Source organism: Eptesicus fuscus, chromosome 5 (assembly GCF_027574615.1).
Source record: "Eptesicus fuscus isolate TK198812 chromosome 5, DD_ASM_mEF_20220401, whole genome shotgun sequence".
In the NCBI taxonomy this organism is placed as follows: Eukaryota; Metazoa; Chordata; class Mammalia; order Chiroptera; family Vespertilionidae; genus Eptesicus; species Eptesicus fuscus.
Window position 1 is genome coordinate 87,243,706 of NC_072477.1, and position 72,089 is coordinate 87,315,794.

The 72,089-nt window shown below is 44.1% G+C and overlaps 1 protein-coding gene and 1 pseudogene across 1 annotated transcript; both read right to left on the reverse strand.

The window, feature by feature from the left end:
• Positions 1-14,897: 14,897 nt before the first annotated feature.
• On the reverse strand, positions 14,898-44,879 carry EGLN3 (egl-9 family hypoxia inducible factor 3). The gene is made up of 5 exons (XM_008157186.3): positions 44,193-44,879; positions 21,215-21,334; positions 19,515-19,651; positions 17,455-17,528; positions 14,898-16,569 (listed from the first exon to the last, which is right to left on the reverse strand). Exons 1-5 carry the CDS (start codon positions 44,547-44,549, stop codon positions 16,538-16,540), a joined length of 720 nt encoding a protein of 239 aa, XP_008155408.1. The 5' UTR covers positions 44,550-44,879; the 3' UTR covers positions 14,898-16,537.
• On the reverse strand, positions 31,533-33,866 carry LOC114228241 (tetratricopeptide repeat protein 30B-like; annotated as a pseudogene).
• Positions 44,880-72,089: the final 27,210 nt, after the last annotated feature.

Below are 72,089 nucleotides of genomic sequence, written 5' to 3' on the forward strand. Positions count from 1 at the left end.
TCTCTATGACAAGCAGGTTCTTACAACTTGGAGCAAGGCAACTATCTATAATAATAAAAGTGTAATATGAGGGGCAATGAGGCAGGCAGGCAGGCAGAGGTAGTTAGGGGCGATCAGGCAGGCAGGTGAGCAGTTGGGGTGATCAGGCAGGCAGAGTGGTTAGGGGCGATCAGGCAGGCAGGAGAGTGGTTAGTGGTGATCAGGCAGGCAGGCAGAGGCAGTTAGGGGCAGTGAGGCAGGCGAGCGGTTAGGGGCGATGAGGCAGGCAAGCAGAGTGGTTAGGGGCAATCAAGCAGGCTGGCAGGCAAGCGGTTAGGAGCCAGCAGTCCTGGATTGTTAGAGGGTGCAAGCAGGGCTGAAGGACCACCCCCCCATGCACAAATTTCCTGCACTGGGCCTCTAGTATTGAATAAACCACCCTGATCTTAAATGAATCCACCCTGATCTTAAAATTTTATTTTAAAAGGATGTGCAAGAGAAGACAGGAGGAAAAGCTTCCCCTTAAAGTAGAATGCCTACTAATAAGAGTAGAAGAAATGACAGAAATAGAAAATCATTATTTCACAACAGGAAAAATCACAACTGGATAAAATATTGGGTAAGAAATTGTTGGGGAGCAGATTGTGGAGAAATTGTGACAGACACCCACCTTAACCAAGTGATCAAAAGTATCCTATATAATAAAGAGGTGATATGCAAATTGCCCATCATGCCCTCGCACAAGATGGCCACCCCCATGTGGTCACAAGATGGGCTTCAAAAGATGGCCGGCAGGGGAGGACAGTTGTGGGTGATCAGGCCAGCAGGGGAGGGCAGTTAAGGGCAACCAGGCCAGCAGGGGAGGGCAGTTGGGAGTGACCAGGCCTGCAGGGGAAGGCAGTTGGGGGCAACTGGACCTGCAGGGGAGGGAGGGCAGTTGGGGGTGACCAGGCCTGCAGGGGAGGGCAGTTAGGGGCAACCAGGCTGGCAGGGGAGGGCAGTTAGGGGTGACCGGGCTAGTAGGGGAGGGCAGTTGGAGGTGACCAGGCCTGCAGGGTAGGGCAGTTAGGGGCAACCAGGCTGGCAGGGGAGGGCAGTTAGGGGTGACCAGGCTAGTAGGGGAGGGCAGTTGGAGGGCGACCAGGCCGGCAGGGGAGGGCAGTTGGGGGCGACCAGGCCTGCAGGGGAGGGCAGTTGGGGGCAATCAGGCTGGCAGGGGAGCAGTTAGGCATCGATCAGGCTGGCAGGGGAGAGGTTATGGGGCAATCAAGCAGGCAGGCAGGCAGGCGAGCAGTTGGGAGCCAGCAGTCCGGATTGTGAGAGGGATGTCCGACAGGGATTGGGCCTAAACCAGCAGTTGGACAACCCCTGAGGGGTCCCAGATTGGAGAGGGTGCAGGCTGGGCTGAGGAACAACACCACCACCCCCTCTCCACCCCCAGTGCACGAATTTCGTGCACCAGGTCTCTAGCCAGTAATAATGGGACAACATCTATCATGCACTCCTAATATACCACACTGAAGTGAACACAACATTGCCCGTCTGTGCAGCACTGACAGAAATGTTTACCTGACCTAATTGTGAACAGGGAAAGAGTCAGACAAATACAAATAGAGAGATATTCTGCAAACAACTGAGCTGGATGCTTTAAAAGAGAAAAAAATAGGCTGGGGCCCTGGCCAGGTAGCTGTGTTGGTTAGAGAGTCATTCCAGTATGCCAAGGTTGTGGGTTCAATCCCTGGTTAGGGCACATACAAGAATCAACCAATGAATACACAGATAAGTGGAGCAACAAACAAATCGATGTTTCTTTCTCTCTTTCTCTAAAAATTAAAAATAATTTTTAAAAAGAGGCTGAGGACTTGTTCTACTTTATAGTGAAAATTAAATGCAGTTCATGACCCCTGGTTGGATCCTGAGTAGGAGTAAATTTTTTTAAAGATCTTATTGAAACAATTTGAACTATCAGAATGTGGACTATATATTAGATGATAATATTGTATCATTGTTAAAATCTCACAGTGGATGATTGCATTGTGGTAGGAGAATGTCCATGTTCTTGACATACATGCTCAATTAACTTTCATCCAGTTCAAAGAGGTGTGTGTGTGTGTGTGTGTGTGTGTGTGTGTGTGTGGTGGGAAAAAGTAGGTTTACAGTTGTATGTGAAAAATAGTTTATTCTTGTATTATTATATATTCTTGTATTATATATTTTTCCAAAGAACTGTAAACCTATTTTGTCCACCAATGTATATACATATACTTATGAATTTTATGTATATATGTATACATATGCATTTGTATATACATATATTCATAGAGTGAGAATGTAGCAGACTACTAATGATTGTGAGTCTAATAACTGTTTATTATTCTTGAAAATTTTCTGTACATTTGAAATTTTTCAAAACAAAAAATTGTGAAAACTTTTAACCGAAACTCGGTCATTGAAAAGACAAAGATTATTATACTATATTTAAAAAAAAACAAAAGAAAGTTTCACATACTAATAGATTGGAAATAAAGATCTACAAAAAAGAGCTCAGGTGGCTCTATAAACATTTAGACAAGACAAATTTTAACCAGAAGCATTACCAGAAAAAGAATTCTCTTAATGATTTTTCAAAACATTCAACTGTACAAAGAAGGATTTAAAATTCTGCCTGGCCAGAGTAGCTCAGTAGTTGAGTGTTGACCTATGAACCAGGAGGTCATGGTTCGATTCCCACTCAGGGCACATGCCTGGGGTGTGGGCTCAATCGCCAGTAGGGGATGTGCTAGAGGCAGCCAATCAATAATTCTCTCCCATCATTGATGTTTCTATCACTCTCTCCCTTTCCCTTCCTCTCTGAAATCAATAGTATATACACTGAGTGGCCAGATTATTATGATCTCTGAGTGCATAATAATCTGGCCACTCAGTGTATATCCTATCTAATAAAAGGCTAATATGCAAATTGTCCCCTCGACCAGGAGTTCAACCAGCAGGCAGGCCGGCCAACTGCCCATGTCCCCTCCCCCTGGCCAGGCTGGCCAGACCCCACCCATGCACAAATTCATGCACCAGGCCTCTGATATATCCTACCTAATAAAGAAGGAATATGTTAATTGACCATCATGCCCTCACAAAGATGGCAGCACCCACAGCCAATAAGGAGGAAATATGCTAATTGCCACGCCCTCAAAGATGGCGGTGCCCACAGCCACAAGATAGCAGAGCCCAGTCCCCTCAGCCCTGCTGGGGCGGCAGGCACGCAGAACAGCTGGGCCTGCCCCCAGGCGGATCCGGCTGCTCCATGCATACGCCTGCCTCCAGAGTTTCCCAGTTCCCTCAGCCCCCCAGCCACCCAGGGCCGGCCCTAGGCACAGGCAAGCCTTGGATGGCGGCTGCCCAGTTGCCCAGGGCTGCCCGAGGCTCAGGTAACCAGGGCCAGCTGAGGTTTTCGCTGACAGCAGTGGCAGCAGCAGAGGTGTGATGGAGGTGTCACTTTCCCCTGATCGCCGGGTCACCTCCCGCCCCTGAGGGCTCCTGGACTGTGAGAGGGAGCAGGCCAGGCTGAGGGACCCCCCCTCCAGTGCATGAATTTTCATGCACCGGGCCTCTAGTATATGTATATACACTGAGTGGCCAGATTAGTATGCATTCAGAGATCATAATAATCTGGCCACTCAATGTATATATAAAAGATTAAAATAAATAAATACATTTCCAAAATTGTGTATGTCTAATAAAATGGCTTCAATAAATAAACCAAAACTGACATAACTACCAAGAGAAATAGAAAAATCCACATTCATAGTGAGAGATTTTAACTTAAATCTCAGTTATTGATACACCAAGCAGTCAAGGTAGCATTCAAAATAGAGGAGGAAAAATCCAGAAATGTGAAGACCTGAATTTAGCACCATGAACATCTTCTGAAATACTATAGGGTCTTCTCATGCTAAAGAAAAAAAAAATGAATCCAAAAGAAGGACCTGAAATACAAAAAAAAAACAATGGCAACCAAGGAAACCATTAAAACAAAAACAAAAGACCTCTAAAAATTCATTATTACAGGAAAACAACCTTAGAACTAATATCTAAGATTATCTTCATGTGAGAGGGGAATGGAATAGAGGAAGAAGAAACTGCAAACATGATATTTTGTGCAGGAGGGAGCTACGGGTTCTGATTACCTCCAGAGGATAGATACACATAAAAAATTTAACGTTAACCACTAAAAAAATACAGTGTATTATTTCTGAACCACTAGAGTAAAAAAAAAAACAAAACAAAAACAGGAATAAGAACAAAAGCAAGCAAAAATTTGATCAAAGACAGGAAACGAACAAAGCAAACAAGAAAACAAAAAGCATGGTAAAACATGGCATGCTGCTAAACACGTCAGTGGCTATAGCAGATAGTTTGTATGACGGAAAGCAAAGTTATGGGCTATTTACAAGAAATAGCCCTAAAATAGAATGACACCAAAACGTTGAAAATAAAGAGATGAAAAAACATATAGCAGAAAAATGCTAACTGAAGGATGATGAATAGACCACTATCAATCTCAGACAAAACAGAATTCAAGGTAACAATCACTAAGAGAAATCAAACAAAGATACTTTTACTTCTGAAAAGTTACAATCCACAAAAATCATTATAGTCACAAAGAGTAGTGCATAAAGCACAAAGCTTTATATTTTACTAGAGGCAAAATTCGTGCAAGAGTAGGCCTTCCTTCTCCCAGCTGCTGGCACTGGCTTCCCTCTGACATCCAGGACCTGGGCTTCCCTCGAAGAGGGAGGCCCCACCCACTCGCTGCAGCCTGCCAGTCAGTGGCCTGGGCCTCCCTCTACCGGGCGATCATGGGACGATGGCCGGGCCCCTGACCAATTGCATCACACCCGCCTTAGCTGGTCTGGCGCCAGTGGGTGTCATAGCGTGGTCCTGGATAGTCGTCCTGATGGTCATTTCACTGTTCAGCCGTTCAGTTGATTTGCATATTATGCTTTTATTATATAGGATATTTGTAGAAACGTAAGAGGAAAACCAATAACCTCAGTAAGTCTAACACCCTTGGAATCCACTCCCGTACATATCCTCCAGGTGTCTCCTGATATAGTAGCAAAGTGTTACAGTTGGTTCAGTGTGCAAGTGATTTCTTCTTGGGTAACAGGAGATTCCTGTCCCTAGAGCATGCTGGGTATTGACCCTACTTGTAGGGCTAATCACTGGTAACAAGACATGGTTGTGGCGGGCGTTGAGGAGAGCGAGCATCCCTGTCAAGGTATCTGCTCCCAAATAAGCTTATCATGAGGTTTTCAAGCAAAGGAAGGCTTGTCTCTTCTGATCTGAGGGCAAGATACTTCTACTGGGCAGGGAAGCTCGAGGTGAGCTGGGGGGTTGGGGGAGGAGGTTCTCAAGATTGTTAATTTTATCAAAATCTAACCAGATATTCTCATTTCAAGTTTCAGATTTTCATTCTTTCCCAGTCAGTAACCTCAACTTTAACATAAGAAACTTGGCCACACGGTGAATTTCCCAATCATAATTCGACAACCCACACAATTAAATTTTGTATCTGATTTCAGCAACATCAGGCCTGTGGCTACTGACGTTCTGTAGTCACACCATGAGGTAAGCTGTATTAAAGGGCCCACGCTTGTCATTTTCTCTCTGTAATACTCAAGTATACGCAGCAACGCCCACCCGCGTCTCCGTCTTTGTAGTCTTCATTACTGCCGTACAGTCAAGCCCAGCAGTTGCTTGGGGTTCTGAGGCATTTGTTTCCATTGGGGTTGCATCACAGTTAACCACAGTTGATAGCCTGATTAGCTGTGATGCTGATGCATGCCATAGACTACCCGCACCCCATTTCCCATTGGCAAGGAGCTGAGCGCTGCACTTAAACCCAGACTAATCCCAACACACCATTTGTTGGGGGGAGGAATAGGGAGTCTGTCTTCTGGGACCACCCCTCGCACCACTTCTAGTCAGTCAGGGTCCAGGTGGGAGATAGAAACTGCATAGGAATTTCAACATGGAAGGTTAACAAGAGGAACCATTTACAGGGAGTCTGTACAGATAGGTAAAGAATAGCCTAGCACGGAGGAAGAGTGACAAAGGAAGAACAAACTTGGAAGGCTGACTCCTTGCCCAGGTTGAGGTTCACATCCTTCCAGAGAACGAGGCTGCAGCCACTGGATGATGGAGAAGCGCTTCAGGTGCCCAGGGATGTGCTGGTCCAAAGTGGGTGGAGGGGAGGTTGCTGGTCAGGAAGCCTCCCACTGGGAGCCTCCGAGCACTGGGCTGGAGGCTGGCAATGAAACTTATGGGAGGCCCGGGCGGTGTGGTTTGGTAGTTGAGCATAAACCCATGAACCAGGAGGTCAGGGTTCAAGTCAAGGTCAGGGCACAGGCCTGGTTTGCAGGCTCGATCCCCGGTGAAGGGTGTGCAAGAGGCAGCCAATCAACGATTCTCTCTCATCGTTGATGTTTCTCTCCCTCTACCTTCCTCTCTCTGAAATCAATAGAAATATATATATTTTTTTAAATTACGGGAGGATAAAGCCACTCAGAGTCCTTTAACTATTCCACAGGCGACCCTGGGGCAAGCAGAACAGGAGCGCACTGCAAACAGAAAGATTCCCTTTCCTCCTGCGATGCCCCTCAAGCACCGTCTAACAAAGCTTAGCATGTGCCCAGTGGCAAAGGAGAAATGTCTACAGTGTCTAGCTCCATTATCAAGGCAACGAAGAGAGGATTTGGAGCTGAGAGGCAGTACACTGGTAACTGTCTAACTTCATCACTCCCCATTGCACCTCCTTTTCCTTCAACCAGCTCCAGAGCTGTCCGGGGCTCTTTACCTGGAACAGGACCCTAAACCCTCATTCCCGGTGGAGCTGAGCCACTAGAGCTGCCCGTTATCCTTTATTCCAGGCATGGTAGTCCTAGGACAGACTCCCGGGGAAGCCCTGCATATGTGCCATCCATATTTCTCTGAATATTCCTCTGGCAGCTTCAGCAATCATTCCAGCCTACCTTGGGCTGTGCTGTAGTCATTCATTCTTGCCCATTTGCCTGGTAGTGACTCCTGAGGCCACAATGGCCAGGCAGCTCTCTCAACATCCAAATTCAATAGACTTGCGTTTGTCCTTCAGGCACAAAAAACCTCCGAGTTAGCAGAACCCAGATTCAGGTGGGACAGGAAACGCTGTGTGAGTGAGTTATCATATAACCATTAAGCAGAGTTAGAGAGAAAACCGAGGCACAGACACCTTACACAGGTGCACAGTTAAAAACAGCGGAACTGAAATTCAAAACCAGACCTGACTCCAAAGTCCATGTTGTTTCCAATAAACCAGTGGTCGGCAAACTGCGGCTCGAGAGCCACATGCCGACCACTGACCTAGACTCTCCATTCCAATAATTACAGGCTGTTGTTCCTTGTGATTAAGCCCCTATCCCAGTGGTCGGCAAACTCATTAGTCAACAGAGCGGCAAACCGCGGCTCAAGAGCCGCATGTGGCTCACGAGCCGCGGTTTGCCAACCACTGCAATAAACCATGGTGCCTCCCTACCATCTGCCGAGCTGCTATGAGATACTGGGATGAAGTGTCGCACCCCAAGCAACCACTGCTCTCTCAGCATCTAAGAGAATCACCCACATCTCACAGACACACCCGGAGTTGTGCTTAGCTGCTCACAACATTCCCTGCCTGTTTGTGCTGCTTAATTCCCCCAAAGCAGCACCGTTTACCCAAGAATGTCCGAAGTGTCTCACCTGTGTAGCTAGTTTCCGTCCCTTATCTCAGAGCCGCACCTTTTCCGAGCTTGAAAATACTACGAGAACCAGCTCCTGGGTCCAGACCCTAGGCAGTGCCCCGCCACACTTGCTACCCTGTGGGCCGGGGACAGAGTGGGGCTCAAGTGTGGTCTTGCTGAAAAAGGCTTAACGGGTGGGGAGGAACTTGAGCTTCTGGGGGAGGGAACGGCTGACCTTTAAGGCCGCCTCCGAGCCAGAGCTTGGCTGTTTAGTTCAAGGAGCGGCAGCTGTGAAGGAGCTCAGCCCTTCAGGTGGTTACAGGTCACTAACGCCTCTGCTTTGAGAGGTGGTGGGTGTGGCTAACGGCCTTGAAATAGCTGGGTTTTATGAAGATGCTTCCTCCAGGGCACAGGAGGGGCGCAGGAGAAGCACACGGCTAGGATTTGGGGGGAATACTAACTAGTACGTACGGTAAATACAGAGTAGTCCCCCGCCCCCTGCCCCCCACAAGAAGCCCCTGGCCATAATCTAATAAGGAAAGAAATGACCGTGATATAATTACTCTCCTTGAAGCTGAAACTTCATAATAATATTACCTTCATTTGTACAGGTCACTCCGAAGACCAGCTCCGATGTGGGTTTTAGACATGATCTAATTTGTACAGCTCAAGTGCTCAGTCCGGCCATTACTCATCCACTCCCTTCACTTCACCAGAGGCAGAGCCCACCTTGGGAAATGGGAAATGAGGAAAAGTGCCCTAGGCTGCAGCCACCCAACAGGGTGCCATTCCCTCCTCCCCTCCCCGCGCCTCTCCCCCAAGCTCCGGAGCCCCAGCCTCCTTCACCTCCTTCTGAAACTTACTTCCTGTGTCTCAGGCGCTTCCAGCCAGGATGTCCAATGGTAAATCTGACTCTCCAATCAGTGCACGTATGAGGAGGCAAGTAAGCCGCCTACCACTATTTCAGTACATTTTTTAGTAAGACACAGCTTTCACCTTTTGTCAAGTGAGACTAAGTGCAATTATTTCACTTCTATTTTTAACCAGGACCCAGAGAGTGAATGAGACCCTGTGTGATCTAGAGGGGCCTGGCCCGCCCACATCCCCTTCCCAGAGAAACAGCCCCAACAGCTGGCGGGGAACTAGGTGATGCACCGCCTTTCCCCACCCCCATCCACAACACCGGTCCACACCTGACCACCCCTTCATGCCTGCGTGGTACTGCGCTCGCTATCTCTTGGGGCTCACCCTCCCAACTTTGGTAAAAAGTCCCTTTAGCCCTGACCGGTTTGGCTCAGTGGATAGAGCATCGGCCTGTGGACTGAAAGGTTCCAGGTTTGATTCCAGTCAAGGGCATGTACCTTGGTTGCGGGCACATCCCCAGTAAGAGGTGTGCAGGAGGCAGCTGATCGATGTTTCTTTCTCATCGATGTTTCTAACTCTCTATCCCTCTCCCTTCCTCTCTGTAAAAAATCAATAAAATATTTTTTTTTAAAAAGTCCCTTTATTTAACTCTCCTCCAATTATCCTAATTTGTACGTCATCCATTTCTTCCCAGGGCCCTGGTTGGTACATGACCAAGTGCTTACATCTTAGCGATATTATTCTTCGATCCTTTGATATTAGTCTGCCATGCTGTGACGCTGCACCATGGATCTCTTTTCGTTTGTAGCTTTTGTTTCCAAGTACCTATCACCGTGTTCTAGGAAATGCATAGCAACTGTATGCATTGGATGCGTGACAAAGCTCAGTGATACTTGAGAGACGACCCGGTCCACTGAGAACTAAATGCAGTCGGAGGCCATGAAGTTCAAGTCTCGAGCACGTTCCCATGCACAACCCTCTCTGGGGAACGCAGCCAGTCACTGCAAACCCCACGCCACTCTCAGGTTAAAAGCTTTCTCTTTACCCTAGTGTTGGTGGGAGAACTTTCAGCCATAACCGTATTTAGTCATATTTGGGGAGGGGGCGTGTCAGGCAGGGCAAAGGCGAAAAAGAAAAAAAGAAGAACGTATATGTACTTAGCCTAGCTGAGATCAGCTTACTCCTAACATGCTTGTCTGGGAAAGCCGCAGTCAGAGGTCACATGACAAACAAAACAAACAAAACCCCGTCCCTTCACTTGGGTGGACACTGGCTGCTTTCATTCATCTCATTCCTAGAATCATCCTGTCAAGTCAAGGCTCAGTCACACTGCGGAGCCCTAAGTGGCTGCAAGGCCACTGCCAAGGGGACATTCAGTCCCTTCTAATCACTGCAAGCCACAGCAGTCTTTTTTTTTTTTTTAAGCGTGTTTCCTTCATCAAGATAAGATAAATTCACAGACAAAAGGAACTCCGCAGATAGCCCAGAGCGGGAGGAGAAGATAAGAGTGAATTGCCCAATTTCAAACAGGAAGGAACGTGGGCAGAGGAGAAAGTTTCCCTGACCTCAGAAGTTGAGCCAGATTCCCAGTACCCTGAGCAGCTGCGCTGGACCCAAACCCTGGCGCTATATATTATACCCGGATGTTCTGCTCACACCTTCTGAGGAAGCCAGAAAAGGCAGAGAAAAAAAGGCAGAAAAGACTCGTGAAAGTAAGAAGCAAAGAGGAAAGGATGTAGAGGCTGGTTAAAAATAAAACGTATCAGATGAGAATTAAGTCCTGAGAATGTTATCTCTCCCCACAGGAGGGTGGAAAAAAAATAGGCATGTCACGGAGAACGCAGGCCACAGGATGAATAAGCATAAAAATAGGAGGAAATGACCAAGCAAACGTGCCAACAGGCAGGGAAGGGCCTTGCGTGAGGTGCTAACTTTTCAGGATGAGGCAGATAACCCTGGGGAAAGGGACCTTCCCCCTCTATACATTTTTCAAACTCTTTGCTTTTGGTTTTCCAAGTGCATTTATTATCTTTTTTTTTTTTTTTTAAATAAGGGTCTTTGGAAAAGATTATTGGGAATTCCTACTCCCCAGCATTTTTATAGCAGGTAACCTGGGCCCAACGAATGCTTCAGAATGCAGAAAGTGGGCAACTACTTCCCTGCTGCTGGCTGTTCCCTTCATCCTCAACAGGCAGCTGCCCACTCCTAACCGCCCCCCCCCCCACCCCACCCCCGCCACCTCCAACAGCTCTTCTGAGGTCTGACCTGAGTTTGGGCTGCTCCCAAAGCTCTCGTCCAAACCGGCCCACCACACCCAGACCCTGTGTTAACTCCCATTCCCTGGAAGCTCTCCAGGGATAAATGCTCCTTCCATTCCTTAGTCCCAAGTCAACTTCTACATCTACATCCACCAGACATCCATCATAAAGGGTATACCATTTTCCCCTAAATAGCAAAAAAAAAAAAAAAAAAAAAGACTGTTAATTTCTAATGACACAGTGTTTATCTGCTCCTAAAATAATGAATTTCTCTCCACAACTCCTTAAACCTGTATGCAAAATTGTGACAATAAAACACAACAGCTCTGAGATGTTTTTCTAACTTTAAAAAAATGAATCACAAAATGGTCTTTATAAATTTTCTGAAAATTTTCAGCACTCAGGAGCATGAGCAACAACTATTTCCAAAAAAAAAAAAAAAAAAAAAGCTGACTTTTCTAAGTGCTAAGTTTATCAAAGGTCAAACAAACAGGATTCAAGAAAGAAATCTGATGCTTTTTCAACTCTAAGTCTTTCACAGTATTTAAGCAAAAGCGCTGTGTTTCAAAGAAATTAAAATGACATCCTTCTACAAGCCACTTTAAAAAGATTAGGTAGCGATCACTCAAGTGCCTTTGAGAATTAAACAATGTTTGTAAATCTCCTCTCAATATCACTCAGAGGTGATAAAAGTATACCCTGAGATCCCGTGTCCTTGCTCAGTCTCTTCTTTTAGTTCCCGTGGATCACGTACAAGCATTTGTCAGTAACAGAACTCCGCGGACAGCCCTACCTCAAGCCCAAGCTGGAATGTTAGATTTATCAGGAATAGAAAGAAGTGTTTCCTTTCCTCCCCCTCAGAGTGCATCCGACACCATAGTAATTAACCTAGTTATTAATAACAGGAAAGGAGCAAAGGGAAGGCCAAATATTGTAGGCTTGTCACTTGGGCAGCTTTGCCAGGAAGCTGCAGTTTAACACTCCCCAGGGGGCCACCCGGTCTATTCCCCAGGGATCTCTGGAGGTGGAAGGAGGGACTGGACAGGGAGAGAAAAGACACACATGCCTAATAAAGTCTGGGTGAAATAGGGAAGGTACGTGTTTGTTTTTCAGTCACACCTGGGAACAGCTCATTGGCCAGAGTAGGTGTGTGTGTGTGTGTGTGTGTGTGTGTGTGTGTGTGTGTGTGTGTGGTGTCCGGGGGGGGGGGGGGGGGGGGGGGGAAGAGGTTGGGATATTTAATCTTCTAAACAAAGAAGTTTATTCTCTTTCACTCTTGGCCCACTTGGTTGCTCTTGGTTGTGCTCTCATACTCCTGCGTTTGCCCCCCACACAATGGACAATGGACTTCAAGCACCCTGATGCTAAGCCAGACAAGACTGGATGAGGGAAATGGGCCTTTGGAAACCCAGGGATGTAATTCCACACAAATAAAAGTCACTTATCCTCTTGTGCGAGTCTCAGAAAATTCTTTTCTCAAGATATTGTAAGGAACCCACCCCTAGCACTCAGAAGGGAAAGGAATACCCCACTTCCACCAATAACACATTGACATAAGGATATAAGGGTGGCAGCTTATACATTGTCTAAATGTCCCAATGCACTGCGGCCCACTGGGAGGTCTCCAAATTGCACCCAGGAAACCCAAATCTGTTTTCACTTCCAGATGGCCCACACTGCTCAACTGTGCCTCATTGGTGACAGCACACCCCATACGCTCAAGCCCAGCATTAGTCACAGAGGCCAATGTTGGACATATACCCAAAGTTCCTCCACAGTCCTGTTATGCAGGCAGGAAAGAATCCGTTGCAAAGTCGAGAGAGAATTCAAATATGAACTTGGTATTTTCTGTTCATGTGGTTTATATTGAAAACTTGACATTCCTTTAGGATGTTTGGCATGAGACCCTTGTTGATAATCAAAATCTATAATAATAAAAGCGTAACATGCTAATTAGACTGGACAGCTGAACGACCTTCCGGACGTCATTCCAGACGTCCTTCCAGATGAAGCCACAGTGGTGGGGGCCAAGGCCGAGGCAGAGGCGGTTAGGGGAGATCAGGCAGTAGGCAAGCAGTTAGGGGTGATCAGGCAGGCAAGCAGAGAGGTTAGGGGTGATCAAGCAGGCGAGCGGTTAGGAGCCAACGGTCCTGGATTGTGAGAGGGTGCAGGCCAGGCTGAGGGACACCCTCCTCCCCATGCACAAATTTTGTGCACCAGGCCTCTAGTATTATATAAAAATATCAAGTAACAATCATTTATTTAAAGCTCCCTCTCTGCCAATTCCATTCATTCCCATTCTTTTGTTTGGCATCTCTTCTGCAGGTAGGAGACAGCAAAGGCAAGACTGGGGAAGTTGGAAGTCTTGAGTCAATCCTGATGTGTTTCCTCGTCACTGTGTAACCTTTGACAAGCCACCTAACCACTCAGAGTACACTTCCTTATCTGTAAAGAGGAAGAACTGTCTCAGAGCCTGCAAAGAATGACATGTGACAGCATGTAGAACAGGCATGGCATACAGGTATTCTCTGAGTGCTTAAGAATTATCTTACCAATTGTTTTATATCATGAGTGTTTAGCTACTGAACTTGGCATTGTAAATATAAAGGAAACAGGCCATGGTAATCCAGTCTCTCAAAGGGCCTACACTGCCAACACAGTGAAACAGCAGCATATTAAAAAAAAAAAAAAATCACATTTCGACAGTAGATTGAGTCTAAAAGTACATTGGGTCTTTAATATAAAGGAGCATATATTATCCAACAGAGTTCCACTATAGCCAGCTTCACTTTGAAAAATAACTATTTCCACTGTTTTGACAATAGTCTCTAACCAACTAGCTATTCAGTATTCTTGTCATGCCACTTAAAAGATTCAAGACTGAAACTCAATTTTGTACTATTTTCATTTTAAATAACTTTACTAAGAACATTCCTTGTGCTTGTCCTCATAGTTATCAATATAAAAGTACCTGACATGTCCAAAATCCCATTTTACACAAACTGCTGACCCAGCATGGCATTTCTCATCATTGCTTTCTGAAACACAGGAAATTTGAAGACCTAATGGCCAAAGTAAATTAGGATGACCCAGCCTCTAAAAAATCCGAGTTATTTAAAGAAGGAAAAACAAAATCATGTCTGAATGGATAATTCATGATTCAGACAGCCTAGCATTTAATTGGTATTAACTACTCTACTGAAGATCTATTTAATGCACTTAGTAAGACCTCTTATATCCAAGAAATTGGATATTTGATTCAAAATTTAATCTCCTGCCAAGGACTCTGCACTATAGAGATGATGTAACACTGAGGTAGACTCTTAATATTTCATTGCCAGGAATATAAAGGAAATTGATCAGATTATTTGCCAAATAATATTGCTTTAGCAAGGCTAAGTCCTCCCCTAAGTGGGCTGTCAGTGAAGCAAACTAGCAGACACTATTATAGCTGTATTTTCCAGGTTAGTCTTCCAGAACTCAAATTCATCCAGGAAAAACTCAGTGCATTAAAAGCTGATTTGATATATAGTTTATTAGTTTATAGGACCTTTGTCTGGAAGGAGTAAGCAAAGCCTAAAAGGTTCGATATTTTGGCAAATCAAAATATTGAGCAAAATGAAAGATATAAGGCATATTATTGAAACATGGTATTCTTTCAGAATATTCTGTCATTCCCATGACATTAGTAACCATGGGGGAAAAATCTTAGTTACAATTTTATAGATTATAAATTCCTAAGAAACAGCCTTCTTTCTTTCTCTCTTAATGACATTTTTCAAAATTGTTCCAAGGGAGGAATGTGTCTGCCCTGTCTGAAGCTATTAGTGGAAGTTACCAAAGGGTATAATCCTTCATTCAATTTTCTGCTTCGTAGTGGTCAATGACCTGTTCAAATAGGTAAACAAATATGAAATGACACGATGCCCAAAGCTTTCTAAAACTCTTAGCCTAGATTTATAAGTCAACAATGAGAGATGTATGTACAAAAATTCTAGCGAGTCCTTCTTGCCAAAGATGAAGGAAGTTAATCAGACCATTGACGTGCGAAGGTAGAAGAGGGAGTTTATTCAAAGAGTCCTTGCTGTGTGTCAAGCACTATTTTAGGTGCTGGGAATACGTCCTGTGGATTAAAAACATACAAAAATCCCTGTCTTCTTTGTGCTTACACTCTAGAGGAAGAATACAAGATAATACACACAATAAATAAGAAAATTACATAGCAAGTTAGAAGGTGATAAGTACTATGAAGAAAAAAAAAGAGCAGTTGTGAGAATGAAGACACATCTTAGCTAGAAATTTTCTAAAACCAGAAAAGGAAAAAAAATAAGCTTGTTTCTTGCAAAGTCTGTAAATGACCAAAAAAAATATTCCTGGCTCTTTAAAGTTCATGGGATTTTCAAGCAAGTAATTGAATGATTTCTTTTAAAATATGAAAATGGAATTGAAAACTAGGAAGAGTAACTTTCATAGAGCAGACACTCGATGCAAAGTCCTTCAAGGATAGAACCCTCCACAGTTCCAGCAAGTCCCATGATTCTCCACACTGCCAACTGCAGTGGATCTGGAGAGTCCAGTCTGTTGAAAAAGGCAATTCAGGACAGAAACCGTGAAAGAACTCAAACAGCTTTTCAGGATATTTGTTTTATTTCCATTTCCTTTTTTTTAAATACAGCACCCTATTTCTAAAAATTATTTTATTTTGTTAACGAAGGGTGAGCTCATTTAAAAGGAAACTGAAGAATGAGAATGTCCACATTTCTAACTCTATCTCACTCTCAAAATGTTCAAATGCACACACATTTGTTGTATATCTGTACACCCAGATCTTTCAACACCAGTATCAGAGGTTGCTGACTCTAAACTACAAGGTACTTGTTTCCCCTTTGCTTTAAATTCAAATTCCATTTTAACAAAGCAATCAAACAATTAATGTCTAGTTTTTGCCTCTGAGGAACTGGGTTCCCCAAGTAAGAAGTGAAAATAGAAAACACCTGGTGTTGCCTTTTTTTTTTTTTTATCAGAAAGTCATATGTTCAGTAAAATGGGGCAGAGGTCAAAAGTCCAGGTTGTAGGACAAGGAAAAAGGAGTATCTACCCACAGGACACTTATAAATGGGTGACTGAGACAGCAGCCCTTTCTAGAGGTAAGAATGTCATTAGGTTGTGATAATTCTCCAGAAACACCAACAGCCCTGGATTAAAAACATCTGGAAATTGTTCAGATGGCACAGATTCCTGTTTCTTGCTGTCAAAGGCTTCAAAGATGCCTCTCTGTGGCACCTGTCACCATTTTGTCTTCGTTGTAAGCCTCCTCCCTTTCAAATCGGGAAGTGTACATAAAGTGCAAATAAGATTTATTCCCTTGCCCATGCTTCTGGGCTCTTGTTTAATCGACAGTATTACCAAATCTATCAGTTAAACCGCTGGCAAAAGAGGTCATCGGCAGGTGTTTTCAGAGTTAGACAATGAGTTCATCCGGCAAAGAGGGGGTCTGAAGATGGATGCGGTCTTGGCAAGAAAACACAAAGTACCATTCGCAAGACAGGGATGTGAATGATGCAAGCAGGAGGGGGTCGCACATCACCAATTCACTGAAGAGGCCTTCTTTGGGTCTCAACTCTTAAAGAGAATCCAGGAACCATTGCTAAAATGAATGAGGCCAGCGGGTTTCAGAGCACACAGTCAGTCTTCAGTGAGGGCAGACTCTGTTTTCCCTGGATTAGGGACAGAAAAGAAAATGAAGAGGGTAAGGAGTCAGATCCGATGAGTTTAATATCACAAATGTCACCCCAAAAGCTCTAGTAAATACTTCCCACCTTACAGAACAAAACTGAGCAGAGTGCCTCCTGACAGAGTTTAGCAAAATGTGTTTTCTTAGGTGTTTGATGGGCATTTAGTCCAAATAGGTCATGAGTTAGGCAATATTACTAAATTTGCCTCAATAAATCCTTGCCTTTACTTCAGGATTTCTCAGATTACTTTTTCTTGGTTAATATGCCATGAGGACTGTGACTCTTCAAGAGAGGAATAGGATATGTAACATTCCCCATATTGTAGGGCCCAGGAATTTACCTTCTCACAAACTACGTTGGCAAGATTAGCAGGATTAGTGTTTCTGTAAAATGTATTTGGGAAAATGCTGCTTTCTGGTACCGAGGGGACAGGGGTGTTCTTAAGTCATATTCAGTTTATATTATATGAGCCCAGTTTCCATATTGGGAGTCACAGTCTCACACCAATAAATGAATCATTCTAGCTGGGTTCCATCATGTTTCTTTTGCAGTGTGACAGAAGTATGGACAACATTTAACGTTATGTTGGATGGGTGAACATTAATAATTAAAAGTTAACAATTTCCCATCAATTACAACCTCTCATGCAAAAGTAGGCATTCACAAAGGATGTCCTTTGCATTTTTCTGATTTTCCCCAGCAGAGCTAAGGCTAGGGTTTCAGGATTAAGCCCATCAAGATGTCTTTATATATGAAGCTAAGGCACAGCTGAGACTGAACAGAGTAGATGAGAATATATTTTTAAAAATTAAATAAAAGTTAAGGATTGACTTGATCAAAAGTCACAGAAAATTATCAAACACATACTAGTTAAATTCCTGAACTTCTTTTTGGCTTCTGCCCTTTCGTCAGCATCAAAGTACCAAACAGTCATAGCGTATCTGTGAAAGATAAACAGAAGAGGAGAGATTTAAAAATACTACCAAAAAATAAAAATGCATACTACAATCTCCCTTCAGAGTCATTCATAAAGCCAACATTTAAAATGTCCCCTATTTTTAGAAATCCATTCCAATTTTAATTTAAAATAAACTTCTCTGGTTTCAATTCTATTTAAATGTAATAAAACGTGTAAGGAATTCCAAGTATGCACCAGGCATCAATGCGGGCAATGGTAGTTCAAATGATCATGTGAATATATCTGCTTCTTCCTCAAGGAACTCAGCCCCTAGTGGGGAGACAGGCAATTTAACAAATACTGTAACAGGCCGTGTAATGATCTACACAGAAAGGACTAGAAGGGAATCATTCTGGTAAAGACTGGGAGACCCAACTTGGTGGGGAGAGCACAGAGAAAAGGAGGTGACATCTGAGTGAGGCTTTGAAGAATAACTTATTTAAATGACAGGACACCTAAAACTCTTGGCTCTCTTTCTTTAGTTTTAGACACCGAGGCAAAGATGCAATGGAATAATGATGCCCTCAAGCTATCTACTGTATTCTCATTAATAAGCTTTATCCCATCTATGGGCTAGCCTGGAATAGGAGTTGTTTTATGCATGAGTTTTCAAAGTTCCATTTTATAACTATTATTAGCTACTCAAATTTCTATAGCACTTGATTTTCTTCAAGGGCTTCCCATCAACGTTCGCTAATGTTTCCTATGACTCCGGCCATCAAGGGATTGTGGAATAACAAGGGAATTCTGGCACAAACCACAGGGTCCAATTATTGTACCCATTAAGCAAGCCACAAGCAGGCTTTGGTGGTAGAATTAGTTACCTGCTCACCTAAGGCACATTCCACTTTGACATTTAATATGTGACTCTGTGTGGGACTCAGATCTGTGACTTCTGGAGGGGGACACATAAATCTTAAGAACTTTACATATGTGAATTTAATTCAATGAATTTAATTTAATTAGGCTCGTTAAGGTTTAGTCAATATCCTTCTACCCATGTTCTCACCCCTTGCCCAGATCTGCTATTCCCAATTCAAGCAGCACTCTAGTACTGCCTGATTTACAGCATCGACCATAAAACAACAGCAAATGAAAGGCAGAATCCAAAATTAATATTGTATCAAGAGCTTCTAGATTAATACTAAGTTGTTCAGTTACTCTGAAAATCTTCCCATGTATGATCTAAGGACATGATTATTTTAATATTTTACATCCAATTGTTGGGATCTGATCAGTACAGTGAGCCCAAACCAATTTTATGCTAAGAAAAGGATAATAAAAGAATAGAAGTCAAAACAAATTCCTCTTTCTTTTCACAAGATTCTTTCTCTGCTTTTAACTGGCAACTCATAAACTCATCCAGAGTTGACCAGACAGAATTCCTGGTGTGTGACAGCCAACGTTCTTGGGGAGCAGTTCAACATTAGGTTTTTGAAAGGAGTGGGGAAGAAAGGACAGAAGAGAAAAACACTCTGGGAAATTTAGAATCCAATACGCTCACCTAATGGAAAACAGTTTGTTAATAATTCAAACCGGCGATAGGCTTTGCATACTAAAGAATCCAAAGCGCCCTAGCCGGTTTGGCTCAGTGGATAGAGCGTTGGCCTGTGGACTGAAGGGTCCCGGGTTTGATTTTGGTCAAGGGCACACGCTCAGCTCAGGTTGCTGGCTCGATCCCCAGTGGGTGGCGTGCAGGAGGCAGCCGATCAATGATTCTCTCTCATCATTGATGTTTCTATCTCTCTCTCCCTCTCCCTTCCTCTCTGAAATCAATAAAAATATATTTTTTAAAAGAATCCAAAGCTTCCACTTTAAGAAAAATTAAAATGGACTCCAAACAGGTTTGCTATCAACTTTGGGGTGTGGTTACTCCCTCATCTTCATAGGACACAAGTTTAGAGAATTCTCCAGGAACTGGTGTTTGTACAAGAAACTACTCATGAGGACTGGAGGCCCTGGCTGTTACCTGGTTGCATAGGAAGGCTGGACTTCATGTGGGTTCCTGCGGTCTGACCAGAAGAACAAGAGTCTGTCAAAAATGGGCTCCACATCTGCTACGAATGACTTCCCTTCCGGAAATATCCGCAGGACCCCACCGTGTAGCTAAGGGCCACAAAGAAGGTAGATTATTTTCTGGCCTCATACATAGGTAATTAACAATGGTATTTAAGACTTGTTTAAAAACAAAGCCATCTTCCCATCTCCACTCTACGAATATATGACTCCTACATTTTTAATTCAGCCTCATACTTTGTATTAAAGTTTATTTCAAACTTGGCTAGAGCTATTTCCTTATTGACCTCACGCCAAAGGAAGCCTTCCCACCCCCCACTCATGAAGCCCATGGACACAAAATGGAGTTCTATTAGGTCCAATCATACAGATCACCAATATGCGACAGATTTTGACCTACAAAAATACCCCAGCAATTTTGTATGGTTCAATCTAATTTTAACAGCTTCCTAGGATAGTCATCCCACACAATAATCATTCCCCTTCAATTAGAATTTACAGCTTTCCTCTGAACTCCACTAGCTCCTGTATGACTTTGTTAGTTGGAAGTGGCATGTTTTTTTTTCCTGAACTCTCAGATCGCCTTATCTGTACCTTTTATTACATGTGTCTCTCTTTTCATTGAATTACTTTTTCATGCTACATGTATGCCCAATCTGTCCTACTAGAATAACCATAGCAGGGTAGAATGCAGGCCTCATACATCAGTGTTTCCCACAACACAATGCCTGGCACTAGCAGGCACTCCACTATTTGCTGAATGATTTTATATTTCACAATTTATTTTCACTGACCTGACAACTTCACTTGCTGGCCTGTAACACCACCTTTCAAGTTTTTAAAGGACAATCAAGGGATGAATTCTAATCATGCTTCCCAACAGGGAGACGAGATGAGCCTTGCCACTGATCCACTGGTTTCCCAGGTTTAGTTTTTCTGACCCCAGATAAAATGTCCTAGCCCAGCGACAGCCGGCAGCTGCCCTAATGAACAGGACATGGAGATGCGGAAGGTTCAAAAGCCAAACAGGCTTAAAAAGGTCTGACTTCCCAGACTCCTAAATTATCCCCCAATGTTCAGAAGGCATACACATTCCAGACAAACGTTTGTACGTGTGGAACCAGACTTCATATCTCTATCTATCTATATGTTCAGAAATACAAAAATAAACCATAAAGCCTTTGGCATTCACAAACCACAGTAAGCCATGGCAGGCAGCCACCAATAAGATGTATCACCCCAAGAGAGGACTGTGTGGGAAGCCTCGCTTGGGGAGGTTTATATCCCACAGCTCTATTTTTGTGGAATTCTCTCAATGTTGCTGCTAGAAGAGAAACGTGTACATCTTATTCTGCACTGGGAGTCCCATCAGCTCTGGATTACACTAAAAATGTCGATCCCTAAAATAACAAATCACCTTCTCTTCATCAACCACTCCCTCCATATCTTAATAATGACTCTACCTACCCCCCCGTAAAATTAACTTGATATCCATCATTTTCATCTCAACTTTAGTACCACGGGGTGTGGGAGGGGGTTGAAAAAGAAAAGACACATCTGTGGGAATTATGAACTCCAAACTCTCCTCTAAGTCATCTGCCTTCTTTCCCTTTAGTTTCTAACCCCACACTCTATTCCCATTATTCCAAGTACCTTGGAATCCCAATTCTTGTTCAGATAGTAGATGCAGGTGATGCAGCGGCCGTCACCGTTGGGGTTGTCTACATGTCGGACATAACCTGTTCCATTTCCTGGGTAGCAAGCCACCATTGCCTACGAAGAAACCCCGAGAAAGATGGTTAACAACGCTGAGACAATCTCCTCCCACTAGTGAACAGTTGAGTAACACAGTCTCCTTGGGTACTATGTGACATCTATAGGTGGCTGCTGGCTTCTTGATTGCACATCTAATCTAATAATAGACAAATATGCAAATTGACCACACCTTCGCTTCACCTAAGCCACGCCCACCAGCCAAGCCACGCCAATCAACCAATCAGGACGAGTATGCAAATTACCCCAACAAAGATGGCGGCTAATTTGCATACCAAGACAGTGTCGAAAGAAGCCAAGAGCTGCAGAAGGGAGTAAAGCTTCGAAGAAGCAAGCAAGCCGGGGGGGGGGTGGGGGGGGGGGGGGGGGGGGGGGGGGGGGGGGGGGGGGGGGGCGGGGAGGGGGTAGAAAGGAGGAGCAAAGTCGGGGCCGGGGGCGAAGGGAAAAGCGGGCGGGCTGGAGGAGAAGGCGGGGCAGGCAACAAGGGTGGGGCGGAGGCGGGGCCAGGGGCGAAGGGAAAAGCAGGGGGGCTGGAGGAGAAGGCGGGGCGGGCGATAAGGGAGGAACGGAGGCGGGGTAGAGTGCAGCAGGAAATCCTATTGCAGGATTTTTCCTGCAACGGGTACGCTAGTATAGTACATAAATTTGGACCTTTCAGCATACAAGATTTAAAGGCCAAGTCATCCCTATGGCTCAGCCCAGTAGAAAGTGGTTCAACAATATTTCCATGGTTGTAGAATGTAACCCATATACATCTCATTAGGATGCCCACCTTTCTTCAATCCTCCTTTTTAAAATAGCAGTCTCCCCCCCCTAGACCCACAAAATCGGAATCCCTATGTATGGAATGTAGGGATTATGCCTGTTTAACAAGTTTTTACAAATATCTTGGAGGAAAGGGTCAGGCTTGCTCAATCAGGTGCTTAGGACAAAAGGAAAAGGGAAGGGTCAATGGGAAGCTTGTGCTAACTTGTTAGCATAGAACCAGGAGGCCTGATTCCTAGAAAAAGCCACAGACACCCAGCTTATGTTTCTCAATGTTTGTCTTCTTTCTACTGATAATTACCAAATCAGATGATAACCCTAAGTTCTCTTCCTTTTCCCAAGTGCTACCTGTATCAACCAAGTGTGGGAATAAAGCAGAAAGTCATACTAAAAACTTTACTGAAAGTTACTACTAAGTTACTATAAATTCTCCTGAGAATTACTGTTAAGAGGGTAACCAACCTCTAATTGTTCTATGGAGAAATTATAGCAAGGAATAGAAAAACATAGGCAAAGTGCAAAAAGCTAGTTCTTTTCACAGACACTGACATATTTCTAAAATATTTTATAGAGATGAGATATATGCAGAGAAGATACTGGAACTGGCAACATAAGATGAGAAAAGGGATATTTTTCCTGTTTCGGTCACTGATGTATTTTTAGTGCCTACAACAGTGCCTGATACATAGAGGTGTCTGTTTCAAATTTGGTATAAATAAATGAATGAATTAGTGAATGACTCTTTCCTCCAAAGCGTATGTTTGCGTTTTACCTAAATCATTATAGATTTCTGTCATTTTTAAAACCTATCTTCCAATATACATGTAGCAATCCAGTTCATACTTTCTCTTATAAATGGCAGGATTGTTATATTGGTAAAATAATCTGTTGGATAGAGGCCCAAACTAATGCGCTAGTGCACTCAATGAATCAGCTTCAATGCCGTGGGTGCCAAGTCACTGCCAGTGGTAACACAAAGGCATGAACTAGGCAGGTAGCTTTAAAGACCCCACACCTTGCATACTGACTTAATAGAAAACCATACCTCTGGGACAATAATAAGGCTGGAGGTAACTTGGGTGTATGGTGATCTTAAAGCTTAAGTCGCCATATCTATCAAACTTTATATCCTTATGCAGCTAGCAATCCCATACCCTACCCTTTGAACATCTAAAAGGTCAATGCAATGTCATCTTAGAGACAAAGTCAGGCTGTTAGCTTGAACATCTTTCAGACGGCGAAATTTTGAGGCTACTGCCATCAAGATTTAACAAATGATGGTACCACCAAGCAAAGAATGGCTTAGGGGGAAGGTGGCAGGCAGCAAACAGAAACGATGGGCCTCGCTGGGGAAGGAGAGATAAATGAAGTCACCAATAATGACTAGGGAATTACCCATCCCTGGAAGCAACTATTAGGATTAGGAGAGCCACCACTGAGCCAAAAATGAAAGTCATTTAAGCTACAAATAATTATAAGCTGCATTCCCTACCATCTCAGCATCTCCCCAATGTGAAGCCCTGAAAAGAAAAAGTGCTCCATCAATGCCACGTAAACTTATATTCTCAAACAGCTCAACTCCAGGGAAAAGGTCAATTGCCTGGATGCCCGCCACCTAGTTCACACTAGTTGCAACTATTTGTGTGATCCCAGGCTTGGTTTCTTTTCCATAAAGAGGGGCTTGAGTTACATGCCTCCGACAGTCCAAGAAGATCTAAGACTAAACCTAAGCATCAACCCCCCCAAAAGCAAGAGAGAGAGTTCTTCAGGGCATTGTAAAGTGCATATCTATCTCAGGGCCCAACTTAGACTCAAATATTGAAAAATTAGATACCATCTCACAAAAGCACATCCTTTACGAATTGCTGCATCTGTGAAACACACACAGAGAAAGAGCAAGCAGCACATTCCAGGGGCCTTACCAGTGGGACAAAACCTCTAAGTGTCAGCAAAGTATCTGATTGCTCAAGGGAGAGGAACAGAGAGAATTTCTCTGGCCAGAGTGAATCTTCACCCTTTCTCCTGGTTCCTGCAGCCACTGTATCAAGTTCAAAACAATGGAAGGAAATCACTTCGGGCCTCAGTCAATTTTATCAGTGTTTTCTGGATAACGGCCATAGGAGATGGGTCTTGGCTTGCGCATATTCCTGGCTATTTGCTGGTCTTTGGCACAGTCTAAAACCAGGAGGCTTAGGATGCGTTCTAAAGCAAGGATCACGTCATTAACGAGTCACTCATTTCTGTGCCAATTTGTGCACGGGGCAGGAACAAACCCCGGAAACTGATTGGGTCAACTGAACTGCTATCTAAACCTCATCAAGCTTGGGAAAGGATTTAGAGTATGTAAAGGAGGAGAATGCTTCAGACCAACAGGGCCAAAGTACTTTAATTATCATGTGACAAATGGGCCATGCAATGACACTGACACTGACTAGGAAGATGTCTCATTTATTAAAGACTTTGTATTTGCCAAAACTTCCTGACTGGATTATTTGAAATGTCAGTGTGATCTACAAACCCATATACTATATAGTCTTATAGTTCTATTGTTGGATGTGCACATTAATCCACATATCTCCTTATGCATTCCCCATTTCTTCCTCTGACCCCAGTGTGGACACCCTCCCACCAACCTTACAGGCCTCTCCACAGCTCTGTAGCCAAAGCAAAACTAGCTGAGGGATGAACCCCTCCCAGGCTCCCAGGCTGGCTCCAGACCAAAGAAATGTACTCTAGACACTGTGGCGGTCACGTTCAGGCAGGAAATGTGTATGTATTCTTTGAAGATATACACAGATATATATAAACTTTAACAGCCAAATAAAGGTAACAAGATGTGCTCCCCAAATGCTACAAGTGGAAAAGAAAACAGTTGCTCTATTAGAGTTATTGGTAAGCTGACATCATAAACAACCAGATCACATCAATCCCAAAGGTAAAGTTGAAAAATAAAAGTCCAGGCTTTCCATTCCAATGCCTAAATAGAGTGTTCTTGATTGAAACCAACTACAGCTTGATTCCACGGATAAACCATTTCAAAAATTGGCGTTGGCAACCTCCACTGTCCATTCAGCAATGATGCTCATTTTAGACTCATGGGTGGCAAGGGGGTATATCTGCTCCACCCCAGCCTCCAGGTAGGCTCACTAGTTCTCCAATAACAAGCAACAACACAGATTCTTATAGAAATGTATTTTACATCACACATAACTTTGGAGTCAGATTCACTGGTATGACTTGCTCTTAATCAAGTTATAGTAAAGTGGCATTTTACATAAGTTTTAGCTCCACACATTGAAATATTAATCAAGTCTCACTTTATTTGCAAAATGTATAATAAATGGTAATCCATTTTTTAAATTGTGTCAAAAAATAGCATAACTTCAAAGCTGTCTGGCTGAGTGACCTTTAAACTGGCATTTTGGTCCACTGCCAAATGCTAAGACCCATCCAACTGCTATGCAGAAATACCAGCCAATCTTTGTAAGGATTTGTTTTGAATTATGAATTGGTCTTGAACACAGCAGACTTGGAATAAAATGCAACGTAAGTACAAAATAACCTGTACTTAACCTCTTTACATCTCAGTTTTCTCATCTGTAAAATGGGTTTATGAGGCTCGAAGGAGATACTCCTTATGCTGCCTAATGTTCACTATTTTTAAAGCTGATGATATGCATGCTTCTGTTCCCTCAACTGCGGCTTCACTATGTCTCCTTCAGGGATCTGATCCTACTTAAGGGATTTGTAGTTTCAAATCCAGAGCTGGCAAATTCAAATAGCTTTCGGAGCTTGTGAGTAGCACAAATAATTGAAGCCAATCATGTATATATGTATGTGTCAGAACTCTGGAGTGCATGCTATGCTAACTACACCGCGGAATTTACCTTCCTTTGCAATGAGGGCCCAGTATTACAAAATCCTCACATTCTAGGATAGCAGTAGACAACCAAACTGGATTTGTGGGTTAACACTCCTGAATATTTTTATCCCAATTTTTAAATTAGGGCCTCAAAAAAATAGATCAGGCTATATTTGGAGATCACTGTCTGAGTTCTCCTAAGAAATCGACCCACCCTGCATTAGCTCCTGGGCTACACATGGGCACCTTCCCCGCTCTCTTCACCAGGTTCAGATGTTTGCTGTTCAAAAGCACAGCCTCGCCCCTCAGTGCCATTCACATTCCACATGCCTCCTCCACACCTCCTTCCCCTCAAGTCCTTCCCCCGTGTGCACTGTGGACAAAGAGAAGGGGACCCAGGATCCTTCCCACTCCACCAAAAGGCACTAACTACCCGGAGAATTAGATGTGGAAAGAGTTGAGAAGAAATACACAAGACTATGCACATTCTTTAGCCTGGAAAAACAGCCACGCAGCTTATCATAGCGGAGAAAGTAATAGCTGAAGTTCCCTGGCCAGGAATGGGTATAACTTATATTCGGGTGACAACAGCCTAGGTGACAAACTTGCCAATGTCTCTAGTCCGCTGTGGGTAGAGGTGCCAAAGGCTATATTCCTGGGGTCGTTTTTCCGGGTGGTTTGTGTTCAGCACATATTTCATTTTAACACGTACATTTAAAGTGGACAGTAAGCAGGGCAGCCTGAGGTTGTACACTTTATGTCCTATGTTCCTAAAGGCACCTGCTGGGGAAGGGGCCTCAGTTGGTAATTCACTGCGGGGAGGTGTTGAGAACTGGAACAAAGGCACTGCAGGTGCCAGCAGCTGCTCTAAAACTGAAGTTTTCTTAGTTTAAAAGAAAACAAGAAATTAAAACATCTTTACGTATTCAAAGTGCTAAGTGTAAGGCACCACAGGAAAGGCTGGTGTGGGAGAAAAATGGGAAGTGGCATGATCTTTGCCAGTTTTGCTCTCTAAAAAACAAACAGAAAAACTAAAGACGGTGTTGGGGGAGGGCCAGGGGAGAGATTAACTGAGGAACTTATATACTGATATGCATAGCCCATGGACACAGACAATAGCGTGGTGAAGGCCTGGGAGGGGCAGGTGCAGGGTTGAGGGGGTCAATGGGGAAAAAAACACACACAAAAAAAAAAAACAAAGGGAGCATATGTAATACTTTCAACAATAAATTTAAAATAACACTAAAGATAAATTAAGCCAAAAGGTCATTTCCCATTATTTTCCATTTGGCTGTGACAAGGAGTGAGTGAAGAAAACTCCGAAAATCCTCTGCAAGGGCAGTCACTGAGAGGCAGAGGCCTTTCCCCATCCTCCTGGTCCAGGGGTATGGACTCTTCAGGGACACCTTGTGGGGCCCGCTGTTGTCACTCAAATTAAATTACTCCAGTACAGTATTCACAAGGCATCGTCACAAGCTGGTGACAACTGTGCAAAGCTTTCTCCGGGAGTTTCAAGGAAATGTCATTAAACAAAGTTCTCATTGCTGCCAGTCGCCTCCTTTGTGCGAAGTTAAACAAAACAGTAAGCTCTCAATGTGATGATGAACAAGGCATACGCTTCAAAAGTGCCTTAGAATTTTTCCATGTTCATCCTCACTTCCTCTAGCTTGGCCTAAAGAAATTGGCTGTAGGCAATGGAGGTACTTTAGAGGAAAAAGTAGGGAACTTTGTGCAAACTGTCAGTAGCTATCTTAGCAACTTGTTTGTCATCTGTCTTGCTAGATGACTTAACAGAGGCCTTGCTATTTCCTCCTAGTGCCTCTAGTTAAAGATTAATGTAACAAAATGAGGAGGGAATAGGAAATATGCTTTTGGGGGGCAACAACATGAGCTGTGTCCAGTCCCCACATCCCCCTCCCCAACGTTTCAGCATCTGACTAGAGAAGTTTCTGGAAATTGAGAACGCCAGTCAAATATCTGGCAGTAAGTACAGCAGCCCCTTGACTAGCATCGTTTTGTTTTAACACTGATGAGATGCCGTAGGAACTTAACTCTTGTTTACAGTAATTAGCCCATGGTAAAATTGGTTTCATTCTATATAGTTTTGTTTAAAGTCGCAGAACCTATTGACAACAGTGAGGATTTACCGTGATCCTTTCAACAAACCCCAAGTTACTTATGAAGTACTTTCTACTCTTCTGTTTTCTACACTGAGAACTACTCCTGCCCCGTCATTTGCCTACCTCCACACTAAAAGTGCCTCTGAACCTACATACCCACAACACTGCTTGACACACGTAATCTCATCTCCAATTCATGACAATATCATTATGCCCCGTTCCTGAATTTTGTTGCAAGGCAGGAACTTCAGTAATTCTGAAAATGAAAAGTGAGACATTACAACCAACTTCCAGTGGCTCTGGTGAAGTGGGTCTGCCAGCCCCCTGGTCAGGCCAGAGCATCCTGAGCAGGGAATGTATCCTCTTTACTTGAAAACCTGTTCCCAGGTACACCTTCTCATCAGTGCCCTTGTTTAATTCTACTACGAACTGAGTCCTAGATCCAGGGTCATCCAAACAACCATCAACAATTGCCAAGATTCTGGAACCTAGTTCTCCCAGCTCAGTGAAAACAGTGCCATGAGATTCTTACATTAAAGAGCTGGGCTCCCACCCCCACCCCCGGAAACGTGCACACAGACACGCAGTCACGGAGGACTCACGGGTCCTAAAAGTCTAACTGCTCTAGATCAAGATTCTATTCCAGGGATCCTGCACTTCGTGCAGGAACTGAAGTAAATCTCCCTTCCCCAAGAAGCCGCTGAAGTGCTCAGAGGCCAGGAATGTAAGAGACTATTGTCATTCCTCCCTGCATTGTGGTTAATTCTTCCTCTTGGAGGGGATTCAGCCGGAGCCCTGCAATTACGCACAGTAAACAGGCCTGGGACATCCACACATCAATGCAGGCTGCTGGGTTTGGGAGGGCGGCCCTTCCCGTGGCGGCCTGGCTCCTGGCCAGCGGGGTGACGGCTGAGTGACAGGGCTACGTGCGCTTCGTGAGGGTGGCAGCCAGCCCACACCCGAGCTCACAGCCCGGGACCAGGGAGGGAACAAGCAGAGGAGAGCATCCCCCTGCCCCTCCCCCTGCCACTACCACAGTCACCAGAGAAATGTTCTGAGTAAGGGCTTCCTTGCAATTATGAAATCGGTAAAAGCCAGGCTCAGGGTTAAGGACATTAGGAGGCATTTAACCACATCCATCCTGATACCCTTCCCCAAATCGGAACAGCTGCCATTTCCTGAGGACCCATGTAACCAGGTGGCACTTTACACATATCACCTCATTTAATTTCCTGGTTACAGAGGTGGGGAGTGACGGGGGAGGGGGAGGGGGAGGGGTGAGCAGCAGTCATCTGCATGAGTCACTGCTCATTTCTCAGAAGTCATTAACCCTGGAAGCTATAGGGACCTAGAAGTTATCTTATTTCTATAGAAAAACAAATTCATGAGTAATTCTTAAAGCTATATGGGACAGGGAGTCGCGATATTTAACTTCTTTTGATGTGAGAAACCGCCCTCTCTGAAAAATAAAACTTTACCTGTAGCTCTCTAAAGGCTCCAAAGTGTAATAGAAAAAAAGAATGTTTGTGACTGTCGGATTGTCAGAGTATGGTTGTCTTTAAATTCTCATCTGAAGAAAATCCTGAAAAACTTTAGGGAGTCTATGATAACTTAAATACAGATGTTAAGGCAAGATTTTATTAATGGGTAATCCACAAAAAAATACAGTTGCCAATCAAAACATGTCCTGAAAAATGCCTGGAAGCAATATTTTAAAGAGAAACCAGGAAAACACTTTGCCTGCAATTCCCAGTGAATTTTAAGACTATTAACTTGGAACACTGAAACTGCTAGAAAAAAAAAAGGTAAAAAACTTCCTAGAAAACCAAATCTTATGTTTACATTTGCATTTCAGCATTTGGAAAAACATTTCTGCTGAATGAAAGAAATGACACACAGCAAACCAGTTAGAATTAGAACTCATGAAATTCAGTAAGCATGTGTACTTACCGAACAAACGTTTGTATAGTGCTGCGCTTCCCAAATCTTACCTCATTCACTATTCATGAGGCAGGAACCATTACTGCCTCCACTTTACAGATGAAGAAACTGAGGCAGAAGAAGGTTAAGTAACTTGTCTTTTCGAACCCAGTGAGCCTGGCTGCAGAGTGGGAGGCCTTAATAACCAAGTCATACTCTACCAGGCAGTTTATCTAATGTCTAACATTAACCAATTCACCCCATTTTTGAGAAAACTAAGATCTTCAGTTCCACTTGAAGTATTTGATTCCCTCTTACCCTGGCCTATCATCCCTTCCATAAAGACAGAAAATCACAAAATGCAAAAATATGAAAAATGAGTGTGTTTTCAATTGAGTCTATGAATGAAAAGCTCGGGGTGGGGAGTGGGGTGGGAGTATAACGAAAGCAAGGAGCAAAGGAAATTGACTCTGAATCCTGTGGCAAAGCACTAGTTGTCCGAGTTGTCTGCTTCGGTTACTCACTGCAGGACAAGCCCGGATCCACCCCACAGTGTACTTTCTGTGGCCCCTGCAGGGCCCATACCTGCTTCACAGGCAATTGGTCAAAAGTCAGCTCAAGTCTGAACCCCAGGCTGCTCTGCCCCCTGCCAGGTTCAATGGAAGGAAAGCAGCGTCTCCAGGACCTTTCCTTGTTAGCTCAGGTCCACGCAGGCAAGGATTTCAGACTTGTTTCAAAGCCAGAAGATAAATTACCAATTAAGAAAAATTTTTAAAGTAAATACAAAATTGTGCCTCCCTTGAGAAGACACGGGATGGGATAAATTTTCCTCACTCAGGTGCAACACTAGTTTAGGAGACATCTTTGCTCTCTACCACCACATTAATTAGCATTCACTGAATGCAGAACTTGCTAAAATTACATTAAGTAGCACACAATGGACACAGACCCACTGTGGTTTTCAGGAGGGGTGAGATCCAGAAAACCTCTTAAGAGTGAAAGTCAAAAGATCGTCTGAGAGAGATGTATAAAGTATTTTGGGGAGCAGAAAGGGGACTGGAAATAAAGGCCTGCCTGCCTCTGAGTCTGGGGAGCAGAAATGGTTAATTTAATTGCCCCCATGTTCCTTCAAGATAGATACAAGCCCCATTTTACAAACATAGAAAATGAGAGTCAGACACAAAAAGTGGCAAAACCAAGAGTGCTGGAGCAATGCCTCACCCTAAGTGATAAAAGGTAAAGAGTCAGCTGCACTATTAATTTGGAGACCAGGAGGTGGTGGGTAGAGCAGGGAGCAAGGGGAATTCCTAGGGCAGCTTCTGGCACAGGTTCAGCAGTGCGATTCCTCAAGCTGGCAGGAAACAGTGCAATTGTAACTGTCCAATTGCGGGGGATGGCTGTCATGGCCGTCATCCTCCCTGAGGTGTGACTGTTGGCAGAGCCAGCTCTCTTCGGGAATCCAACGAGAGGCACTGACAGTCCCTATCTGCCCTTTCAGATGAAAACGTAGTCTCACTTTTCTTTTCTTTTTTAAATATGTTTTTATTGATTTCAGAGAATCGGAAGGGAGAGGGAGAAAGAGAAAGAAACATAAATGATGACAATCATTGATCGGCTGCCTCCTGCCCACTCCCTACTGGGGATTGAGCCCACAGCCCCCTGACTGGGAATCGAACTGTGACCTCCTGGTTCATGGATAGACACTCAACCTCTGAGCCACACCAGCTGGGCTTTTCTTTTCTTTCTTTTTTTTAATCAAATAATTGTAAAGTGTACAAAGTTCAACATGCAACAAAGTAAAGATGCCAATGTCTAAATACAAACAAAACAGTACAAAATACAGATATAAAGCCATTATGATACAAGCCATTATCAGACATGACTACATATTCCATCCTATAATCACGTTAATTAAAGCTTTTAACTGTCTGGATTCATATGTGACTGCCTTCTTTCCTCTTCTAGGGGTTGTTCAATAATGGCAGGTACATTCCCGCCATAAAGTTCACAGTGTTCTAGAAACTGAACACATTCTTGAATAACACTCTCACAAAACATGATCATGTGTTTTGACATGTTCTGTAATAAAGACAAGAAGCGTCTTTTGGCATAATACCAGGTATCAGTTCCAAGTTTTTTTATTATAAGGTTCCAAGCTTTTGATAACTCGAGAAATCCCAAAGTCATAATTTCCTTTGGCACAGTAAAGTGTCCCTATCACCAAATCCACAGATGGTAGGTTTTCTTATCTGGGTCATCATAGGAGAGCTGATCTTCCTCCTTTTCAGTCTTCCTCATCAACTCCTCAGCGTCTTCATTTTGACTTGTCATAATGTATGAAACACAGAGGTTAGCCAGCACAGTGGCACTGACATTCAGGAAGTTGTCCTAGTGCTTCTTGACTACGAGCTCATTCAAGTGGATGGCGTCTTTGTGTTTGCTTTCATGAAGAGAACATGAGCCACATTCAGCTTCCACACATCATGGTCATTGCAGAATTGCACAGATTTGCAAAAGATCTCTTCTACCATTGAATAATTTTCAAGGTTCCAGTAGATTTTTTGCCTGGACCATCAATACGGGAATGTACTTCTCCAGGATGTCATCATATTCATTCACTGCCTTCTTGACATCTTCATCATCTCTATTGTGTCTTGCTTCCTGTACTTCTATGGTGAGTTTCCGAAGCTGCTCAGTCAGCATCCCTGCTAGTCCATCAAGCTTTAATAAAAGCTCCTGGCCCCAGGAAGATGCCCTCGCCGTGGTAGGCGGGGTTGTGCAAGAGGAGGAAGGCGACCGGGGGCCTCCGGATAAAGGCGGGCCTTTAGGAACTGTCTGGCAAGTGAGCATGCCACCCAAGAAGTCAGAGAGACAGGGTGTGAGGAACTTGTAAGTCAAGTGGCATTCTCCTCTGGGACATCTGCTGCCATGTCAAAATACTCCTATTTGCAGTGGCGCAGCGACAGGATGCCAAAGGTCTTTGGAGGAAAGGGGTTCTGCAGGAACAGAAACTGTAGTGTTTCAAACCCTTCTGTAGGCCTGGCCTCCGTGTTCTTTAACGCCTGGTTGTGCAGGGCCAGGGGGTCTTCCTCTCCCCCTGCCCTCGGTGGCATGTGAGGGCTTGCCGGACGCCTTACAGTTTCTCAGTTGGTATTCTAGGGCTGCCTTGAGGCTGATGGCTTCCACCAGCACAGTCTGGTGAAGGACTACAGTGTTGCCAACATCAATGCCGTCGTGGTCATGCCCACACTAGCTCTGGGTGCTGGCGGATGCCCGCTCCAGTCAGCGCTGTGCTTCAGCACAGGGGGCATGTTCCCGTCTACTGCGATAGCCCCAAGCCAGGCTGAAGGAAAGCTCAGGCCAGTAGCCGGAGGCCTGCGGGGCTGTGAGGAACTTGGAACGTGCAGCTTGATACTGTCCCCCTTGCAAAGCAAACAACCCAGGTTAACCTGGCCATCTGACTCGTTCTCACCCCCACAGGCTTCTCCCCCCCGCCCCACTCAGTGGCCACTCCAGCAGGCTCCTGGCCCCGGGAAGATGCCCTCGCTGTGGGAGGCGGGGTTGTGCAAGAGGAGGAAGGCGATCCCGGGCCTCCGGATAAAGGCGGGCCTTGGCCAGGGCCTGGCACAGAGCACTGGGCTGCCACTGGGACCCGCTGCCACGGCGGCAGCAGCAGCCCAGCAGGGACAGGCTCCCGAGCTCCGCAGCTGCACCGCCTCCCCATGAGCCAGTACACCCTTCTGGGCGCAGCCCCGCCATAACTGCCAAAGGGGTTGTGCGTCCTAGTTACCAAGGCAACAAGCCAACCGGAAACGGAAACCGTTAAGAATGTTTGGGGGGTTTATTTCTGGGGTGTTTTTTTTTTTTTTTTTTGCATGTTCCCAAAGTTCCTTTTAGCGGAAGGACCATACTAGGATTAGGAAGTCACTAATGGAAGGTCTTCTATCTGGTCTCGCCCCTGAAGAGGCCAAGAATGTGAGCATCCTCAGTTTGTTTGTGAGGGGAGAGGAAATGCCTCCAGGTAATTCCTAGTCTCACTTTTCATTTAATTCCTTACATTTAAATCCTGGAGGAAGATATTTCTTGTTGTATCCATATTATAAAAGTCAGGCTCAGAGAACTGACTTGCCCAAGGTCACAGTGAGATGAAATAAAATGTAAAAGGTCCATCCTGCGGTGGTGGGTAGTGACTAAATTGAGTTAAAATATCAAATCAAAATCAAACTCATTCCTAAAGTGGAAACTGAGGTCCTGAGAGGCCACTTTCCAGGGGCTGAGCCAGGAGGGAAGCCAGGACTCCCGCCTCGTGGTCCACAGGCCCCTCTGGCTCCTCTGAAGCAGACCTGTGTGCAGGAGCTGCCAGCATGCAGGTGTGACTTCTAGGGCCAAGCATGGAATTCCAAAACGGAGGAGAGGACCTCACCAAGTCCCTTCTTTAACCCTTTGCACTCGCTTGCTTTTTTCTCAATTCCTTTATTCTACTCGGGATTTAATTTTTTAAATACCCCAGATTTTACAAAGCGCGGCAGTAGAATAAAAAACTGGAGTTTCTTTTCATACAAACTTATTTATTTGGATTTTTTTATATTTCAAATTATTGATACATTCAAAGAGTAATTTTAATCTCGACATCCGAGTGCAAAAGGTTAAGATGGTTCCTCGTAGCATGTTGATGCAACAAAATATTTAAACGCTGTGACATCAAATTAAGGACCATGCTGCAAAACCTTTTTTATTTATTTATTTATTTATTTATTGACATCCTGACATCCTCTGAAATCAAAGTTCCTTATGAAAATGAAACTAAGTCAACAAGCACCTATGAATTGTAAAGGACTGTTCAAGGCACTAAAAGTATATATTAAGTTTATATCTCTGCCTTAAAGGAATTTTTAAGTAAATGTGGGGTTAGGGGAAGCAGCCAAAAGAAATAAATGTACTAGGGCAGCCTGGACTGAGCCACCCACAGAGTGCTAGGGAGCAGGAGGGAAGACTTCATGGAGAAGGCACTAAGATGGATTCTGAAGAGTAGAAACAATGGGAAGCTCAGTGTGCCTGGCAAAATCAGTTCCTAGCATTTCAGGGATTGGGAGAGAAGGAAAGAGGTGAGCAGGAGATTAAGTATAGAAAGGTCAATGGGGTCAGCTGGGGTCAGATGTGGAAGGCCTTACGTGGCACACTAGGAAGTGCACAGCATGTAGAGTAGACAACAGGGACAGAGCCCGGTTGGGGGGTTTTAAGCGTAGAGACTGCACGATTAGAGACGGGTTTGGGGCCGTTCACACTCTGACAAAAGCACATGAAAATGGATTACAGGGAGAATGAAAACAAAAGGGAGGTGAGTTATGGTTAAACTAAGTCTCTTTAAAATATTCTCCTCCTCAAGGATTTCTACTATGAAAGGAAAACAAAATTTAGTTTTTTAAGAAAAGACAAAACTTGAGGCTCCACGGTGAACCTAAAACACAAACATAATAAAAAGCGAAAATGGCACAAATAGGCCAAACTTTGACCAATAATATTGCATGTTCCTGCCTGAATCTTCAATATTATGTGTTTAAAAAAAGGCTTTCCTTATCTACTCCCATCACTCAAAAACAATATGAATAGGAAAAAAAAAAAAAAAAGCCATCCAAAAAACAAACCAAAAAACTCACTGTCAGTTTTGTGGAGGGTATTGAGATTTCTGAGTAATAGTCCCTCCGGTTTGACAAGATAGATGAGTAGAAATGGGAGGGGACCTGGAGGGAGGGACACAGGCAGACTCTTGTTCTGTGTCTGGAGAACACAGAGCAAGGTCCAAAAGATGTTCAGACTGTTTAAAACAGTGGGTGTTTACTGCTTCCAAGCAATACTCAAATAGAAGACTATTATCCGGAATACCTCAGAACAACTTCAAGTTCCCCTAGGGCAGTGGTTCTCAACCTTCCTAATGCCGCGACCCTTTAATACAGGTCCTCATGTTGTGGTGACCCCCAACCATAAAACTATTTTCATTGCTACTTCATAACTGTAATTTTGCTACTGTTATGAATTGTAATGTAAATATCTGTGTTTTCCGATGGTCTTAGGCGACCCTGCTAGCGGTTCTCAACCTGTGGGTCACTGCTGTAGAGCCTAAGACCATAGGTTGAGAACCGCTAGCAGGGTCGCCTAAGACCATCGGAAAACACAGATATTTACATTACGATTCATTGACAGTAGCAAAATTACAGTTATGAAGTAGCAACGAAAATAATTTTATGGTTGGGGGTCACCACAACATGAGGACCTGTATGAAAGGGTCGCGGCATTAGAAAGGTTGAGAACCACTGCCCTAGAGAACCAAAAATAGATATCACTGACACCTGGAACTGAGTTTTCCATTTTGTCTTCTTCCCACTGGCAAATCATCAAGACGGCTGTCGTATTCTTTGATCCTTTGTATTTTGAAATTACTTTTTATGATAATAGTATTTGGCCTCATTTGGGAAGGAAACAATATTTAATATGAGATTGATACATTCACTTCAGAAATTGAGAAAGGTTGATCATTGTATCTCCTAAAGAATCAAAAATTGTCTTGACTTAATAAAGAGGTATTGACATTGCACTGAACCTGGAGTACTCTCAGTAAGCAGGTACAGGATGAATCCAGCGTAAGATCTGGAAGCCTGCATTATACAACTGCAAACCCACGTGTCTGTAAGGCTGGGACTGGGTTGGGGCAGGAGGTGAAAAATATAACAGTCACTACCAGCTCACCAAAAACAAACATAGGAACTCACGCACAAATCCCGATATCAAAAGATACAAAATTAAGGTGAGAGGCATACTGGTTGAAGATGGAAATAATGGAGGGAAGTGGGGTATAAATTCTACGGATAATGAGCTGAGCTAACTAATCTCTTGGCAAATGGACACATGGCTCTGAATCTGAGCCAAATCAACGGCTCTGGGCAATCTGCCAAGGCTGAATTCCGTAGTCTGGCATCATAAAATGATTTGCCTGTCGCACTTACAATTCCAGTGCCTCTGGATGCAGCTACCCGCTGGGCAGCCCCTGGCAGTTGCCCAGCAGAATACATCTGAACTATCATTACTGTCAAAACATGTGCATTTGACAAACACTACAGAAAAACGACACCCATTTCTTGGAGCAATATTAGTGAACAGCTACAAAGTGGTGCTACAAAGGAATTATCAAGTCTGTTGCAGTAATAATTAACAAAGAATTAATAATCTTCTCCATCGTGTGAACCTGCAAGCTGCTCCTCAGTATTCAAAAGGCACGGGTCAAAGTGGCACTTAATGTACCTGAGGCCACAAAGGTTGAGTCCAAAGCAGAGCGGTCTTGCCAAACTCGGCAAAGGCAGCCCACAGTGGAGATGCCCTCCAAGCTCTTCGATGAAATGCACGATGCTGGGGTGCTTAGAGACGCTTCTCAGAGGGGCTCTGCTCATTATGGGACAAACCCTACCCCCATCTGTTATCAGGGATGTCTTCCCTACATCGTTGTTCAGAATGGAGCAGTAACGTGCAAGGCTGCCTGTTATTTATAAAATCTGAAATTTGTCTAGTCAGAGTCAGGAATCAGAAGAGAATGCACAGTCCTAGCCGGTTTGGCTCTGTGGATAAAGCATCAGTCTGTGGACTGAAGGGTCCGGGTTCGATTCTGGTCAAGGGCACATGCCCGGGGTTGCGGGCTCAATCTCCAGTAGGGGGCGTACAGGAGGCAGCCGATCAATGGTTATCTCTCATCATTGATGTTTCTATCTCTCCCTCTCCCTTCCTCTCTGAAATCAATACAAATATATTTTTAAAAAGAAAGAAAGAAAAGAATGTACAAAATTGCTCTGGGCCAAGTGAGGTCAGAAAAGGAAATAATTCATGACACCCAAAAGTTGAATGTACAGATAGGCTTATAAACTCCATAAAAGGATGTTTGTCAATTTGAAATTAGAATTATATTTGAAATTCACAAATAAAATGCTCATGCAGCTGAATTAACCTACCGACCCTGTCTCCCAGTCTACCTGACTTATGGGGCAACCCCAGCCAGGCTAGCCCCCCTCTATGGAAGCACCTTTGCTTAGGCCCAGGACCCCAATCCCTTGCAAGACCTCATCTCTCCCAATATAAAAACTGCTGAATGATTGAATGACTGCATAGATGTGATTTCTGAAACCTCTCTTTAGCTCTGAAAACCTGTATCATTAAAGTTCGGTATCGTTTTGGTTACTAATTTTGATCACTTAATTTTAAATAGAGAAATTGGAGAAAGCCTGCAGAAGAGAAACAAAAATGACTGGTCCGTGTAAAAGTACAGTTTAATTAGAAAAGAGAAAGCAAAGTTGGTGACAACCATTTCACACCACTCAACGTTCAGCTTCTTTAGGTGGTTTTATAATCACGTTCCACCTCCCTTTCCCCATCCACGTACAGGTCTCCCACAGGACAAGACATTTAACAATTTGTCAATTAACCAGTTAAATGGATACCCCCTGACGTCCCACTTCCCTGCGAGCAGGTAAAGCTGTGGTTGAGCGGCCAGTGGCCCACACGTGAACAAAAGAAATGAAAAAGCACGCACACACGTGCACACCACACCTGTCTTCTCTGCTTTGTTCCCAAGCGTTCTTCAACGAAGCAGCCAAAAGACACCATGAGAACCACCCAATGGAGGAACTGGCTGCACTGTCACTGAGGCCGCGTTCTGTAAATTATTTCCTTGGATTAATTTCCTTCCTCCAAGAGCTGAGTTATTTTTAAATACAAAACCTTTTCTAGGAATCCCTCACATCCTCACAGAAAAATGTTCCAGTCTTTCAAACTCAGTGCCTCCTCCCCCTAAAATAGCTCCTTCACAGACAGATTTTTAAGATTTTGAATCACAGAGACACCGTTTATGGATCTAGTCCTCAAGCCCCATGCTTTACGAACTGCACTTCTCGGGGGTGCAGGCAACCATAGGTGTGATCTATGACTTCACATGCCCCACTGCCTCCCCAACCAAGGCTGATGGGTCCCCCTGAGCCAAGGCAAGACTGTCATCCTTCAAAGGAGATTCTAGAACGTTGCTTTGTTCCCAAGTGTTCATCCTTCAAAGGAGATTCTAGAACGTTGGTCAAGTGTTTGCTGATCTCACACGGAGGCTGAGGTGGCCACTGTAGGGGAGGGAGCCATTTTGAGCCACGTGCATGGAAAAGCAGAAAAAGCAGAACGAGAGCGGGGGAGAAATAAAGGGCATGAGCAGAGAAGCAAAGATGGAGGCCATCAAGCGCCAGAGAAAAGAACCAACACACAAGCTGCCCTGGGTAGTTAGGACTTTCTGGTTCCTAGTTCCTGGCTCCACCTACTCTTCTGTGAACCACGACTGCATTGCCTGCACTTGGCTCCTGAGAGAGATCCTGATCTTCAAAATACATTACCCCATTTTTGCTTAAAGCAGTTTGCAACCATGAAAAGCTCCACTGAGTATCGGGATATTCCTGACATCGCATGAGAAGGGTGGGCCAAACTGTTATTGCTCAATAGCGAAGGGACAAACCCACCACTTCGCAACACTTTCTCTTTTATTCATAACTTACTGCTGTTTCATCACTTCTCTGCATTGTTTCCACGGGAGGGCTGATCTGTCTGTTCACAATACAACCCACAGACCCCCATCGCCAGAACTCCTCTAGTCAGGGATCCTAACAAGCAACCTTGTTCACAAACACTCCCGCTGCCAGTAACAGTAGGAAAGCATTAGCACAGCCCTCCATTCTCTTCCTCAAATGTATTAGCTGACCCACTGCAATGTTTGGGTTTTGTCTTTTTTCTTTTTTTAGGCTTGAGAATGAATCAAGTGTGAACTAGAGGATCCTGCATTCAAAAGTATAAGTGAATGTTAAGCCCCATGAGGCAGGGATTATGCCTGTTCACGTTTGTACCTCAAGCCTTGCAGAGTATCCCACGCCGGGTGAGCACCTCCTGAATAAATGAAAGGATGAAAACTAGGAGCATCATAGTCAAGAACACAAACTCTGGAGTCAGACAGAACTGGGTTAGAATCCCAAGTCTCCCACTTACAGCCTATAACATTTATGACAGTTTAGAACTCTGCTAAGAATTTTATGTACATTATCTTATTTAATGCTCCCTCCCTGAAAAGCTTTAAGGTATTATTATCCCTCATTCTACACTTGGTGAAAATTGAGCAACTTACCTACAGGGTCAGTACCCGGCATAAGCTCCTAACTTTTATTTTATTTTTTATTAACTTTATTGGGGTGACATTGGTTAACAAAATTATATACGTTTCAGGTGTACAATTCTGTAATGCATCATCTGTAAATTGCACTGTGTGTTTACCACCCCAAGTTAAATCTCCTTCCTATACCCTCTTCTACCTCCTCCTAACCCCCTTCCTCTCTGGTAATTCCCATGCTATTGTCCACATCTGTGAGTTTTTCCTAACTTTTGATAAACTGCTTCTTCCCACTGACTTTGTGACCTTAGGTAAATGATTTAATCACTCAATTTGCTGAAGATTGTGGTTTTGAAGACTAAGTCAGACAGACAGTGTTTTTAAAGTGCTTATTAGTACAATGCCAGACAGAGCAAACTGCTCATTAAAATGTAGCTATTATTAGTTACTCACTAGTGAGTCTACAGTGAGATGCTTCAAGCAGAACATTCGGTTCTATAAGTTACATGTTCGCTGGAAAACAGCCATTTCTAGGCAACCAAAACAAAAGGAGCAAATTATAACCAATATTTATCTTGGATATAGTCTAAAGGCTCCAAAAGGAAGTAACAGATAAATCTTTTGATAGCCTGAAAGCAATGATCATGCTTGCAGTTAGGGGGCGCCATACTGCTGTACTACATTATAGGAAACCACTGCCCCAGAGTCTTCACCACCCTAGGACTTTTCTCTAACAAAGTGGAGGTAGATAACTTCTGACCTGTAATAACTTTTTTTGGCAGGGAAGAGGGAAGCCCTTGAATATTTATTTCCATATCTTTCCACAATTTCCATTTCAATTCCAATATATATTCCTATTTTATTACCAATGCCTTTGCTATTGCTTCATTGAGATAAAGGGCATTATTACATTATTCAATGACCTTTAAAAACCCAGGGGGAAAAGTACTTAATTAAAATCAATACACTAATAAGCACAGAAATTTAAAGTATCTGAAAAAGAATTGGTCTAAAATAAATGTATGCATTGGCAAATGTTGAAAATGGGGGATGGGAGTTCATTATACTAGCCTCTCTAAATTAATATGTTTGAAATTTTTCATTAAAAGTTACAAATAAATTTTTAAAATAAATTTACATGTTCTGCTTTTTAAAAATTCAGTTTTTCTAAAATTGGGTATGAAAAAAGTGGGTCTATATCATGACTCTGGGAAGCAGAAGAGTAAGGTACTCAGTTGAAGGAAGAGAAGTAAATAGCTTAAATTAAGGTGAAACTAATATAAATCATGTAGAAATGCAATGTGTTGCTACAATGCTTTAATAATGAACTTCAAAGAGACCCAAGGCCACAGACATTACTAAGGAGACTTCTTTATACAAGCAAATCAAACTCTTAAAAAAATTTACTATAACAATTGTTTGCTCAAACCTGGTTTGCATTTGGTTCTAATTGGTCGGGAATATCCCAATCTAGAGGTGATTTTTCTAAAGGGAAGGGATGAAGAGCTTTGTGCCAAAATAGCCACAGGAGAGTTGGAAATCTAGGTACGGGCAGACAGATGTCTCTTCGGTGGACAACAGATGAATTTCCTCTTTTCAATTCACAGTCACGTTCTGTTAACTGAAAGCGTTAACTGAAAAGTTATTTGTTCTACCCAGAAGAGAATCCATAATTGAAAAATCATATCTATAAATCTTGTTGTCCTTAGCCAGACATACACAGTGCTTTTCATCCCGTTTGTGGAGTTAAATTCTAGCCTAAAACCCTACCACTGTTCCTTAAGTCAAAGCTAAATAAAAATACTTAACATTCAAACATGTTAGTGACCTCTTTCTGCCAATTAATTCTGACCTCCTTCAGAGCGAATTCTGTTCCTAGAATGCCGAGGGAGGTGGGGGGAGGGGAGGATTCCTAACGCCTAAGTTTAAAGGAAAGTTTTAAAAACTGGTAAGAAGCCATCTGCTCTTCCAAGTTGAAGCTACAAGCACCTCTGCAATACTCAGGCTAGACATTTCCCTCTCCTCCCCTCCCCTCCCCCACTGGGGCACCAGACGGGCAAGGTGCAAATATAAGACTGATCAAGACAAACAGCTTTCTAATCCACCACCCAAATGATGGAAGAAGAGTAGATCAACAATAACATCAATCTTCTACTGAGTCTGACTAACTCTGAATTTTCCCCAAATCAAAGTAAAAGTTAGAAAGCAGCATTTTCTTCTAAGATTTACTTTGAGTGTGAGATTAATAATGATGTCTCCGGATATTCTATTCATGTCCCCCTAGTTTGAAAGCAATCTATTTCTCCTCTACTCCATTCACCCACTCCAACCCCTTCATTTCTATACATTTCCAGTCTTCACTACTTGCACTATATTAAGAGTGTTCCTCTCAGCTTATGGAACAAAGGAGACAACAAGGTGTGTTATCACAGGATGGATCTTAAATTGAGAAATACTACCTATATGGTTAAAGAATGGTACAGAGGTGAATGTCCACCTTCCTTCTCACGCTAGTATGTTTAGCCTTGCTGTGTTAAAGTACAAGTTTTCTACGGTTCTGAGTGCCCCTTGACCAGGCCACAATAAAAGAAATGCAAATCACTCTGAGAACTGCCACTGGAAAACAGGCTGGATTGTCATTTGTAGAAAAGACTGAGTGGCTAGACTATCCCAAATGAATGTACTACATGTTCCCACATTTCTGCCAACCTACCTGTAAATGTTTCCAAGATAAATTTCTACCCAGGGAGTCACTTCTGGCTGTGAATGAAAACATAATTTCTTCCCAGAGGTACTTGACTACCCTCTCCTGATCACATAACCTGTGGTTTTTGTTTTTAATATATTTTATTGATTTTTTACAGAGAGGAAGGGAGAGGGATAGAGAGTTAGAAACATCGATGAGAGAGAAACATCGATGAGAGAGAAACATCGATCAGCTGCCTCCTGCACACCTCCTACTGGGGATGTGCCCTCAACCATGGCACATGCCCTTGACCGGAATCGAACCTGGGACCCTTCGGTCCGAAGGCCGACGCTCTATCCACTGAGCCAAACCGGTTAGGGCATAACCGGCAGTTTTTTGTTGTTTTTTTTTGTTTTGTTTTGTTTTATATTTTTAATTTATTTCAGAGAGGAAGAGAGAGAGAGAGAGAGAGAGAGAGAGAAATGGAAACATCAATGATGAAGGAGAATCATTGATTGGCTGCCTCTTGCATGTACCCCACTGGGGATTGAGCCCGCAACCCAGGCATATGCCCTGACCAGGAATCGAACCCATGACCTCCTGGTTCACAGGTCGATGCTCAGCCACTGAGCCATGCTGGTCGGGCACAACCGGCGGTTTTGAGTAGATTTCCCCACCAACTGAAAGTTAGGAAAGGGAAGGTGGTGGTGTGGGCTCAGCACCAGGAGAGAATTTTCAGTCAAGCAGATGATCTAAGTGTCCGGGGTGCAACAAGCCAAGGGCCGCACTCAAAAGTGAAGAGGAGCTTTACCCTTTCACAGGGCAAACTCTTCCCACACCTGCCAAACTCCACAAACCAAATGCCACATTGCAAAATCACAGCTGTCTCCGGAATCCTTTAAAAGTGCGTTCATAGAAATCCCCTTTGAAATCAATGAAGGGCAAATATTAGGTGACTTTAAAGTAAGACAGTAAGATCATGAGTTCACGTGTGTCTCGGATCATACACAATCTTTCTAACAACCTGTCCCTCGTGTGGACTTTTGAGAACCTCCACGTCTTAAAATCAGACCAAAAAGCCACCGCTTGTCCGGCTTGTACCACCCACCAGAGCCATTATTTCAAAGTTATCAGAAGGTCATTATAATTATGCACCTAAGTCCCTTAGCACGGGTTTTCCCTGGGGCACGGGAAGACCAGACTGACTTCTTTCTTGCTTCTTGGTTAAAACCTAAAGTCCGCTGGTAGCCCTGCGAAGGCGACAGACAACCGACTCCGAATGTCTCCGGTCCCTGCGGGCTGCAGCGGCGGTGGGGCGCCCGCGCGCGTCCTACCTTGGACCTCTCCTTGACGTAGTATTTGCCCAGCCGGCTCCCGCAGTACAGGACCAGCCTGTCGATGAGGGACAGGAGAAAGCTGATGGCCTCGCAGCCCTCCTCATTGCCCCCGATCCACGTGATCTGGTCGCCCCGCAGGTGCCGCTTGGAGACGCCGGCGCGCGGCCCGGCCAGCTGGCCGTCCCGCAGGACCCCGTTGCTGTGCAGCTGCTTGACGCGCTCCAGGACGCAGTCGCCCACCACCTCGCCCAGGAAGTTGTCCAGGTAACAGAAGCCGACCTCGTGCAGACAGGGCACGATGTACTCCAGGGCGATTTTCTCCAGATCCAGCCTCATGATGTGTCCCAGAGGCATCTCCCCGGCGGAGCGGAGCTCCGGGACCCCCAGCGTGCACCGACACAGAGACCTGCGCGCGCGCTCCGCCGGGGCTCGGGTAGCGTGGCCCTGGGTTCAGCTACCTGCGGCTGCCCCGGACCCCGAGCCACTGCAGCGCCGGGGAGCCGGGAAAGTTGCTCGCAACTCTGGGAAGAAGGGATCCAGTTCCGGACCCGCGGGAGTTGTGGGGAGTCCCACGACCCAGCACCAGACTGACCCAGGGAGGATTCCAAGGGCCCCTTTTGGAGACGCGGAGCAACCAATGGTGCGGCGGCGGCCCCAGGCGGGGAAAGGCTGAGGTCCAGCCCCGCCGCCGGCCAACTCGGCGCGTCACGGGCCCCGCCCAGGCTCCGCCCCCGGACCGCCTCGCGGACAGCCCTTCCCCCACTCCCCCCCCCCTTCCCCGCCCATCACCCCCGCCGGGGTCCCCCACTCCGCCGCTGCGGCTGTTCGTGACTAGGGGAGGGGCTGGCGAAAAGACGGGATTTTAGAATGCTATAGATTTGCATATGTTTTGCATAAAATCCAAGAACAAACTTGAAAACCTGACTCCCAGCTCTGAAAATATAAATGGAATTAATAGCACAGTTTACTGCCACATTCTGGCTGCTCACCTCCCAGGCTTTTGAACAAAAAAAATAAACCCAGGGACAAATTATCTGTATATTAAACAGTGATCTCTTTCTAGCTTTACCATCATGCCTTTCCTTATTCCCTTTTCCTCAAGTCAGGAAGTTCAAGCCATTGAGCGACTGAGAGAAATTCAGTTTTAACTAAAATTAACAAACATTTCTCTAACCTCTACTGTATTCAAGACCCTCTATGCTCAATGCACAATGAAGAAATGCTGGGTCGTATCTGATTGAAACCTGAAAATACCTATTTTGCTTTGCTGGATGTTTTCATTGACTTATCTTTCAAGTTTACTCAAATATGGTGTTCTGAAAATCTGCCTTCGAAATTAATCACATGCTTGTGTAACAGCCAGTTTAGGTATGTCTCCCAAAAGATAGACTATGTTCTCATCTCAATTTCCCCACAGGAAGGGAGGGAGGAATATCACCAGAAGAGTTTTTAGTTACCCAAAGATAAGCTGACTGCTTTATGTTGTTGTTTTTTTTTTAATTTATTTATTTTATTTCCTAATGAACACCAGAGATAAAAATCAGGAAAACAAAATTCATAAGTTGGATGCAAAGCTATTTTCATATTTTTAATTTTACATTAGTTTGCACTCAGGTTCTTCATTTGAGTTGAACAGAAGGATGTACAGGTTTTACAGGCATTGCTTAATTTGTACACAATCCCTCCAGCTTTTTCACTTTTATTCTCCTGCCTATGGCCTTCTCCTCTCAGCATGTGAGAGGAGAAATATGAAAGGAGGAATGGAATGAAGTCCAGGCCAAGAACCAAGAGTGGAAGAGGAAAGGGAGGCTGCTGCTCCGTGATGGAAAGAAGCAGATAGAAGGAACGTTCAAGAAGAGCAGTCAGTGGGAAACTGGTGAAACCTCCAGTTACACTGAGAGAGGTTCTCAGCCAAGAGGGCAAGTCGTCGGCACTGTTGGTATGACCTTTCAGGAGGTGCACTAGCGTGAAGGCTTGACTTGGCCTGCCTCAAGGAGCTGTCTAAATTCTCTCGGCGGCTCCACGATGCCTGGGTCCCACACGCTTGGACCTCCAGAAATTAGCAGCTAATAGTTGTCTAATAATGTGGGCCTGGATAGACTGTGGCTTCCGGTTTGTGCAGCTTTGGGGACTGTTGTAGACCTCCAAAGTAGATATCCCTGAAGAAACCAGATTAAGGGGTGTGTGTGGGGGGGAAGGGGGGCGGGGGGTGACTGATAAACCTTGGTAGGTGGCTGAAATGTTTCCAGTTGAAGTCTATGTAGATGCACCTGAGACTCCTAGGAATCATTAGGAAGCAATTTCCAGAAGACCGGTAACCTGCAGTAGCAGGTAGTGGAGGTGTGTGTGTGCGCTGTGCGCCATTGAGACAGCTCTGACTCCTAGCAACTCCATGAATTAGTGATATTCACAATGGCCTGTCCTCAACAACTTGTGGACTCATGTGGTGATGGGTAATATACAGAAAATTACATACCCAACTTCCAGACTTTACGTCCCAGGACTGGGTAAATTTGGCTTACTATTCAAATAACATTTCAATCATTTTAGAGTGAAGTTCTAACTAGTCTAGTTGTGATCAGAGCAGTGGTCTATAGCATGTTCTAATGACTGATGGCCCCGAGCTGTTCTAGATTACTTGGGAGTGGGCCGTTCAGAAGGGTATTTAATCCCTTGTCACCATCCTGCTTGGCAAGGGCACCGATTAATCAATCAAGGGCCTCCCAATCACCATGATTCTGCCAGCACTGCACTTGGCTGAAGAGCTTGAGATACGGTGACTGGCAAAAAGCACAGTGTGTGATTACATGGAGGGTACAGACAGGCTGGAGCCGTGCATGGGCTGCGAGCCTAAGTATCCGAGTGGCGAACTCCAAGCTAATTGCTAAAGTGCATTTGTTTAGGTTATTTGCCCATTGATTTGTGTCATTGTAATAATTAATATTAAAATAGTTTTCATATGAATAACTAAAACAAATTAATTTCCCTGTAATTTAATTACAACAACATTCATTGTCTTCCAGTATACATCTGCAGTACAGATGCAGTTGTTTTCAAGCATGTGGATGAGACAGGGAGAAAAGAGGGGTGTTGAATTTCTTTGCCTTAGAATTTGAAATGAGAGGGATCCTCGTAATCACCTAGTCCAATGTCATTTTCTTACAGATAAGGAAACCAGGGCCCAGAGGGGATGGCCGTTAGGTAACTTTCTCAAATAAGGTCTCTGGTGAGTGGGAGAGGAGTCTGGAATGCTCTGTATTCTCAACTAGGACAAAGACAGCACTCACTCTGGTCCCACTGACGTATGTATGATGTTTTATGATGTAAGACTTACAAAACATACACTGAACCCTTATAAACCGAACGATTCAATGGCATTCAGTACATTCACAAACTTGTGCAACTACTGCCCCTCTCTAGTTCCAAACATGTTTACCACCAGAAAAGAAAACCCTCCACCCCTTAGCAGTTACTCCCCAACTACCCAGCTCGGAACAAGCACCAATCTGCTTTCAGTTGCTATGAACTTACCAATTCTGGATATTCCCTATAAGTAGAATCGTGGAACATGGCACCTTTTGTGTCTGGTTTCTTCCACTTAGTAAAAATGTTTCCCAGGTTCATCCACGTGGTACCATTGATCAGAACTTTGTTCTCTTGTATGACTGAATAATATTCTATTATATGGATAGACCACATTTGTTTATTCATTCATCAGCTAGTGAACAGTTGGTTGTTTCCATCTTTTCGTCATTGAGTACCTGCTTTCAACTCTTTGGGGTACATACCTAAGAGTGGAATTGCTGGGTCATAGGGTAACTCTGTGTTTAACTTTTTGAGGTACTGCTAAACTGTTTTCGAAAGGGCTGCGTCATTTTACATTTCCACCAATAATATGGGAGTTTTCCACCACATTCACTTTTATTTCTCATGAAAACTTTCTGTGTTTCTTCTTCTCCTTCAATGTCCTGCCGTGCCTGAGGCTCCCTCCCTGAGCATTATTTTCTGTGTTTTTGCCATGCGATATCATCAAGAGGCCTATTGTTACATTGAATGACTTCAGTGTGAGCAAGGGCTATCTTATTTATTAATTTATTAATTTATTAAACAAACACTTTTGTTAACACCATATTCCAGGCATTTTGCTAAAATGTTATAAACATTACTTTGATTGATTCATGTAACACTGCCAAGAAATAGGTACTATTAATATTCCCCATTGTGAAGATAAAAATGAGGCAGAGAGAGAGAGAGAGGCTAAGGAATTTGTTCAAGGTCACACAGTGAGAGAGTAAAACAATGATGGAAAAAATCTGAGAGATTCCAATGTAGTAAGATCGGGGGGTGGGGGGGACTATTTCAAGCCACTTGCTTGGCATGGCAACAGTTTTGCCCTTAAGTACTTTATTTTTTTTATCCAAAATGTGTTCTTTGGGATGGTTCCCTACTCGTCTTGATTTGGAGTGCCTTTAGCGCTGCTTCCTTCTGCAAGAGCATCCTCTGTCAGCCTTGCTTGTCCTCCTGTTGGCCGACAGAGGACAGTGAGCAGCCTACACAGGAAACGGCCTTTTGTGCAGGGCCAAGAAGCGGTGCTTTTATAGCGTCCTGGGCGTTTCACAGGCATGCAGTGGGAACCGGGCTCTGCACCAGGTGCTTCTGGTCTTTCCTCTGCTCCCCTTCTGGAGGGGGATGGAGGAGGTGCTAGTGAGAGGTACGTTGGCGTGGGGGGGGGGGGGGGCAGCACCACCGGAACGGCCCTTCAGTACTCTTTTTGTTATAACTCTTCATTATAACACTCTGACCCTGCAATAGCACTTGTAAGCAAAACTTGCCATAAATTACTTAGCGGACTACATTGAGGGGAGCCTTCCAAACTACAAGTTAAGATTTGCTCCTTGCTCCATTCCAAATATGGCCCAGTGTTTCCAGGAATTGCACATTCCACTGATGTACCCTCTGCCGAGATGAGTCATGGTGATGAGCCACCCCTCTGTCCACGGGGTTGCATGGGTCACCCCTCAGGACACAAGAAGCACATTTAACTTCAATGGAGCTGCTGGAACAACAGGACGGTGCCTGAGGGGATTTGTGCCTCAGCTCACTATGAATTGGGTTCCGAGTAAGATGCCTTTGACTATAGCCCATTCCCCGTGGAGTCCAGCCGTCCTCCTTCTTTCCAAGTCTAAGGGGGAAAGGAAGTGACTTTTTATGTAGGTTCTTAATTATTTCTAAGCACGTGGACAAGTTTATGCCTTTCTCATTAGCTCTTTGATAATTCTGGCCATGTACAGATTCTGAGGATGTGGCATATCAGGAATTTCATCAATATTTTCAAATTCAGCTCTTGTTTAAACTGAAAATGTCCAAAAAGCATTTGCTCTGGCTAAAAACATGGCAAAAAAACACGGTATCAATCGTGAAAATATAACAGTGTCAAAGTTATATTAATATGGAACATTTTAAAGAAGCATTTATGCTTAATTTTAATAAACCCTTTGCAAAGGTGTTTCCATCTGTTAGAATTTCACATCGTAATGTGTCGTATTTAAAATAACCTTTTTATTTTAGAACAGTTTTAGATCTACAGGAAAGAAAGTTGATTTCACAGAGTTCCCATATACCCCACACCCAGTTTCCCCTGTTGATATGTGACATGAGTATGGTACATATGTCACAGTTTATGAATGAATACTGACATATTATTAACTAAAGTCTTTATTGTATGCAGCTCTCCTTTGTTTTTACCTAATGGTCTTTTTTCTTTTCCAGGACCCTAGTGAAATTGCGCTGTGGTTAAAATTAGTTCACAATGTTTTCGGGAAAGTGTACGCCAAGTCAGTCTTTTCAGCCCTTTAGCTCCTGTAGAAACTTAGAGAGTCCCCTGGGGTAAAAGGATTGGATATCAACAGAACATGGCTTCTTCTGTTCCTGAGAGCCCATTGCAGGGGCTGAGGCTTGGTGTCAACATTCAGAGGCCCTCTCTGCACAGCCGGACTCAGGAGCTGATCCCTCTTTCTGTCTCTGGCCTGTGCTGGGAGGAGGGAGTGCTAAAGGGTCCAGTGCCCCGGGATCCATTGTCCCCAAAGGCCTCAACTTTTGCTCACACATTTCCCTGCTCCCCAGCTCCACAGAAGGAGCTTGACTGGTCTGACGGAGTGAGTCCATCAGAATCAAGCTTACTAGTATTAAAACACAAATTGCTGACCCCACCCCTAGAGTGTCTGTATTAATAGGTCTGGGTGGTGCTTGATAATTTGCATTTCTGACAGGCTCCCTGGAGCTGCTTCTGCTGGAGGGAGGGGAAAAGGAGCATATTCTGAGATCCATTTTCCCAAGCTAATCAGTATTATCCTGGTGACTGTCAGTCTAGCAATAGGCAGGTCACCTAAACCAGCGTAATCCAGTGGTTCTCCGTCCTGGCTGTACATGAAAATCACTTGGGAGCTTTTAAAAATTACCTCCAGCTGGGCCCCACCCTAGACTAATAAATTAATTTTCTAAAGATAAGGCCAAGGTCCTGGCTGGTGTGGCTCAGGTGGTTGGAGGGTTGTTCCATACCACCAACAGGTGGCAAGTTTGATTCCCAGTCAGGGCACATACTCAGGTTTCATGTTTAATCACCAATCAGGGTGTGTACAGGAGGCCACCAATCAATGTTTCTCTCTCTCTCACCTTCCTCTCTCTCAATCAAATCAATTTTTTTTAATTAAAGATAAGGCCTAGACAGTTAAAGAATACAATAGCAAATAAATAAATAAATAAAATAAAAATGAAATACTATTAATACATAAATAATTCAAAAAGTACTCCTGGTGATTTTAACGTACAACAGTATTGAAACCACTCGTCTGCTTAAACTGAAAAGAATTGATATCCTGCCGAACATGGAAAAGGAAACAGGCAGCTCTGAGGCCTCTGGCAGCCACCTAGTCACCAAGAAGGGAGCCAGTCTCGGGATGAAGCCAACACCCAGAAAGGCGGGACAGAGTGTTGAAAGGACTTGAGACCTTGGTGACATCACTGAATGGCTTATCTCACTATTCTGGCAGCCTGTCCTACCTCTGGACTTCTAGTTATGCAAGATAATACATTTCTTCATTTTTAAAGCCAGTGGAAGGAAGTCACAGTTCAGCCACTAGTAGTCAAAAACATGCTAACAGATAACACGAGAGAAATGGTTGCCAAGTGGCCATAGTAATAGGTCCACTCTTAAAGGCACCTTGTCTCCGTGTCACCCTTCTGCACACTCCAGAGGACCAGCTTTCTCATCAGAGGTCTGACTCGTGAAGAGAGCCAGAGAGGGCAGCAGGATGGTTCTAGTACAGCCTGCAAATAACGCTCCTCCCCAGCTCTGGCCTGCATGCATTCCCAGCTCTGAAATTCTAGTGTTTTTTGCTTCCCAACAAAAGAAATGAACAGGATAGGAAAAGACCTGGCATTTAACCTTATGTTTAAAATAGTTAGTTTTCTCTTTCTACTTAAGCAAACAATCTCATAATAGTCAAACTACAGATTATGATTATATTCTTTATAAACTTTTTATAAATTGCAAATTTGTTTTCAAGCAATAATTCCTTTTTTATATTTACAATAGGAAATTGTTGGTAGAACATAAGTATTAATTACTGGGAACTAGTTGGAACAAAGTAAATGTCCAGCAAGTGTTTTACTGCAAAAATTTTGTACAGTGGGTTACAGAACCAAATGTAGAGTAAGAGTCCCTTTTTGAGAGAGAGAGAGAGACCCTAAGATGCTATTAATGATTGTTTCTGGGTAAGTGGGAATATGGCAGTTTCTAATGTTCTGTTTGTATTTTCTAGTTATTCTCTAATGGAAACATATAGCCTTTGTAGGGAAAAAGAAATGGGTATTTGTAAAGAAGATGGGATTCGGTGGCTTATTGGCGCTAGTACCATTCCCGCCATTGTGTGCGCTGTTGGAGGTGGCTGGAATCCTGACTTGAGTTTCCCAGACTCCTTTGCCAGCTGGCTCAGTTAGATGCCGCCAGTGGGAAGCACTGGTGGGAAACTGGATGAGGGAGAGACCCTTTTTTTAAAGCTTCTGGCAGTGGCTGTGGTAGCAAACAGCGGCTGTGGGCTCCAGGAGCCTCGGCAGTTCCAGCACCAGCAGCGGTGGCTGGGGCCGTGGCCAGCTCCAGCGGCATCCGCAGCTCCACACAGTGTCAGATGCCAGACGCTTCTGGGCTCGGATAACATCACCACCACTTTTTTCCCTCCAGCCTTGGGAGTGGTCCTGCCTTCCTGCAGACACTCACCTCTCGGTTTCCACACCTTCCCCTTTCTATTTCTCTCACCTTCCCAACAGTTTTGTAACTACAGTAAAACCTTGATATAATGGACTAATTGGGTAAGGGGGTGTCCCTTAAAGCCGAAAGTCTGTTATATAATAAAATAGGCTTTCCGAATGCATATGTTAAAATATTAACAAGTTAGTTTACCTGTTTTTACTTACATAGACACATTTTGTGTAATTAAAATTAAGTATGTATGAAAAGTTTAATTTTGGAAGAACGAGGTGGGAGGGATCACAATACCAGATATCAAGCCATATTATAAAGCCACTGTTCTCAAAACAGCCTGGTACTGGCACAAGAACAGACATATAGACCAATGGAACAGAACAGAGAACCCAGAAATTAACCCAAGCCATTATGCCTAATAAATATTTAACAGAGGAGGCAAGAGCATACAATGGAGTCAAGACAGTCTCTTCAATAAATGGTTTTGGGAAAATTGGATAGATACAAGAAAGAAAAATGAAACTAGATATCCAACTTACACCACACATAAAAATAAACTCAAAATGGAAAAAGGACTTAAACGTAAGACGGGAAACCATAAAAATCTTAGAAGAATCCATAGGCAGCAAAATATCAGACATATGTCCTAGCAATATGTTTACCGACACATCTCCTAAGACAATGGAGACTAAGGAGGAAATAAACAAATGGGACTACATCAAAATAAAAAGCTTCTGCACAGCAAAAGAAACCATCAACAAAACAACAAGAGAGCCCATTGCATGGGAGAACATATTTGTCAATGTTATATCCAAAATTTATAGGGAACTCATACAACTTAACAAAAGGAAGATAAACAATCCAATCAAAAAATGGGCAAAGGACCTAAATAGACACTTTTCAAAAGAGGACCTACAGAAGGCCCAGAGACATATGAAAACATGCTCAATGTCACTAATCATCTGAGAGATGCAAATCAAAACGACAATGAGGTACCATCTCACACCTGTCAGAAGGGCTATCATCAACAAATCAACAAACGACAAGTGCTGGCGAGGATGCGGAGAAAAGGGAACCCTCGTGCACTGCTGGTGGGAATGCAGACTGGTGCAGCCACTGTGGAGAACAGTATGGAGTTTCCTCAAAAAATTAAAAGTGGAACTCCCATTTGACCCAGTAATCCCACTTCTGAAACACCAATGAAAACAGAAACACCAATCAGAAAGGATATATGCACCCCTATGTTCATAGCAGCACAATTTACAATAGCTAAGATTTGGAAACAGCCTAAGTGCCCATCAGCAGATGAGTGATTTTAAAAACAGTGGTACATCTACACAATGGAATACTATGCTGCTATAAAAAAGAAGGAACACTTACCATTTGCATTAGCATGACTGGACCTGGAGAGCATTATGCTAAGCGAAATAAGCCAGTCAGAGAAAGATAAATATCACATGATCTCACTCATTTGTGGAATATAATGAACAACATAAACTGATGAACAAAAATAGAGCCAGAGACATAGAAGCATCAAACAGATCATTCAACCTCAGAGGGAAGGCAAGGGTGGAGGAGAGTGGGTAAGAGATTAACCAAAGGACTTGTATGCATGCATATAAGCATAACCCATGGACACAGACAGTAGGGGGGGTGAGGGCATTTGCTGGGGGTTGGGAACGGCCAGGGAGAGGTCAATGGGGGCAAAAGGAGACATATGTAATACTTTAAGAAATAAAGAATTTAATTAAAATGTATATATATAAATTTTTAAAAAGAAAAGTTTAATTTCGCAGAAAAGTTTTCTATATGTATTAAAGTAATTTTGAATTTATACTGAATACGTCTAGTACAGTGGTCAGCAAACTGCGGCTCGTGAGCCACATGCGGCTCTTTGGCCCCTTGAGTGTGGCTCTTCCACAAAATACCACGTGTGGGCATGCACTTACAGTGCAATTGAAACTTCGTGGCCCATGCACAGAAGTCAGTTTTCGGCCTGGACGACTCTATTTTGTTTTGTTTTTTGTTTGTTTGTTTGTTTTTTAATATATTTTATTGATTTTAGAGAAGAAGGAAGAGGGAGAGAGACATAGAGATAGAAACATCAATGATGAGAAGGAATCATTGATTGGCTGCCGCCTGCACGCCCCCTACTGGGGACTAAGCCCACAACCCAGGCATGTGCCCTTGGCCGGAATCGAACCTGGGACCCTTCAGTCCACAGGCTGACGCTCTATCCATTGAGCCAAACCAGCTAGGGCTGGACGACTCTATTTTGAAGAAGTGGCGTTAGAACACTCAAGGGGCCAAAGAGCCCGGCGAGCCGTGGTTTGCCGACCACTGGTCTAGTAAATGCTTGCATTCACAGGTCACCAACAGTAAACAAATACACAGGGCCAGGGCATGGCTTAGCCCACGTGGGGACATCAGCCACGGGCGTTAAAACTGCTGCAGAAAGTCATGCCAGGAGACAACAGAACCAATTACCATGCACCATGTGGTGTGATCACGTGCTATTAATTCATTGAATATTTTTTAGGTGCCCTGACTCTTGGGTTTAGTTATGTAGAATATGGTTGTAGATATATAATATGTATTTATATCGGCAAAATCACTGCAGTGTTTTTTCCAATATATGGCCTATTCACTAAAATTTATTAAAAATAAAAGTGAATTAATAACAACAACAAATAACCTGTTAATTTAACTATAAGAAAATCTTGGTTAAAACCATATTAAAATTAACAGGGTGTTAATTTTCATATATGACTTACGGACCAGAAATTTTGTCCGTTAAATCCCAAGTCGGTTAAATCAAGGTCCATATTGAGGGTTTACTGTACTAGAAGTTAAAAACATTCTGACAGATAACCTAATTTTCTTAGGATAAATTCCCTCTGTTTGAAATATCCAGATTGATTTCTGTTTTCCCAACTGGACACTAACCGATATGCCTACGTACTGTCAGTTCCTACATCAAATTCACTGACAACTCCTTTCAATTCTCCTGCCTATTGTAATTCCAACCTTTCCTCTCCTGTCTCCACTGCCACCACCAGTCTGACCACCATCATCTCCCACGTGGATCACTGCAACAGCCTGCTCTTAAGTCTCCCTACTTTTACACTTGCCCCACATCAGTCCATTCTCTACACAGAAGCCTGAGCAATCTTCCTTAGACATAAAATATATGGCCTCACTCTCCTTGGTGAAACCTCTGCATATAAAGTTCAAACTCATTAACATGGTCCATGAGGCCCCAGGGACCATCTCATCACTGTGCCTTGTCTTCCTCACTCACTGGGACCCAGCCACACCACTTTTCTTTCTGTTCTTGAAACAGGCCAAGCTCTCTCCTACAGTGACATTGCTTGTGGCACCTTCACCTTGAAATACACTTTTCCCTACCCTTTATAGAGTAGCTTCTCATCATTTGCTATGTTATTTCTTCAAAAAAGCCCTCCTTACCACCTTGACCAAAGTGGGCATTGCCCATCTCTGCTCCTCGTTTATTTTCTTGCCTGTCAAAACTTGGCTTTTTTTGGTCTGAGAGCAGAGACATATTCATAGTATTTGACACAAATCAGATGTTCACTATACACAGAAATCAAGGAAGTCAGATTTATTCTTGATAAATTCTTGATTGTTGGATGTTTAAATTGTGTTTCCTTAGAGAATAACCCAAAAGTTAATGAAAATCTAAAAAGAAAAAAAAATAAACATTTTAGAAAAATAGACTGAATTGATAAAATATAAAGAGCTGGAAAGTCATCCCATGCCATAGTAGCAAAATGTTCTCCCAAACCTGATTTGGTCCCAATTCTTCTGTTGACAAATTTGCTTTTGCCTACATTGATGAACTCTACGAGCTCAAACTGACTCAGGTATCCAACCTGGGCTCTGAGTCACTTTTAAGGCTTTGTGTGGGACAAGCAGAGAATCTCTCATAGGATTGGATCTCTTCGCAAAACACTTTTAGCTCTTGAGTTCTTATGTGAACAAGGGTCCTTCAGTGAAGCATTCATTCATTAAGTCAGTCAGTTGGTCAACAAATATTTTCTTGCATGCTTTCCATGTGCCAGGCACTCTTCTAGGTGCACATTAATAAGCACAATGATTTCAGGGACTGATTAAATGCTGTGAGAAGATACAACCGAGGAATGTGGGGAGTTGTGGAGGGGCACCATCAAGTCACTGGTCGGAGAAACCTTGCTTGAGAAGGCAAATCTTGACCTCAGGCCATGGTTACTAAAAAGGAGCCAGCTGGGCCCCATTGAGACTTTAAAGGCCTTAAACAGGATAAGATTGTGACATACTCCCTCCTTCCCACTCACCCCCAGTTGATTCAAAATAGAAGAAGCCAACCAAGGCTTAAAATACATGCAAAGAACGTCAACAAAGTTCCGATACCCACTCCCTCACCCATGACAACTGCTTGAATACTTTGGGGAAAATATTTAAAATCAAATTTGTTCCAAATTATTTTCTCATTTTCAGGGCTCTTTCATTGCTGGTTCTCCAAATATATGTTTCATCTGTTTACTGAGTTATCTACTACTTGGAGCCATCTATGCAAAAGTCTGAGGAAAGAGCATTCCAGGAGGAGACAAGGGCAAATGCAAAGACTCTGACATGAGAATTTGGTACATATAGCCCGTGGGCCAAATACAGTGTTATTGGAACATGGTCATGTCCATTCTTTGTGTGTAGTCTATGGCTTCTCTCCTGCTTGCTGTAGGTACTGTCTCCTTTCATTTGGTTCTAGCACAGCCATCATTACAGTACAACAGCACAGGCCCGGCAAAGTCTAACATACCTACTGTGTGTCCCATTACAGAATAGGTTGCTGATCCCTGGGTTTTATTTATTTTCTAGAGGCCTGGTGCACGAAAATCATGCACTGGGTGGGGGGTATCCCTCAGCCTGGCCTGCCCCCTTTCACAATCCGGGAGCCCTCAGGGGAAGTCCTGCTGACAGCTGCAATCTGGCCTCCCTCTGCGGGAGGCGACCAGGCCGATCAGGAGAAGGCGCCACCCCCATCACCCCGCTGCTGCTGCCACTGCCGGCTGCAGCGACTGTGAGACCTGAGCCCCGGGCCTCACAGCCGCTGGGGCTCATGGCTGCCTGAGCCCACGGCTGCCTGAGCTGCCTAAGCCCCAGGCCTCGCAGCCACCGGAACTCACGGCTGCTTGAGCCCATGGCTGCCAAGAGCCCCCGGCCTTGCAGCTGACAGGGCTCAAGGCTGCCTGAGCCCATGGTTGCCTGAGCCCCGGGCCTCACAGCCACTGTGGCTTTGTCCAGATGGACATCCACTCTAACTAGCATATTACCCTTTTATTAGTATAGATTTTTATTTATGAAATAAGACCAAAAGCTATTGTGGATTTTTTTAGCTGTGGAGGGAGCACAGTTTTATTTTACTTTTAAAAAAGATAATGTAGGAGAGGAACAAACTTTCCTCTACCCTGAAGGTTCTTTCTTCTGGCTGGTCTAAAAATTAAATAGACATGAGACAGATTAGCAAGAGAAAATAACCAAATTTAATACATTTGTATGTATGGGAACCCTGCATACATGAGAGAATCAGAGACCCCACATAACCGTGAGATTCAGAGATAGAAAGAGGGCTCGAGGTACTGTATAGGAACATCCTGAGCTAGGGATGGGCTAATGCACCTTGGGGGCTTCAAAGGGCCTCTCAGGGCGATAAGAAACGCAGGTGTTTAATAAAAAAAAAGCTTTGCCTGCCATGGACTTGGGTCCAAAAGGTTATTGCTGATAATCTCTTATTATGAACAAGGCCCCTAATTCAAGTTCTTTTAGGTAGTTAAAGGGAGGGGCAGAAGTTTCTCTTGAGCCTGGAGCTAAAGTTGCCTTTAGCCCAGACCAATCTGCATACCATTGTGGCATGGCTTGGGGTGTCTCATTCTGGACCCCCACAATGACTTTGCAGCTGTGTAGAGAGTGGTTGGGAGGAGGATGGGTATGGCAGAGAACTGATGGGAGTCAGGGTGAGATGCTGGGGCTTGGACTTTCGTGGGGAGCAGTAAGCATCAAGTCTCCCGAAAGGCCACTCCTTCTGCAGTTCCAACAACACAGGCTTACTTATCTCCTAAAGGGGTTTAGGTGTCCTTTTGCCGTGTCCAGCTCTTTCCAGTAGAAAAAGATGCCATTTGAGCCTTCCCATCCAATTAATCATCTTATTTGAGAGGCCTTTAATGTGTTTCTGCCCAATAGCTGACCTTAGTAGGAACTTCCTGCAGTTTGAGGACGAAAAAGTAGGCTATGTAATAAATATGACAACCTCAGTGACAGAATGATTGGATCATAAATTCCAGACTGGGCAGATCATTAGGGGTAGTGACGGCCCAGGCCTATAACTTCCATAGTAGAGGGTTTATCTTTGCCTTAAGCGAGCCCTGTTCATCTTGTCAATCTGGGTTAGCACAGCTTTGAAATGCTAGACCCCTCAGAGGTATAACCGCCCCCAAGGAAACACATTATCTTGTTGCCTGTACACCATCTCTATTTACTGCAATGGATTCATGTAATCTTCCTTACGTTCCCTCATTTAATCCCAAATGTATAAAATAACCGCAGAACTGCCATCCTCTGGAGCATCTTCTCAGACACATTGAGATGTTGCTTCCAGGCATGTCCTCAGTTTGGCTCACATAAACTCATAAAATATTCTACAGGTTTGGATGTTCTTATGTTGACAGTTTGGTATCCCATTTAGTTCCCAGATGTGCAGTAAGTCCCCCAGGGCCAGCTGTCAGAACCTGGAGTTACACGGGATGGATGCCGATGCCATTCTCCAGCGTCTCCTGTGACCAGCGGGTGGGAACCTCGGGAGGTCAGAGGCAGAGTTCTGGGGCAGTGCCCCTCTGCCCCTAATTACAGGGCAGTCTTCTGGACTTTGCCCATAAGCCTACCTGTGTGGGCTGTCCTGCTCAAGAGCGGAGACTTTATCCGAAGCAGGCCTGTGTCACGTTAGTGTGACCCGTAGCAACTTGGACCCTATCCCTAACTGGAGAGCTCCGAGTCGCCGCCTGTCTGGTGGCTGGTTCCTCTGTGCACCGGCTTTCGTCCCCAGCACTGGCTCCTATAGGGAAGGGAAGTCGGGTGGGGCTGTGGATGGTGAAGGAGGTTGGAGTTTCTAACAAAATTTCCTTGGCTGATGGAGAATGGCTGGTTTCTACCCTATCTCTTTTGTTCGCTCTCAATATATAACTGTATACAGGGTTCAGTTCAACTTTTTAAAAATAAATTGTTTTCCTCCTAGTCGTGGATTTGAGTTGGCATCTTCAGTGTGGGACTGCTCGAAGTGGCCTTGCTTTATAAGTCTGAGGGCAAATTGGATGGCAGAGCCTGAGAGTCACAAAATAATGCTAATAAAATGAACGCTTTGTAGAGCGTTTTTAGCTACTTTTTAAAAAGAAGAAAGGAAAGAGGAAGGAAGGAAGGAAGGAAGGAAGGAAGGAAGGAAGGAAGGAAGGAAGGAAGGAGGGGGGAAGGAAGGAGGGAAGGAGGGAAAGAAGAAAGGAGGGGGAAGGAAGGAGGGGGGAAGGAAGGAAGGAAGGAAGGAAGGAAGGAAGGAAGGAAGGAAGGAAGGAAGAAGGAAGGAAGGAAGGAAGGAGGGGGGAAGGAAGGAAGGAAAGAAGGAAGGAAGGAGGGGGGAAGGAAGGAGGGGGGAAGGAAGGAAGGAAGGAAGGAAGGAAGGAAGGAAGGAAGGAGGAAGGAAGGAAGGAAGGAGGGAGGGAAGGAAGAGGGGAAGGAGGGAAGGAAGGAAGGAGGGAAGGAAGGAAAGGAGGGAAGGAAGGAAGGGAGGGAGGGGGGAAGGAGGGAAGGAAGGAAGGAAGGAAGGAAGGAGGGAAGGAAGGAAGGGTTATGAGAGTAAATGGAATACAGTGGAGCTACTCCTCAGTTTGCCCCCTCTTTTTCAAAGATCCCTGCCTCCTTTACTTTTTTTAAAAAAGTGATTAAAAAACACACCATATAACTTCTTGATTTATGTGCCAGTAATTTTTCCTGCCAGCCTGGTTTACTCCCCACCCTCCTCAAAGTTTCTCCACCCACCCCCACCCCCACCCCCACTCCGGGAAGCAGCATGACAACTGGCAAAAAGAAGGTGAATACCCAGTGATTTTTTTACAAGATAACGACTGTTTAGAGGCTGCTTGCCTCCAAGAAGACTGGTTGGCTTAGAGAATGATCTGGGAACGTGTTGCCATCTTCTTGTTAAACACGACCAGCTGTGTTTCAAATCGGAGGTCAGAAATGCCAGGGGAAGAAAGCGCTCTGGAGGTAGGATGGCTGCTCTGAGCTCCATCAGGCCCCTCCAGGGCTGAGAGCACTAGGCCGGCAAAGGCAGAGGGCACCGTGACATGGACGGAGGCCACGTGGACCTAGCTGCAGAGGTTAGTCTTTGCGTGAGAGTAGAGTGGTTTTGGAGGCTTAGGAAGAAGGTATGGGGCTGGGGAGCTGTGCAGGATTGGGGGTAAAGCATACCAGAATCACCTGTGAAACTTTCCAAGCTCTCACATTTGACCCATCCCTGTCCCCCATCCTACTCACCCCTCACATCCCTCCACACCTCCTCCACCGCCCTCACTGGGGTATGAACCTCTGTTACTAACAGGCATGTGCCCATCGCCCAGGTGTGTTGGGGCCCAAAGTGTACACAGATTTTGTGAAGCCTGAAGCCGATTCAATTGCAGGGGCCCTCTTTAATTACAAAATAGCAAATACAAAATGTCTGCGACCCAATACTAAATGCACCATAAGTGCTTCAGTGCCACAAAGAAATCTGCCTCATTCCTCTTAATAACTGGTGCTCCTTTATTGTGTGAAGGCACTCTAATCTATTTATCCATTCCCCTACTGACACGCCTGTGAATTGTTTCCAGACTCTTGTCCTACCTTATAATAGAGAAACATGCAAATTGACCGCACCTCCGCTATGCCCATGACTCCGGGTGGCCTATCCGGCCGTTGAGAAAACCAAGATGGCGGCGCCCAATCCTCTTAGTTCCGGGAGTGGGGCTGCGATAGCCACGGGGGTCCGAAGGAGCGATCGCCACCTGGGGGGCGTGTCGTGGCCGAGCCTAGCGCTCCCGGGGTCCTGGGCAACGATCGCCACCCTTGGGGGGCGTGTCCGGACCGAGCCTGGCGCTCCCGGGGGTCCGGGGGGGGGGGCAATCGCCACCCTTGGGGGGCATGTCTGGGCCGAGCCTGGCGCTCCCGGGGGTCCAGGGCGGCGATCGCCACCCTTGGGGGGCGTGCCCGGCTGAGCCTGGGGCTCCCGGGGGTCGGGGCAGCGATCGCCACCCGGTGGGGGGGGGGGGGGGGGCGTGGCAGGACTCGCCCAGACCCTCCCAGGGTCCCTGGGAACATTGCAGGCATGTGGTTGCTGAGACCCAGACCAGGCCTCTGGCCACAGATTCATAGCTTTGCTGAGACCTAGGGCAGGGATCTGCCTTATCTGCAGAGACAGAGGTTCTGCAGTGCCCCCAAGACGTGGGTGGGCCCAGCCAGGGGTCAAGGGGCATGGAAGGACTCCTGGCAGAGGGGCAAGGACCCTCACCCCTGAGGCGGGGGTTGAGGGGTGGAGCCACCTCAGTGAAGGGGTGCTGCACTGCCGGGTACTGGACTGACTGACATGATTCAGAGAAGCTCCCAGTGCTAATGGGCCTCGCTCAGGAGGCCTTCACACTTCAGAGGCAGTGACTACTGCTCCTGCCTTCACCCAAAAGCAAGCTCGCTACACCCTGCACCATAGCAGAGCATGCCTAGGCAGTGAGTGGGAAGCCTTCCACCTGCTTCGGAGAAGGGGGGGCAGTAAAGAATGGGGGGAGAGGAAAGAATGTGGAGCATCCGCAATGAAGAGGTGCTTGAGAAAGAGGCTCGGAAGCCTGACTGGAAGGTTTGTTCTGTTTGCTGGGCCGCTGCCCCTTAGGAAGCGCAAAGAGCATGGCTCTGAGGGCTTCCTGTGTGCTCTGAGGGCTTCCTGAGTCAAGTTCCACAGCCAACTGTGATTGGCCTCAGTTTCCTGGTCTGTAAAATAGATGAAGCGTGTCCCAGTGTCTTCACTGAGCTTTGATGGCCAATTGAGATACTATATAAAGAAAATGAGGGAAGAAGTGAGAAAGAAAAGGAAGGATAAAAAATACAAAAGAAAGATTGAAAGGAACCTGTAAACCCATTGTCACTTAAGTAGGGAATATAGTCAGTAGTGTTGTAATGATGGTATGATGCCAGGTGCGTACTAGAAATATCGGGGAACACTTTGTAAAGTATATGATTGTCTAACCACTATTCTGTAACTAATATAAAACCTGAAACCAATACAAAATAATGTTGAATGTAAAGAAATGAAAATTGGAGTGAAATTTTTATAAATTTCAAAGTTTAAATAAAAGCTGTAAAGGAAGGAAGGGGAGAATAAAAAGTGTTTTTCATTTTGCCACTTCATTAAAAAAACAGTTGTCTTTATGTGGTGCTTTTATACTTTTCTAAGTCATTATCTCATTTTAATTTCCGGGCAACTTAAAGACAAGATAAGTATTCCCTCCACTATTCAAAGAAAGGAAATCTTGGTGTCTGGTCCTAATGATTCAATCGTCAAGCCCTTATTGTATAGCAGGGTTAGTAAAATTTTCTGTTCAGGGTCATATCTATACTAATAAAAGCCTTGGGGGTGATCAGGCCAGCAGGGGAGGGTATTTGGGGTCAATCAGGCCCGCAGAGGAGCAGTTAGGGGTCAATCAGGCCAGCAAGGAAGCAGTTAGGGGGCAATCAGGCAGGTAGGTGAGCGGTTAGGAGACAGCAGTCCTGGATTGTGAGAAGAATGTCCAACTGCAGGATTAGGCCCGATTCCAGGAATTAGAGAGGGTGCAAGCTGGGCTGAGGGACACCCTCCCCAGTGCACGAATTTTGTGCACCGGGCCTCTTGTTATTATATAAAACACTGCCAAGAGTACCTTTGTACATACTATATATCAATTCCCACGCTTGAGAGAATATCTGTAAGGCAAATTTCTAGAAGTAAAAATCATTGGGTGAAAGGGTTTGTGTTTGTAATTTTGATAAATATTATCCAATTACTCTCTATAGAAATTGTCCCATGTTACACTCTTAGCAGGAGATGAGGGTGCCTGATTCCCATTCCCTTGCGGATACAATATTATTGTTTTATCTTTGTTGATCTGATAGACAAAACATACTCCTGTAGGTGAGTTTAAGTACTTTTTCATATGTTTGGGCAGCCTATGTGGGTTGCTTTTCTGGTAAACTGTTCATATCCTTTGTCCATTTTTTTTCCACATTAGACCAATAATCCAATTAGTCTTTTTTTTTTTTTATTGAATTGTAAAAAGCCTTTCTATTTTAGGGAAATTAGCCCTGTACTATTAATATACAAATCTTCTCCCTGGTGTTTTATTCTTTGTCTCTGACTTGGGTTATAGGCGCTTCTTACTGTCATCAAATGTGCCTCCCGGGGAGTTGTGTTAGCTGGTGGTCAGCCAAGCGCCTCTAGAAAGGCAGCACTTGAGCTGACACCTGAAAGCTCCCATCTGCCTGTGCGTGTGTCTCACGCAAAGAGCGGCCGACAAGAGCTCGAGTCAGCAGGCTCTGGGCAGGCACATCTGGGGAAGGTAGAGGAACTGCGAGGGGCCTGGCAAGCACGGAGCACAAGAGGGGTGAGAACCAGACACGCCCAAATCGGGACGCATCTGAAGGCCAGGGCAACAAGTGGCCGTAAGCCTTATTGCCCAGAGGGGACCAAAAATCAATGGGGGGGGGGGCGGGGGGAATGATAGAAAGGTGATTCTAATAATTATCACGGCCCAGTGTGGCATGTGCTCCATGAATATTCATCAGCGTTTCTGTCCCTGGAACTTTTCAGGCAGAAGTGTAACACAGCTGGGCGGAAACACTAGTGGAGACTCAAGCATTAGATGGGATTCCACTAGGTGACATTTATTGTATATACCCCTGCTTTCTCTTTCCTCGTGGTTCCTCTCCCTTTCTGTTCTTAAATTTTTATTTCTCCCTTCCTTCCTTCCTCCCTCCCCTCCCCCCAACACCTCTCTCTCTTTCTTTTATCCTTCCCCATGTGATAGTACTGCCAATGGTTTATTCTTGGTTCTTCTGATAGCATTAAAGTTCAAGGTGATACAGTGTTTACATGAAAATAACTTTCTACTTTCAGTGATACCTGCTTATAGCTATGCCATGCATGTACCTGGCACTAGAACCCTCTTTGACCCAGGAGTCCCTGAGGGCGGAAACTACACCCTTGCCCTCCGGTGCTGTCTCCTGGTGCAGAGACACAGATCCAGTGGGTGCGCAATAAGCAGGTAATGCTAACATGCACTCACAGGCTGCCTCTGCAAAATGGCTAATTGCAGAAAGTACGGTTTCCTCTTAACAGCTGAGATCTAGTACCAGTGAGGACAATGACTGGTCCAAGGAATCAGGATAGAAAATGGATTTCAGGTAAGCCATGGTCATGGATGGAGCCACTAAACCAGAACGCAGTGGAGAAGGTGCCGGAAAGCAAGAAAAGACAGAAGACATCCATGATATTTCTAGCATAGGAACATCTTCAAACTTTAGAGTGATGCTGTTACTCAATACTAGATTTGGAGAGATGCCAGGGTAGGATCTGAAACTGAGAGGGGAAGAAAAACAGACAAAGAGGACAGAGCAGGCTGCTCTCAGAGCCTGGCCAGAATGGAAGCAGCCCAGTGGGGGAGTTGGGGAGGCGGGATAGAGATGCGTTTACAGCAGTGAGAGCCTTTGCTAGGCCAAGAACTGCTACGCGCTTTACAACTTTTGCCTCATTTAATTTCACAACAGCTCTGAAAGTTACAGATTATTATCCTAGTTTTACAGTTGTGGAAGCTGAGGCTGAGCAAAGTTGAGTGACTTCCCCAAAGTCACACAGCTGGTAAGTGACGGCACTGGGATTAACCCGCCTGCCTCTAAGGCCTCCCTCTGTCACTCCATCCAGAAAAGAAGTTCCCGTGCCACGGCACAGACATCGCCTGGGCAGCCCAAGCAGAGGTCTCCAAGTGAACGCAGGCTGTGCCTTCAGCCAGGCGACCTGGACCAGCAGATATGCTCTGGTCTTGGCAGAAGCAAGGAAAAGAGAACCACAGTGACAAGTTCGCTTGGCTTCTCTCACCAGCCAAGTCAACATCATGGTTGTTCCAGGGTCATCTTTTAACCAAATAATACCTTAGTCTTTTGTTTCCACAAAGAGAGATATCAATGTGCTTACTCTGGATGCACCAAGTTATTTCCATTTTCCTGGGGCCACATTCTCTTGACACATCTCCCTTCTACAGGTAGCAACCACACTAATTTGGAATCGGAATCCTACACACAGAGGAAAAGCATCCAATAGGAAAATAAATCCTAAAATGCCTCTTTTTAAACCTGAAACTAATTTAACACTGTATACCAACTGTAAATGGAAAATAAAAATTATTTGTAAAATAATTTAAAAATAAGATGCTTTTTTTTAACCCACCATGGATATAGTTGGAAATGCAAGTGGTCTTGCTTCAAACACACTGCTGCACAAGCAGCTACACAGCACAAAGAACCCTAAATGTTACATTGTGCTCACTGTTTACATTACACAATGTATTGAATACAAGAACAAAGCCAGACATTTGCAAATGGGGACCAGAGGTAAGCAGCCCAAAATATAACAGAAAGTAGGAGCTAGTTTTCTGCTTTTTAAGAAATTGATGAATCCATTCCACATGAGTCCTTGCCTACCATAATATATGGGGTGTCTCCCCTCCCCCAAAAAAATATGTATACACACTTTAACAGCTGATAGCTCAATTTTGCAAATGAAATGTATTTTAATAAACACTGTCTTAATAATTATTCAAATTGTGTGTATACATTTTAGAAACACCCTATACTTTTCTTATCAGTGGGTACATAAAGTATATCTATAAAACTGTTATCATGGAACAAGTTCAAACAAAAAAATAAATTTACAGAACACAGACTATTTCTTCTGCAAGACCTGAATTAGAGAATGCCAAAAACCAATAGAAGATGAGAGAGCGCCTGCTGACGTATGACTAGGCCCTCAAAGAGGTTTCCACCTTTAAGGCTTCGCCTCTTGTCTCACTCTCTATTAGCCACCTTCGTGTGCCATCCACTTGGTAAGTGTGTGAAACTCAGAGTAAGTCACTTCCTCACTCCGAGTCTCAGGATTCTCACCTATCAGGTGAGGGGCACAGATTCAATCGATTCTCAAGGGACCACCTACCATGGTTTAATGCAAACTGTACATCCCATTGCCTCGTCCCGTTCATTTCATGGTCTAAGCCGGAGCTGGTAGATCTGTGAGTAATACTAGGAGAAGGAAGTGCAAACGGTCTTCTGTGCATTTCTTGAAGTGATACATAGACACACTGTGCATAAAACCCTCCGCCACCACCCAGGCAGGGTCCCTTCTGTACCTTCTCCTTAAGGAGCAGGCAGGACTGTTGGTTCTGTAATATCACATGATGCGGGTCTCATAAAAGTTAATTATCTCATGAACCAAAATACCAGGGCTTGATTTTATTCAAAATCTGGTCTAGCCTAGTTATAAGCAAATCATCCCATATATAAAATCACTTAGAATGTAGTTCTTTTTTTTTTTTTTTTAGTTGCCCCATTTTTTTAAATTAACAATTATTTTTATTTGTCCTTTGACACTAATGATAATAACAGACAGTAAACTGTTCACTGAACTTAGGGTTGCGTAACTTTTGCCGTGCATGTCCATTTGATGAACCTTGGCACTTGGTTAGAAAATGTGTAATCTCATAAGAGCAGGTTTTCTCAAGACAAACCATTCTTGAAAACAAGTTAGAAGTTTTTGTCTTTAATTCCTGTTTTAGACTTGTGATAAACATGCAAGTTTATTTCCCAGTTGATTCAATATGCCATCTCTAAATCTTTAGGGAGAATTACAGAAATGGAGATAAAATCTTGGTAATTTATGCAATTTTATCACTTCTACTGATACCATAAAAAGACTCCATCTGTCAAATTATCTTCTTTAAAAAAAAAAAAAAAACCTTTTATAATTTTCTTTATATGGGAATGTTGAAAACGAGTAGTTTAAGTATCTGTGTCATGAAAACTATTGACGTTTCAATAAAATCTGTTCTTTCTAAATTATCTGTTCTTTAGCCTCTTTTGAGAGGAAACTTCAGCTTCTATCATTTGTTTATAATTTGCTTGTGCAGCTTGGGATTTATTGCTTTGAGTGAATATATTATGGCATGTTTGGGAAGTGCAGAATAAAATATTCTTATGTTAACATATTCTGTGATTTGGATTCCAATCCATAATCACTACATCTTTCTTTTGAAAATTTCTGCTGCCTCGGTTTTATTGAAAGCACAAATAGGAAACATAAAAAGAAGAGAAACCTAGTTGAATCCCATCTTTGATCACATATTTTAAGCCTTGTTTCTGTATCAGAGGCTGTGTGAGCGCCAGTGCACCTGAGCATCAGAGCTCCACCAGAGAAATACCTCACCACCATGCCACCTGTTTTCTGATTTCTAATCTGCATTGGGCTCTCATTGAACTAATCTTTGACCAGTGCTCTCATTCTCTCAATGACTATGCCTGAGCTTCACTTTTCTTTTGACAGACCCTCCTAGGATTGTAAAACAAAATGCAGAATGCCCAGTAAAATTTGAATTTCAGCCTTGGCCAGTATCCTAAGTGGTTAGAACATCAGCCCACACACCAAAGGGCCTCGGGTTCAATTCCAGACAAGGGCATGTACCTGGGTTGTAGGTTTGTTCCCTGGCCCTAGTCAGGGTGCGTGCAGGAGGCAACCAATCGAAATGTGTCTCTCTCATATTGATGTTTCTCTCTCTCTCTCTCTCTCTCTCTCTCTCTCTCTCTCTCTCTCTCTTTTCTTCTCTTCTCTTCCTCCCTCCCTTCTACTCTCACTAAAATTCAATGGAAAAAATATCCTTGGGTGAGAATTAACAAAAAAAAATTGAATTTCAGTTAAACAATTAATAGGTGTGTTTTTTTCTTTTTATGGTTTTTAAAACTTTTTAGAGAGAGAGGAAGAGAGAAGGTTAGAGAAATAGAAGCATCCATAGGAGAGAAATGTCATCCAGCAGCTGCCTCCAGCACACCCCCTACCGAGGATGGAGCCTGCAACCAGGCATATGCCCCAACCAGAATCGAACCAAGAACCTCTTGGTTCAAGGGTCAACCCTCAACCACTGAACCACACTGGCTGGGCAACAATGAATAGTTTTTAGTGTATGTCTGTCCCATGCAATATTTAACATGTTCTATATTTGTGTTTTGCTAAATCTACTCCTAACCTCTCTTCCTCTCATGGCTAACTTTGTCTCATGAGGGAGCCTTTAACAAGAACTCCCTCAACTTCCTGCCAACTCCTCTTCAAATTTACCTTCCTTAGGATATCCAGGGACCTGTTACCTGGCTCTCTCCCACCCCAGTGAGTAGCCTGTTCAAGACCAGCCTCCAGGCTGAGCTCTTGACTGCCCCTTCCCTGACCATCTCCTGTGTGAGAGGTCCTGCCACCAAAGTGCAGAGCCAGAGGCAGTATTTTAGGGGATGCACCCTGCGGCAGCCCGCACAGGATGCATATGTTGAGTGGAGAAGCAGCAGTTTGAAATGTATGGAACCAGAAGCCAGTCTATGGAAAACCTCTTTCGAACTTTATAGCTCGGAGAGGAGAGAAACCTGATAGCTTTACCAGATTTGACAACAATCTTACTTACATGGCATCATCAATAATTATCCTGATGCTAAAAAAAGAAACAAAACTCTTTCTGAACTATTTTTACAAGTGCAAACAATTATGCTAGAGGAAAGATTGAATTACTTTCCTATTTACTCTATGGAAAGTAATAATTATAAAATCATATGAAGAGAAGATTTAAAACTAGCAAGTCAAAAATTTAGGGGGAAATTATGTTAGAGGTATTTAAAAAGAGTTAATTTTTAAAAAATTATGTGATTTTCTAGATTTTGTGAAGCTTGTGATATTTGCCAACTTTTAAAAATTTGTAATTTTTGTCATTTTTTTTCTCATTCTAAATATTTATTTTTGTGCCTTAATTTGTATTTGTAATTTTGTATTCTTTTTCTTAAAATGGTCCCCACTATTATGTGAACTTCAAGGTCCCATTCAAACCTGTATTCCTCCCTGTGTGGGGAAATGCCAGAACAGGAAATGCCGCTGAATTATCATCAATCAAGGAGAAAATGCATAGAGCCCTCACCAGGTGGGAAGGGGAGTGGACAAGGAATCTAGAAAATCCCTTGAGGGAAACAAGCAGTGAACTTGATAAATTGCAGAAATGATAAGCAAATGCCTTGTTGGCAGTTCTTTACACATTCCTGGAGTTCTCTTCACTGACAAGTCGGGTTCATTTTGGGAGAAATGACTCCTCTTCCTTTGTTCAGCCCATAAGTCATATTCCTCAGGATTCTGTTCTTATCCTTTCCTCCCTACTGTACACAATTAAAAATTAACTACATGATCTCATCTATTCCCCTGGTTATCATCAACAACTATAAACTAACTAGAAGCCTGGTGCATGACATTTATGCACTGGCGGGGCGGGGGGCAGGGGGGGGAGCCCTCAGTCTGGCCTGTGCCCTTTTGCAGTCCAGGAGCCCTCGGGGAGATGTCTGACTGATGGCTTAGGCCTGCAGTCGGACATCCTTAGCACTGCCGCAGAGGCAGGAGCCATCAGCCCGGCTTCTAACTAAGCGGAGCTACCCCTGTGGGAGTGCACTGACCACCAGGGGGGAGCTCCTGCATAGAGTGTCTGCCCCCTGGTGGTCAGTGCCCGTCATAGCGACCGGTCATTCCACGGTTCGATCAATTTGCATATTACCCTTTTATTATATAGGATGGTGTTCAGCTCTTTCTATCTCTAGGTCTCACCTCTCTCTCAAGCTTTGTACTCATAGAAAAGCTTCTGAGGTTTTTTTCTAGCTCACAGTGGCCACTCGAGCTGCCTTCCTCCCAGGCAACCGTCATGTGTAATGTGCTCTTGCCTCCCAGCCACAGTTGGTTGGGTCAAGGGCAGTCATCTAATCCAGGCTGGGTCAATCAGAGTCTCTGTTGCTATAAACTTGGAATTGGGAGACAGAAGTACAAGATCAATAGGCTTTCCTTCTTCAGAGAGCTGGACACGTGGGGCGAGCCTCTCCCCAGCAGAGAAATCTTCAGAACAGGCCAGGGTGCAGGGAAAGAGCAGAATGAGCCGGTGTGGTAGGAGAAGCAGGGACGGCCTACAACAAGAACAGTCACTCAGCTTCCAGGTCTTTGTGTCCAGGACCTTTCCCAGAACCCACTGGCAAGACACCTCTGTATTCACTTAACAAATTTCTCATTTTAGCTTAAGTTAGCGTGAACTGATTTCTATACTTATAACCAGAAAAGTACTTCTAACTAACTATTACTAGTAGATATAGCCACTAGGTCAGATCATCAACTCCAACTAATCAATCTAAAAGCATTACCAAAGAGGATTCTCTTTTCCAAACAGAGGAAGCCCTGCTATTAGAACTCATTTGAGGTCATCTGAGAATTTTTTTCTAAGGAGAATTTTGGAGCTCACCTCAATTTGACTACAGAAAATTTTATTGTTAAATATTGTATCAGCTTCATTACAGTCATTTGGATCACAGTCCAGCTGTTTCTTTATGGATACATAACTTCCTATAAACTGGATTTCCCTATAGGAGACTGAGATTATTTCAACTTTCCCTAAAGTGATAGAGTGAGCTACAAATTGATAAAAATTATCTTCATGAGGGTTTCCAATAATAATTATAGGAAATATTTTCTAACATGGCATATCATATTGGAATATATGCAAATAAGCCCTTATTTAAATTTTTAAGACCTACCTTTACCTAATGATACAACAATACACCATTGTTTTGATAACCATCTTTTTTAAAGCCATTATACAACTGCATGTTAAAGAGCTTTAAAATGTAAAGAAAAATAGGTTCCCGTATGAATAAGATGTGTGATAGAGGAGTTAATTTCAAAAATGTTCAGGAAAGGGACACTTTTAAAACTCTCTTTAAAAGATGTATGTGCTAGGTCCTGGCCAGTGTGACTACTAGTAAATGGTTAGAGTGTCCGCCTGTGCATCGATTCCTGTCAAGGGCATGTACCTGGGTTGCAGGTTCAATCCCTGGCCCTGGTCCGAGACGTGTGCGGGAGGCAACCAATCAATGCACCTCTCTCACATCGATATTTCTGCCTCTCCTCCCTTTCTCTCTCTCTCTCTCTCTCTCTCTCTCTCTCTCTCTCTCTCTCTCTTTTTCTCTCTTTCCCCCTCCCTCCCTTTCACTCTCTCTAAAAATCAATAGAAAAAATATCCTCAGATGAAGATTAACAAAAAATAAAAAAGATATATATGATATATATGTTAGAATACTTACTGCATGCAGCCTTATCTAAAAATTGGGAACAACCTAAATGTCCAAAAATCGGAGGTTGGTTAACTAAATCACAGGATTTATGTAGCTATTTAAAATAATGATGTAGGATTATAATTGTTGATATGAAAATATATTCA

Excerpts from the sequence above, each read along its gene's own strand:
- EGLN3 (XM_008157186.3), bottom strand. The coding sequence starts at position 44,549 with ATGCCTCTGGGACACATCATGAGGCTGGATCTGGAGAAAATCGCCCTG. Across the intron at positions 19,652-21,214 it reads ACAAGAATTGGGATTCCAAG|CTACACGGTGGGGTCCTGCG; the intron begins GTACTTGGAATA and ends TGTGGCCCTTAG. Across the intron at positions 17,529-19,514 it reads CAGCCTTCCTATGCAACCAG|ATACGCTATGACTGTTTGGT; the intron begins GTAACAGCCAGG and ends TATCTTTCACAG.